The 61,126-nt window shown below is 41.3% G+C and overlaps 4 protein-coding genes and 1 long non-coding RNA gene across 8 annotated transcripts; all 5 read right to left on the reverse strand.

Annotated features, from left to right (window-relative positions):
• Positions 1–4,076: 4,076 nt before the first annotated feature.
• Positions 4,077–25,590, reverse strand: LOC109510009 (uncharacterized). The gene is made up of 4 exons (XR_002167035.1): positions 25,294–25,590; positions 24,493–24,586; positions 8,378–8,602; positions 4,077–4,128 (listed from the first exon to the last, which is right to left on the reverse strand). It is a non-coding gene; the product is annotated as an uncharacterized LOC109510009 (long non-coding RNA).
• A 1,492-nt stretch (positions 25,591–27,082) lies between these two features.
• Positions 27,083–29,561, reverse strand: LOC109510217 (N-acetylserotonin O-methyltransferase-like protein). Its single transcript, XM_019860386.1, has 4 exons — positions 29,392–29,561; positions 29,185–29,307; positions 28,268–28,494; positions 27,083–27,315 (listed from the first exon to the last, which is right to left on the reverse strand). The coding sequence occupies exons 1-3, from the start codon at positions 29,516–29,518 to the stop codon at positions 28,289–28,291; spliced, it is 456 nt and encodes a 151-aa protein (XP_019715945.1). The 5' UTR covers positions 29,519–29,561; the 3' UTR covers positions 27,083–27,315; positions 28,268–28,288.
• A 546-nt stretch (positions 29,562–30,107) lies between these two features.
• On the reverse strand, positions 30,108–39,541 carry asmtl (acetylserotonin O-methyltransferase-like). Of its 3 annotated transcripts, none has more exons than XM_019860385.1 (16): positions 39,475–39,541; positions 38,678–38,794; positions 38,474–38,605; positions 38,243–38,290; positions 38,025–38,089; positions 37,889–37,953; positions 35,920–36,025; positions 35,159–35,372; positions 34,923–35,069; positions 34,071–34,227; positions 33,584–33,783; positions 33,384–33,516; positions 32,280–32,420; positions 32,073–32,195; positions 31,225–31,451; positions 30,108–30,340 (listed from the first exon to the last, which is right to left on the reverse strand). In XM_019860385.1, exons 1-15 carry the CDS (start codon positions 39,511–39,513, stop codon positions 31,246–31,248), a joined length of 1,893 nt encoding a protein of 630 aa, XP_019715944.1. In that variant the 5' UTR covers positions 39,514–39,541; the 3' UTR covers positions 30,108–30,340; positions 31,225–31,245. The 3 variants fall into 3 exon arrangements, with proteins under 3 accessions (XP_019715944.1, XP_019715943.1, XP_019715942.1); XM_019860384.1 differs by having other exon boundaries at positions 34,923–35,087; XM_019860383.1 differs by having other exon boundaries at positions 35,141–35,372.
• A 2,756-nt stretch (positions 39,542–42,297) lies between these two features.
• Positions 42,298–51,856, reverse strand: upf3a (UPF3A regulator of nonsense mediated mRNA decay). 2 transcript variants are annotated; one of them, XM_019859924.1, is made up of 10 exons: positions 51,649–51,856; positions 50,010–50,116; positions 49,814–49,920; positions 49,028–49,126; positions 48,674–48,784; positions 46,924–46,979; positions 46,694–46,840; positions 46,487–46,620; positions 43,863–44,169; positions 42,298–42,601 (listed from the first exon to the last, which is right to left on the reverse strand). In XM_019859924.1, exons 1-10 carry the CDS (start codon positions 51,778–51,780, stop codon positions 42,404–42,406), a joined length of 1,398 nt encoding a protein of 465 aa, XP_019715483.1. In that variant the 5' UTR covers positions 51,781–51,856; the 3' UTR covers positions 42,298–42,403. The 2 variants fall into 2 exon arrangements, with proteins under 2 accessions (XP_019715483.1, XP_019715484.1); XM_019859925.1 differs by having other exon boundaries at positions 43,875–44,169; positions 51,649–51,855.
• Positions 51,857–53,721: 1,865 nt separating this feature from the next.
• cdc16 (cell division cycle 16 homolog (S. cerevisiae)) lies at positions 53,722–60,520 on the reverse strand. Its single transcript, XM_019860403.1, has 14 exons — positions 60,358–60,520; positions 59,896–60,055; positions 59,311–59,405; positions 58,680–58,813; positions 58,517–58,596; positions 57,716–57,765; positions 57,569–57,642; positions 57,362–57,487; positions 56,496–56,648; positions 56,315–56,378; positions 55,772–55,833; positions 55,558–55,693; positions 54,816–54,906; positions 53,722–54,279 (listed from the first exon to the last, which is right to left on the reverse strand). The coding sequence occupies exons 1-14, from the start codon at positions 60,370–60,372 to the stop codon at positions 54,023–54,025; spliced, it is 1,497 nt and encodes a 498-aa protein (XP_019715962.1). The 5' UTR covers positions 60,373–60,520; the 3' UTR covers positions 53,722–54,022.
• Positions 60,521–61,126: the final 606 nt, after the last annotated feature.

The following is a 61,126-nucleotide window of genomic DNA, read 5'->3' on the forward strand; positions in this document are numbered from 1 at the left end:
GCATACACAATTCTTGTTTTTGGGATATGTGACGCAAATTTAAACCACTCGGCTGGTGAGAGGATCAGATACGATCAGTTTGTTACAGTGGTACCTTTACTTACGAATGTCTCTTCATAGGAAATTTTCTTGGAACGAATTAAGGCATTTACATGGAAAACGAGTCTCTACTTACAAAATTTTCTAGTTAAGAAATGTCTTCCAGAAGCAATTAATTTCCTAAGTAGAGGTACCACTGTAGTTCGCCTCCCGACATCACATCCTTAACCCGGTTACGGACCTCACGAGTGGGTAGAGCCTTTTTTTCTGCAGTTCTAAAAGCCTGTTAGTTGGATTTTGTCCTTTTGTGTGGTGGCAGCAAACTAGACTGTGACGGAGGAGCACAGATCTGATTCGACGACTGCTGTATTTTTTTTCCCTCCATGTGACCCTCAAAGTACACCAGAGTCACGCATTAAAAAAAAAAAAAAAAAACAATAAAAAAAGGAAAAAAATAATCTTGGGTGCAACACAAAAAATATTCACCCCCTCCCCCCACCACCGCAAGCTTTCACACGAAGTTACACCACTGAAATGAAGAATGTGTGTTTTTCATCCTACAGTACAAAGTATTTGTTGTGTTGTGCAGTTATTCCGTTCAAGTCTGTTGGTGGCTCGTTGCGCACAGTCATCCTTAAAAGGCCCTGGCAGGTTCTCACAACACACCACTCGGCCTTGTGAAGCCCAAAGGGAACCAACAGCATTGTGACCGTCTCGGCTTACTTAAGCTTCCCTTTGTGCCGCTGCCAAATGCACGGGCTTGTCGCATGCTCATTCTCACGTTATCGACCTGTCGTGCGCAATCAAGCGCTTTGCACACAGCTGACTGATTAAGCTATAAGAATGAAGGAGAGAGACAGAGTGACACGGAGCACTTGAAGTTACTTACTTGAAGTTAAAATCACGACACAACCGGTACTTTGTGTCTGATGAAAGTCGCTCTTAACCTTTTAGTCGATCTCCAACGGAGTTCAGACATCAGACACCAATTGATGTTAATCAGACTAATGGCTGCTTTGACTGAATGTACAGTCTTAAATCATTTCTATTTTTTTTAACATATACAGTACAAAAAGGGATTTTACAATACACACACACACACACACACACACACACACACACACACACACACACACACACACACACACACACACACACACACGACGAACGAGACAGAGATACAATCGATCATTTCCTTTAAAACTTTGAAAAGTTTGATCTGTATTTTTTTTTTCAACTCCAAACTCTACCAAATCATTAGTCCACCATTAGCAACTGCACCACAGTGAAAGCTCATCGTAGGTTTGCCAGCCCATCCACGACCGTGATTCGTTAACAAGGACCGAAAGTGCGATACAGCTCTAAATGAACACGAGCTCCAATCAGTCTCAGAACAGGCGGGAAAAATATTTCATGAGTTTGATGCAATGTGTTGAATAAGTAATATCAAGTAATGAGTGTGATCCCCTTGTGTTTGTAATTGCCGTATGAAAATATCACAAACTGCTTGAAATGAAAGAATTTTGGTCCTCATTTCTCATCCGAGTAGCAGAAGTTTTTCCTGATTTCAAAAATAATTGATAGCTGATGCGAACCACTTAAAATGCGGCGCTGAAACACGGCGGCGCCTTTCAATCATCTTGGCAGCTTTGAATTGCAATGAAGTTTATCAAGCAATATCACTTTTTTCATGTATTTGCTTCAAGTTACTCAAGCCATGCTGCATCCATAAAAACGGGCTTTAATTACTCAGTCATTTAAAGCAGGAACTCCCAATCATTGTCGTCAGAGATCATCTGGTTTTCCATGGAAAGTCATTACCACCACCAAAAAAAAAAAAAAAAAACCCCTTAACCCCAATTCAACTTGCATAGTGTGTCTCCAGATATCTCCCCCATTCCAAGTAATGTTGGGAAATAATTCCACCTACTAAGCTTTAAAAATTAGTGTCTTCGATTTGCCAATCCTTATTGCGTGTTGTAGGAAAACAGATAACAGTAAAAAACATGCTCCTCTCCCAGATTTTTGGGAACGTGTTGCAGGTATCAAATTCAAAAGAAGTCAAGATTTGTAAAAAAAATAGTAACGTTCATCAGTTTGAACATAAAATATCTTGCCTTTGTCGTGGATTTATGTGAATATCGGTCAAAAAGGATTTACACATCATTATCTTCTGTTGTTGCAGCACGGTGGGTGACTGGTTAGCACATCCGCATCACTGTGCAGATGTACTGGGTTTGATTCCGGCTCTAGCCTTCCTGTGTGCAGTTTCTATCGTCTCCCCGTGCCTGTGTGGCTTTTCTCTGGGTACTCTGATTTCCTCCCACATTCCAAAAACATGCACGGCAGGTGAATGAACACTTGAAATTGTCCCTGGGTGTGAGTGTGAGCGCAAATGGTTGTTCGTCTGTGTGTGCCCTGTGATTGGTTGGCAACCAGTGCAGGGTGTACCCCGCCTACTGATAGGACAGGCTCCATCACGGCCGCGACCCTTGTGAGGATGAGTGGATTAGAAAATGAATGGATCAATCCCATTTTACAAAACATCCCAACTTCATTGGAATTCGATTTTGGAGATGACCTCCTCCCTTTATAAATGTACCAACACATTACGACTGGCATTCAAATGGAAGCGTGCTGAAAAGAGAGATGTACGGGACGAATATTTTGCCAGAATAGGCATATACCGTACCAAAAAATATTGGACTGCGGCGTTACCTCTTACACAGCCATGAAAGCACTGCGGATGATCATTTAAAATACATTTATTTTAAATTTGGATTTGTGAGAAGATTTGTTATCCGTTTCCATGCTCAAAGTATGTCGCTCAACATCCCATCATGATGTTCACCTTTAAACCAATTAGTTGAAAGTGAATTAACAGCGCCTCTGGTTGCAGCCAAGTAGTGCACTCCATTTTATCTCAATTGCTTCAGAAGCATCACCAAATTAATTCCTTACCGAATTCTTAATGATCAATTTATTCAAATAATATGCCCTTCCTCAGCTATCACATTGTGCCCCCACTGCTGTGTTTAAAGCGTTCATTAAAGGACACAAAAGTACAAACCAACACTGAGATACATTTTGTTATTTCATTTATCAGAGCACAGCAAATGAGTAAAAATATGCAAAAGTTAAGCAACCAAAGTTTTCTTTGGCCAAAATTAGGTTTGGAAAAAAGGGGCCATCAAAGGGGAACAAGGGTCCGATAATCACAACATCCACATTAGACGAGTTTCAAATGAAAGGCTCAAATGACGAATTGGAGCAAATGATGCACTATTGAAGAAAACAATCAAATATTAAAAGAGGGCACAGCAGCGTGGCCCGGTGACATCAAGGCGATTAATCAGATGGTCATCATTGCCTCCATTTAGTGTGAGAGCAATAAAAGAGGTGTCATGGAGACCAGGCTGGCCCAGGCTCATTATCCACAAACACCCACAACCACAGCAAGGACGTGATTTTGGCAAATCAGGTCGTTATGATAATGTGGCTCCTCGGAAAAAAAGGCACTTTTGCTCTTGTGTTCTTTTTCCGTAGCATATTTGGCCAACAAAGTAAAACGTAAAACCAAAACATAAAATATGCCTCTTTCCTTTGATTTGGAATCTTGGAACTTTGGGATGAAACTAATTGGGTCACGAATCGAAGTCAGGTCCCTTTTTGTGGCATTTTATATTCTGTATTACTTTGTGTGTCTCTATATCGGGGGAAGTAAAGTGGAACATCACAAGCTCTGGAATGCTAGTTAAACTGTTGTTTGGCTTTGGAAACAATTTTCCCCGCGGGAAATAATGGAGGGCGCTACGATGCTGAGTGGTTAGCGCGTCTCCCTGACAATGAAAATGTATTATTTTATTTTTTATTTATTTATTTTAAACTTGTGCACATTTCAAATTCTTGACTCTTTATTTTGCTCAAGTACAAGAGTTGAATGATTAATTAATCGAGTATTTTTGACAGAGAATTTGTGACGTACTCCACCTCTGCAAATGACTACAAATCGAGCAAGAAATCAAAGCCACGACTTACATGGAATTGAAAACCGGGTCCACATCCAAATGAATCCAAGCAAAACCCGGCCTAGAAAGTGAAAACATCAGTTTTATTCTCAAAATCTGACAGGGCGGGACAATAAAAAGCAGCAGACTGTTGGAAATCACAAAGCCTGTTTTTCCTCAGTGATGATTACAAATGGTCTAATTTTAAACCCGGCATACTGTCACAACACAAAATATTTCCAATTTACAACCCCAAATGTTGCATTACCATTTATCTGTCGAATAAAACAAGGACAGTTTGACATACACTGTTTATTTTAGCCTCGTCCAGCCAAATGGAGAATTCAAGTGACAGCCATTCCTTCCCCGCTCCATCCTCTTAATTGCACGGTGGACAATTGTGAGGCACTTTGGGGAATTTCGCCGGCAACGTGGCACAGATTAACAGTCCCTGCACGCTTTGTTGCTGCCGTATTTGCATGATAATTAGTGGGTGGCAGCGCGCGCGTGTGTGTGTGTGTGTGTGTGTGTGCGTGTGTGTGTGTGTGTGTGTGTGTTCATTTATTATTTGCTTCACTAATATAGGTACACAGGGAGCGAGTGAGCAAGCCCGTGAGCGAGAAGGGAACACACAACAATGTGCATTAATTAAAGTGATTAAAGCATCCAACTGAACTTTGCCTTGGTTTGTTTTTTCAACTAATGAGCAAAGTGGCAAATGACTGTTTGACTTTTTTAGCAATTAATTGTACCATTTCCATTCATTTATCCCTATTCATCTTCTATTTGCACTCTTAAGCCATCACGTTAATTTGGACTCTTTTTCTATTGATAAACTCGCACCGGTAAGAATGGTGACTTAGAAGCAGGGTTGTAACAGTTTTGGAGTTATCATCATAGTTAATTTCTATTTCGTTTTGACTGCTGTCACACGACAAGATGTCACACTCCAAGTCAGTTACAGACGAGACCCTGCTCAATCTTTGCGTGCTTCCGTCAAGATTCAGTCTATCGACGCATGTCCGTCGGGGAGGTGGAAGAAGCAGGTGTAGTCATGTCAACGGAAGCATAATGTGCATGTGCTTCATTTCTATGTTCCGAAAAGGAGGGGAAAAAAAGTAGAGACCCTTTCCTGGAGAGTGGTTAGAGCACGGTATGGACTGTCTGTTCTCCAAAAAGAACTTGAAGAAACACATTTCACCACGTTTGCTCGCATGAGTTTAAATTCTATGTATACTTTCCAAGATTTACCCTTTTGTTCAAGTCACTTTTTAAATACAATACACCACATTCTGATTGTGTGCGCAGCATCTAGTCTCTCATCATAAGTAGGAGGGCACTGTCTTCCTATTGGTCAATGCCGAAGAACCGATCAAAGGATGACTTAGGGCAGGTCAGACTATGCAGCAAGACGAACAAAAATTCTGACATGCCAAACTTTAGTCTTCGTGTTCATGAAGCATCCCAGACACCTCACGACCAATTATTGAGTATCTCAAATAACACGGGATCTGCGCGTCAAAAGAATCCCCCTCAAAATCTCAAAAAAAAAAAAAAAAAAAAAACTCCTCAAAATCGGCTATGAAACACTGCATTTGTCTGAGACACGTCTGTCAGTTAAGAATACAACTACGTTTGTGGAGTCTGATGTCGGCATTACAGTAGACTAGAGCAGGCTAAAACACGCGTCGATGCGATGGCCATGCTGGCAGTGGTGATGTTCCCATCTAAGGCAACACATGGAAATATGTGGCGGCCATGTTAACAGGGGTGACTGCCCCATTAAAGGAAATGGGAAGTATGGACATTAGGTTAGCATCGCGGTAAGCATGCAGCTCGAAGGAGCGTGTCGTATCTACCGATTCATATCTATGGCTGTGTTTTACTCATAAGCCAGTCATGTGCACGTCTCTCGAAGATGCCATTTTTGGTACAGTACACAGTTGTTTTTTATTGTCAAGTCATAATCTGTGGCATGGAAGTGAACAGAGGTGAAAAAAGGAAGCGCCAACATTGTGGCTAATGAATGCAACCAAATGCGTGACATTATCTTCCCCAAGCACCAACTAGTTTGGATCAACTTTAAAACTTTTTCAACCTTTTTTATGTCTATTTCCTGAGCCGGACTGAGCATTGTTAGGCTAAAAACAATTTTGTACATCTGTATAGGGTATTTTTAGGCTGCAAAAATTTAAGTACTTCAATATAAAGGACAGTCGCTAACGGTTGACCCCTTCCCACTTAGTCTGTTGGATCGAGATGAGCAAGTTGATTTAGTTACACGCTCGGTAAAGGAATGAACAAGCATTGGCAGACCGTTTGCCATCCACAGGACCACCTCTCTTGGACTAAAGTGGAACAGTTTGGGCCACATCTTACAACAGCCCGATTCAATGTGATGAATGCTCGAACCATGGAGGGATGGATTTGAAACCCACTGAGATATGAAAGAGCCGTTTTTAGCTTTCACTTGTTTCAAATGTCATTTTCGTTGCAAGATTCTTAATTGAAGTTTTTCCCCACCTTTCCCAAAGACCTCTCCCTATGGGAAAGGGAGCCGTTGCTCGGAAGGAAAAATATATAAATAAATCAAAGCGACTCGTCATTGTTCCATTCACCTTATTCTCACTGCATTGTCCCATGAAACAAAGGGAAGCATCTCCGTCTGTCTGATCGTAGGCAAGAGTGGCAAAGAGATTTGATTTGAGGGATGAGGATGCTATTTGCCTAGAGAAAGCCCAGGGATGCGAAGCATCATGGCCCTGGCAATGGAGTCGGGCTGTCAGCTGGCATCTAGCGATAATTGCTTCCCATGGCAGGACCCCGCTGGCCCCCATGAATGAGGGCTGGTGCGGCGTCGAGGTGAGAATCCATATTTCAGTCCGGTTGTAATAGTTGTATGAATGTGAGGCTATTTTTGTGAGGGCCGAATTTTGATTGACATCCACTGACCATAGGGATGGAAGAGGAGTGAAGGGGAGTCGTCTCGATAAAGCAGTTACTCGAAAGACGAGGCACAAAATTGAGGGGAAAAGGTAGAGAAGACTGATGATTAACAGAGTTGCTTGACTGGCCAATCACTTCTTGCACTGCATAAATTGTTTCACAGGTGGCCTGACCCGATAAAGCGCAAATGATTAACTGAACAATCATGGGAGCCACTTGTAACGATTGATTGACCAATCGCAAACTGATCATATGACTTGTACTGCATGTAATCACTGACATGTTAACTGACCAGTGAATGACGGACTGACCAATCGCTAAATATTACTGAGCGTTTGATGCACTCGTCATGCAATTCTAAAAACAAATAAATTTCAATCATGATTAGAAAACAAAACATTTAGACACACAACTATTCTAATACTGTATATGAAATAGTATAGATAGCAAGGCTCGAAATAAGCGGTTTTGCAAGTCAGAATTTGCATTTTACACTTTCTAAAAAGACTCTCAAAAGTCGCATCAAAGTGAACGGCGGAGACATTCCCAAAAAAACTTCACTGGGCTTGACCTACATGCGTTAACGTTAAGTCTGTAATCATCGGCTCCATGACCAGCAAAAAAGATTCACCTTTGACAAAACTTGCTCGAATGATGAGGGAAGATGTAGAAGTCATGCTAATAGCTATGCTAACCTCTAACAAACACATAATGGAAAAAGATCGGAATTCAGTGGTTGGTAGATCGAGTACCCTTTTCACAGAAGTCTGCAAAAAATTGCTCCTCAAAATCTGAAATTTGGCCCCTTAAATTAAGTCATTGATTGGCTCTGCAAAGAAAAAAATTATATATTTTGAGGTTGGGATTGGTAGACTAACTAATGATCTGCAACTCTAACTGACCATTCCCTCTGTAACGATTGGCACCAATGAAGCCTGACTTAAATGAGTTAATAAAGATGAAAAAAGACCGGACATAATATTTTCATTAACACTAAACTCTTCTGGGGGCAATGCGTGTATGATGTAGTTTTAGCTCTAGGACATGTATTGATCAGTAATTGACATAAGCTCTTTAATGAGCCCCATCTGAAGGCGTTGCCAGCAGGCGCATGTGCGCCCTGAACCCGCTCCACTTCCCCTTTAGACACCCTGAGCAAGTCAAGCATTGCGTAGAAATGCATGGAAATCAAAATCAATAGCCACACATTTGAATACATGTATCTTAGAATTTTCGGACAGTTGATGACCCAGAATTCATTTTGGCTGACAAACATGAGTTTGGGAAATCCTTTTTTTTAATTCGAATGGATTACAATCTCTACGTGCAACTGAAACTCTGATCTGACTCGTATCCGTTTGCCACCCAGGGAAGCCATCACTCACCTGTTCTAAGCTAATTCCACACGGTGTCAAGGCATGGAATTGGATTCCAGGTTGGAGGAGCCGCCCAAGTCCGTCCTTGATGTCTGCCCGCCACAGCGCCTCTCTGGCGTGTCACTTCACCGCCGAGTGAACGTGCTAAAATTCCTCGCGGGCTAAAGTTCCATCGTTGGCTATCTTGGGCGTTGGGGCAAATCCCAAATGACATCCTCTTTTTGACCCCCCTTGCTGCAAAGAGAGATGAAGAGTGCTATTCAGGGAATAGAATGTCAGAGGAGATTGTGCTTGTGTGACAGCATTGTCCTATTATGTGGCAAGAGAAGTAGCTTGGAAGTGAACAACCTCAAGGTTGGTGTTTCTGTGATAAAATCTGTGGCTGCTGATGCATGTTTTTGGATGGTCAAAGATGCAAAATTAATCCTCTAAATTTGCCCCCCCCTCTCATATGGACTTCCATAAACCGGCTTGATGCATAGCGGTGAGGCATTCTAATTGTTCGGTTCAGCCCGAACCGGATAATGTTTTTGGATTCCAAAAATGCAGGCTCAAACAAAAAGGGACGATAAAAGTATTTATTCCAGAAAATCGCACCAACAAAGTATAAACTGAAATCGCTGGTCATAAAGAGCCAGGAAACACAATGCATGAAACAAAAAGCACGTTCAAAAGCAAGGTTCAATAGAAAACTGAGAATACACAAACGAATGGAAAAGAATTGAATCACAAAAATACAATGATCTATGAACAAAACGAAAGCGACTATGAATAGTGCCAAGAGGTCTAGAAAATAACACTTGAAGCACAACAGAGAGCAAGGTCAATAATCCGACAATGACGAGGCAGCTCGGCAGTCCTTAAATACGCCACAAGTCTTGATTGGAAATGAGGCACACGTGCGCCTGCTGGAGGGGAACGCCCTTCACTCCAGCAGGCGATGAACACAAAATCAAAACAGACAGAATGTGGCCCGTCACTCTCCAACCTCTCTTCACCCTTTTGACACTCTCCTGGGAGATGCAACTGACCAATAACTGGCATTTTGTGCACTGATTAACAGCAAGACTAACCATTGAAGCCTGAATGATGGTCCCGAGCACTCACTGGAGCTCTCTGCAAAGATTCTCTTTTCGAGTAACCAGTGACAGCGGAGCAATGTAACGGACCAATTACAGGTGTTGCCTGCAATGACTGACATGTAGATGGACGTCTGAAGCGTGAGGAATGTAAATGACTAGAGGTGCAACGATTAATCAATTAATTAGCATTTATCAACTGTTGAATTATTCAATAATTAATTTTGATAATCGAGTAATCACTTAGGAACCTTTTTTAATATTGCCCTGACATATCAGTTTCTTAACAGTAAATATTCTCCAATTTCTGTTGTCTTCGATTCAAGCAAACTGATTTACTGAAAATAATGATCAACATTTTTGCATATTTTCAGACATGTTATGGAGCAAATCAGTAACCGACTCTAAATTAGTCTTATTTTTCTCCACTATCAATTTGAAATGAAGGCCTGTTATTTAATATAGGGAGGGTGAACATGTTTTTTAACCACCGACGAATCACTGGCGCTGTGTGTCGTGACTGATTTAAAGGCTGACCAATGAAGTCAGAGTCATCCTTAAGCCTGCAGACTGTTTAGCCTTGAGGCATTGTAATTGACAGCCCTCTCTACTTATGACCTCACAATATTGCGCTTGGGCGGCCTGTCACTCTTGCTCCTGCCGCCTCAGTGCCAAGCGGGGGGTGCGCCTGGGAGAGAGGGCTGTGAAGGGGTAGACCTTCACAGCGGGCCCAGTTTGGTGCAGGCGGCCTGACAGGGCTCCTCTTGTAAACAAACTGCAACAACTAGCATTGTGGGATAACACTGAACTGCAAATGAGATGAGGTAGTCGCACCTTGCATGCATACAAGGACCTTCATATAAACATGGCAGGTGCATATATGCCGTCTCGTACACGCACAAATGCACAAACAAAGGTTCCTTGGCAGAATCTTAAGTACCTTATGCAAACTGTATGTTTGCCGAGGGAGGCACAGTGCGCTGATGATGAGTGGCTCATTATGGCAACAGCAGCGGCAGTGCACACTGGGTATCGCATAATCAAAGCCTGGGGGTACGTATTAATTATCCTTTTGAATAGTGATGAAATTTTAAAAAGCTTTCTCCTTAAGGCTCACATCACAGCGAGATGAAACAAAGCGCAGCACAGCTTGCGCGCCCGGGCCCACATGTGTTTTTACATCTGTTCAGGATATTTCAATTTGATGCTCCACGAGCTGAGCGCGGAGATTAAAGGATAATAACGTGTCATCCAAGCGTGCCGCCATTGCTTTTCCACGGCGAGTAGAGGCAGCTTTCAGGAGGAGCGAACAGCCGTCACAGGCAACGTCGACGCATGCATCCCCTGCATGTCTGCAGTCAAGGGGGCACTGTCGCACCCTCCATCCCACCATTCCCTCTGAGGGAGTACTCGACTTGTATTGTGATTTGCTCGGAAGAAATATTTGGGCGGATTTTTCTTCTTTTCATGCCTCCACTTTTCGTCGTCAATCATGAACATGTTTCGATATTGTTTCGCTGAAATGTAACGGAGAGGACAATCTGCAGTTTGCTCGAATACCGGTGGCGAGGGTGGAGGCTCCAGTGGTGACACTCATTGGACACTCACCGACAGCTGTATCAACAAATAATGTGTTTCCAATAATAGTAATGTGTTGCAACGCAGCTTTTGACAATATCAAAAAGGTACTCACTGAACGATGGGGAATTGGGGGTGAAATGAGTACTTCAGTATTTCAAGGACAACAAATGTGCTTACGTCACCTCCACAAAAGTGGAGGAAGACTTTTGACCGGTTTGATTGGAGGAGTGGGGATTGTTTCGCTGAAATGTAACGGAGAGGATAATCTGCAGTTTGCTCGAATACCGATGGCGAGGGTGGAGGCTCCAGTGGTGACACTCACCGACAGCTGTATCAACAAATAATGTGTTTCCAATAATAGTAATGTGTTGCAACGCAGCTTTTGGCAATATCAAAAAGGTACTCATTGAACGATGTGGAATTGGGGGTGAAATCAGTACTTCAGTATTTCAAGTACAACAAATGCGCTTACGTCGCCTCCACAAAAGTGAAGGAAGACTTTTGACCGGTTTGATTGGAGGAGTGGGAAAACTTTGATGACATCAGAGGAAATGAAAGACAAGAATGTGGGAACATATCAGACTGATCAACAGGCCACATGACTGCAGGTCCGGCAACTTGGCGCCCACATCAGAGTAAGGAGAAAAAAAAATTCTAGCTTTGATTGATTACGGCATTCTTCTGCTGTTATTTTCTCTTGTGCATTCATAACTGCTCTTTAACGACCAAAAAACGTAGTTCATCTGAATCACTTGATTATTCAACAGAATTTTCAGCAGGGGACTTGAAGACTAAAGTATTCAATAGCTACAGACCTACGTGGAGTAAATCGTATGATCAATAAAGAGCGATCATGTCACGGACCAGCTCCTGGTGCGACATGTAATTGATTGACATGGAGACTAACCAATGAAACATTGCTGAATCCAAGGTGCTTTTAAAATCACTGACATGTGTCAGTGAAGTTACCAACCAATCGCCGGTACCGTATGTAACAACTGAAACGTGAGACGACTATCCGATAACTGATCACTGGTGCTCTGAGTCAATATTGACATGTAGAGTGGCGAATGAAACCTGAGTGATGTCAGTCGCGATCTGACATGATTGTCATGTTGACCGAACGTTAAAGTCTAAGTGACGATTCTGGCCTATTATGGAGCATTGTTTCCATAGAATACAAGAACAAATATGAAAATGACTTTTGATCATGGAACGCAAGTACTTTTTTATTTTGGCATGATGTTGACATGTTTGAGGTAAGGAATTCAAAGGTCATGACGGTAGGTAGGTACCTGTTCCTTTTCAGCAGCCTGAGATTCACAATTGTCACTTCCCACCTTATTTATGTGACGGGAAGGGGAGCGAGGGAGGAAGTACTCACCTATTTAATTTGATTAGAGATCAGACGGAGGGAAGGAGTCACGTCTCCTCGCCTCCGCCGCTTCCCTCTCTCTCTGCGCGGCGCACCCTGACACCTGATGGTATAAAGAGACGTCACTGCCACGCACCGCCGTAATGCCTGTAATTACTCTGAACTCGGGGAAATAAATAAATTTGCTGTTCTCTTTGTGAGCGCCTGACAGGTTTCCCAGCATCCTGCACTGGAGGAAATTGTGGCTTGCGTGCACGTGGGCGTATGGGTTTTTGTTGCGGTGTGTCTTTTGTGCATGCGTTTGTGTTTACATGCTGCGAGGCGCTTGTAAAAGAGACGATCAGACAGGGAGGAAATGTTGACAGCTACAGTGGAGTTTGTTTTTGCCTTCGCTTCTTGACGGTGATCATGTGATGGCAAACATGAGGCTGTTTGTAAATAATAAGTTGAGAGTTTTCAAGCATAGTTGCCGGTGCCAATGCTGATGTCACTCGTGTTGGTGACGATTGGCTGTGACCCTCTTAGGTAAAGTATCATATGCTCATGTGGACTGACCACCGAAAAGTGAGGGCTATAATGTACAAATAACAGGGCTGCTGACAAACATGGCCACTCAAGACGTATGCAATGGTGCAATCATGAGTTGAGTGTGTCAAATTTTGTCAATTTCATTTATATAGCACAATTTCACAACAAAAGTAATCAAGCGGTTGGGTTAAGATGGAGAGAGAGAGAGTAGGGACAAGGAGGAACAGGATAGAGTGGTTAACGACCCGGGGAGGGACAAGAGAGCAATGAGCACAACAACCATGTCAAGTGTCGAAAATGACTGACAAACACAGGGTGTCCACAAAGCCTGGGTACAGAGGAGATTTCACATTCACCAGACCTGTCTCCCCTTGTGCTAAGAGAAAGTGTACTCTATGTAGATCACAGATGTCTGGCTCGTCGTCACACGGGTCCCATCCCAGTCTCCAATCTCCGCTTAGCAGGAATTGAATACAAACCTATTTTTACCTTTTTCAGTCTAAGGCAGGAGTCTCCAAGTCTGGTCCTCGGGAGCCCCTATCCAGCCTATTTTATAGTGTTCCCCTGCTCCAACATACCCGATTCAAACGATCAGTTCATCTGCAAGCCTGTTAACGATCCCTCATTTGAATCAAGTGTGTTGGAGCTGGTGTCGCTGATGGTGTAGTGGTACACTCGCCTGACTCGTGAGCGGGCAGCGTGGGATCAGTTCCCACTCAGTGACAGTGTGGATGTGGGTGTGAATGGTTATTCGTCTCTATATGCGCCCTGTGACGATCTGGCGACCCGTTCGGGGTGTAGCGCGCCCCAAGTGAGCAGGGATAGGCTGCCGCGACCCTGTTCAGGAAAAGCAGTGTTGAAAATGGATGGATGGATGTATTGGAGCTGGGGAAACATCTAAAACAGGCCACATAGGGCCTTCCGAGAATTCGCCTTTGAGACTTGGAGGTCTACAGGAAGCCCAAATCCGAAGCATCTTCATGTCCATGCACAGTTGGCTCCGCAAAAGAGCATCCACAGCAAATGTTCGTGCGGAAAGACGGGAGTGGCCAAACATTAGCTCTCGATGGCGTTAATACGGTTTTTAAAATATTAATAATGGGCGGCCCGGTGATCCAGTGTTTAGCGCATTGGCCTCACAGTGCAGAGGTAACGTGTTCGATTCCAGCCCCGGCCTTCCTGTGTGGAGTTTGCATTTTCTCCCCCCGTGCCTGCGTGGGTTTTCTCCGGGTGCTCCGGTTTCCTCCCACATTCCAAAAACATGCATGGCAGGTTAATGGAACACTCAAAATCGTCCCTAGGTGTGAGTGTGGATGGTTGTTCGTCTCTGTGTGCCCTGCGATTGGCTGACAACCGGTTCAGGGTGTCCCCCGCCTACTGCCCGAAGATGGCTGGGATAGGCTCCAGCACGCCCCGCCACCCTTGTGAGGATAAAGCGGATCAGAAACTGGAAATGGAAATATTAATCATGGGTTCAAGGCAGACATTTTTGTGTCAAACAATTTTTGTGGGTCAACTTTGCAGGATAGGCTGACTTTCTTTTCTAGCCCTACATGTCAATCATAATATGTAACTGGCCTGTTACTCAAGGTCCATTTCTCAGTCTCCATGTTAAATGTTCCACAAAGCACCAACTTACTCTCTACAAAAAGTCACCTGAGATCGACTCCAGCTTACCCATCACCCATGTTCCCTCGAAGATGCACATGTGAATAATTGCTCACTGTTCTCACCCTCTCAGCACAAACACATTACATTTCTACATGGATTCCTTCATTTCCACTCCAGTTTAATCTACAAACAGGACATCACACTTCTCTTGCAGTGTCAGGAGTGTGACCGAGGGTGCACACACAGTTGTTCTACTCGAATTTGAAGCATACATAGACACACATACACTCACGACTGGTGACACTGCAGGTGACACGCAGACTACACTGTTCAGGAAGTCCAAACATGGGCATAGTTTACCAGCCTCTTAAATGAGGCTCTTTCACACGTTTCAGAAGTCAGGTGAATAGAAATTTTAGTGTTATATTAAATGACATGCTTTTCTTTATTTATGAGTGGACAATACGGAACCATATTTATACAGATTCTATTGTGACTTAATTATGTTTAAAATGACCCGGGTAATGAAATAAAAGTAACAAACTAGGTGCTATTTTATTCATGCCACAAATCTCGATTCAATCAAATGTGGCATATTGACATAATAATACTGGTTTGTCCGCCGTGTGCATGTCTGATGTTGCTCATCGCGGTCCAAGGGATGCTCGGGGACTTCATGTGAATGGTCAGATGCACTGAAAATTAAAAGGAACACTGTCCGTGACCCAAATTTGCAAATTTCCCCAGTGTGGGACACATAAAGGTTAACTTATCTTAAATGTGGACAGAGTGTAGAGATCTTACTCTTCATCGGTCAGTCTATATGGCAATCATTACATTTCGTAGATGTTGGTCCATTACATCGATCACACTCTGTACTGTAATTCTACATCCATCTGTCCATTTTCTATGCACTGAAACCTATCCCAGCTGACTTGGAGTGAATGCAGGGCACACCCTGGATTAGTTGCCTGCCGTTTACAGTCACTTTCACAACTACGGACAATTTGGTCTCAAATGAACCTAACATGGAATGTGAGAGGAAGGAGAGGTAGCGCACTCTTCGACAGCTTTCCCAAAATGAGCTTTGCGGCTCAGAGCAAACATGAGTTTTTCCATTGAAGGTATTTGTTTCCATTTGGCGGCTATTTGGCAAAGATGAAGCTGGATAAATATGTGATTCGCTCATGCTCGTGTCGGGAAAAGCGCCGCGCTCTCTCCTCCTCCTCATCTTCTTTGAGTCTAAATAATTGAACAGAGCGAAGAAAAGGCCTCTGCAGGGTTCATTTTGAGTTTTCAGCCGCTCGCGACAACTCAACGCCCGTGTCGGGAACTCACTGGAGATGATGTGAGAGCAGGTGCACTGAGCACAGGATTCGCCTCTTGCTCCTGCAGCACACTGGCAAAGAATTGACATATTTAAAATAAACCGAGAGCGGAGGAAGGAAAACAACTTACATCTTACGCTTAACGCCAGGAGCTTCGGGGAAAGTGACATTGCATCGGATTCCTAGCGCGGAATGCTACGTCTGGAGCTTCGTACGCGAGATGGAGGCTTTGCACGCGTGACTGGAGGCCTTTATGATAATGAACGCTCTTCCCCTACTAACACGCCTCAATAAATAAATCATGGCAACTCCGCCAACGTTGCTCTTTTGTAAGTAGTCGCTCTGCTTTCGAGTTCGGAAACACTTAAGAAAAACAATCCACCTGAGACCGCCACGGCAGCCTTTCTTCATAATCTATAATTAACAAGGGAAAGTGTAAAGATGTAATTGCTACGCTGTTGATTATCTTGATTACCGTTTTTAAATAGTTTTTAAAGATACATGACTAGCAGCCATATTTAGACGACCTAACGTATTCCTCAGGCAGCTGTTTGCCCTGCTCACAAATGTATAGTAGTAGAGTTGTGTTATACCGGGAGAGGGAGAGGCCGAGGAAATTATTTTACTGGAAACAAAGTAAAAAAAAAAAAAAAAAAAAAACACTTCAAAAGAAAAAACAAGTGCAGGCCAAGACCAAGTAATCGGCACCTTCATCACATACCCACGCATTGAGTATGTCTGAATTGTCTTGAACAAGATTCACTCCCAAATTACAGACACAAAAAGAATTTTGACGTGCAATACTGTTTTCACTGTGCAATACTGTTTTCACTGTGCAATACTGTTTTCACTGTGTCCTTACTGTGCAATACTGCTCGATGTGCAATACTGTTTTGTTGCTGGAACCACTACCTATGTTTTTCCTTTGCTCTGACTGTCTCTATGATAAGCCGCTCTCGCACAACTCTAATTGCCCCACGGGGATAAATAAAGTTTTCTGAATCTGAATCTGAAAAAAACATTTTTTTTTCAAATCCTGTATCTCTACCTTAATCTAGATTTGTAGTAAAATATTCGAAAACAAATATTTGTGTGTCATAATGTACACTAATAAAGCAGTAAAATATCCTTGGCAGAGGAATGTGCAAAAAAGACATAGAAAAACATTAAACTGATACGAATAATGATTAATAATAGCAGAATGGTGATGGTAGAAATATGTCCAATGAAAAGCATGAAACTTCAAATATTGTGATTTTAGATTTTTTTTCATATTCCATTGTCGTTACAATTTAAAAAAAAAACGTTTGGATGTGTGCACTTTTCACCTGACAGAAACCGATTTTGATTGTTTTTTTTTCTTTTTTTTACTTGATCCATTAAAAAATACATTCTCTTTGTTTTTGAAATATAAATCAAAATTAGGAGTGAAATGCATTTCATTGGACAATTTGTTCTGGATTGTTCTTGTGTTTGTTTGGGGAAAAATGTGTTTTTAAAAACGTATTCAGACATTCTGTTTTTCAATTTTGAAATATATCTTTTTGGTTTTTCCCTGAAATACACTCCGCAAAAATGTATTTGAGCTTGATTTAGATTAAAAAAAGAACAAAAAATACGTATTTTTTTACACTGGCTATAAAATCGTGATGCACAGTATTCAGCATATCATTATTATGCAGACATTATTTCGAGTCATTCAAAGGGTATGATCACAGTGTTTTACATCGGTAATAAACATGCTAAAATAAATCCTCCATGTGAAGTGCATTGAAAAGGCGCTTTAAACCAGCAGTCATACTGCCACCCATTGGTCAATTATCACACTACAACAAATTTGTCCTGCCACTGGAGCAGCAGCTCTGGGTAATCCTGTAGGGTCATCTTGAACTACAATGATAAAGACACCGTTGAATGTTTTACACTCTCAACGTTTCAATCATCAGTGAATACTTTGGATATAGTATTTGTCGTGCAAGACATTAGATTGAGTCGGTGTATATTTTTGTGGTTGTGCAAATCTGTCTCTGATCAAAACGGGCGGGGGAGAAATCACTCAGACGCAAATTGTTGAGATCAATTAAAATGTTCCGTCATCAAAGCAGATTGACAGGTGAAGTCGTTTGATATGTAGCATCAAGTGAGCAAACAACACAAACTGTATTGGTGTGAGAATCCGTTTTTGATTATACATCAACAATTCATTGTTTGCCGTGATCTTGTTTTGTTTTTTTTGTTTTGCTTTAACAACCAAAAACGACACACATCTTTTCATCAGAATGAGACGTCAATCTCTGCCTATCCCTCCCTAGTCGTGTTCATGCCAGGTGGCTACATTTTAGCATCACTATCATCAGGTCAAAGTTTAAGTTGTGAAAGAGAAATCGGCACAGTCCAATAAAAAGCATGTACAGTATCTCCAAAGTTTGAGTTTGTTAATGTGTGCTTGCCTGTGGCTGTGCATTAAAACTCATTCACTGCCAATGACATGTCTATTAAATACACAGACATTCAATCCCAGATTCTTGTTCTCTGCAAATATGACTTTACCCTGTTGTTGTGCTTTGATGTAGGGTGTGTAAATTATTGTGCTCCAGTTTCCATTTTGCTGCACCGCTCCATTTTCTTGCTCCTCTTACATGAAAACGGTCTCCTAAGCGTCCCTGAGAAATAAAGTCTCTGTTGACATGAGCTTAACCTGTTGCTGTGATTTCACTCTGGATGCTGCCATATGTAGCCTACACCACAGTCTCGACTGTGCCAAAGCACTCCATTTTATTGGTGCCCTTACTCACCTCTCTGATCAAACGTGTCTCCATATGCCAAGAATTGAAAACATGAGACTCCTGTTCCCCTCCATTGGTTGTTCATGTGCCACATTCCCATTGACGTGCTCAATGTAGGGTCTTTTTTTGCATTTACCAGCAGTAATATTTTAACATGGAAAGCCAGGTATGTAGGGCGAAGGTAATCAAAAGCGGCAATCCCTTCTGCAGGCAACTGGTAAAGTATCGGTGGCAGGCCAGCATACACACAGTAAAATAAGTGGCAAACAATAAAAGCCATGGCAGAGGCAATAGAACACGGCCTGTTCTATAATCACCAGGTTCGAAACACATAGCCACGTCTTTAATTCTGACGTTTATGGGGAAATGTGGTCTTGTTTCTGTCATGATTGACTTTAACGTTCATTTCCTGCAGTCTGACCAAAACTACTACTTTATACACAATACCTTCACCTAACCTTGGCCTAAACTTCATATGAAGAGGCTGGTAGCCACAATGTGACAACATAGAAAGATTGATGGTCCCACAATGGAAGGCACACGTGCGTGCACACACACTGACCCACTGGACAAGAAACCACCATGCTAAAATGACAGAGCTCTACCACACACCGAAAGTGTCATTAATAACACTACGGGTACCATTTCAGGCCCAGCGCAAGTCTAGTGCAAACTGCAGTCTAACTGTGCACGTAGGTAATTTTTTTTTTTCCAACTGTTATTTTCATAGACTGGTGCAGTATGAAATGGGTGTTTGCGCCATTGTGGGAGTGATCACTGCAGACTTGCTTCCCGGTCAATTAAAGCAGCTCCTCTCATACCTTTTATTGAATTTCGGCGCAGGAGAGGTGCTTGGTCTAACTGGCAGAAGCATAACAGACACGCTCCAATGGGGTCCATGCAGGAACTAGCAAAGTGTGTTTCTAAGGAATTGCAAGATGTCCACTTGCAGATGATGCAAAGTGGAAACATACAAGTACAGGGATAACATGCAAACTCCACGCAGGAAAGGCTTGCATCAAAACTTCAGCCCAGAACCTCCAAAGTGTGAGGCAGTTGTTCCGACCAGTGGTTCACCATGCTGCCCCACAGGCCAATTACTGGGATTAAAAATAAATAAAATTAGCCACTCACACGCACTATTTTTTGGTTAGCTATGTGCGGCAGAAGCCTCTGCTGTCTTGGGATAAACTGTGTCCACCCACTATTCGTGGGTGATAAGGACTGACCATCCCTAAAAAAAGGATTAAGGATGTCGGATGTCTTGAAGAAGCCACACGTGATAACAAAGTACTTATTTTGTCTAAACTCTTAGACTCATTTCATCACCGTTCCTTGGCACCTATTTTCCACAAGATGATGACAAAGCACTGATTTTGCCCAAGTTAAGCGCCTCAAATTTCTCCAATGTAGTTCTTTGCACCAAACAAATACTTTTGTTTGCTGAATTTGTGAGTCTCTCAGCCAAGAATGGAGGGTAGCTTCCAAAGAAAAATCTCCAAATAAATGTAGACACAAAATCGTAATTAGACATACAGTACAACTCATGCCTGAGTCAAACTAAACCACCTGGAAAGGCACCAAGGGCGACAGGGATCAGGTCAGCAAGGGAAGGCAAAGCCCAGGGAGAAAGAAGTCAAGACAAGTCTTTGAATCCGGCGGAATTCCTCTCCTCCTCCGCGACTCCTCTGGGGAAGCGTCGGGAGCGAGCCGAAAGGAAGACGGGGGCCTGTCAGGAACAAAGCTCCAAATTCACATGATATGTTTAGCTAAAAGGCTGAAAGGAGAAATGAATCAAAGCGTAGCGGGATCAAAGCCAGCCAACAATAAAGTCAAGGCGGTTGCCATGGGAGCAGCAGGGGATGCATATCATTTATATGTCAGATGCTAGTAGCAGCGCTAGTTTGATTGTTGTCGCAAGCCGCAGCCAGGCGCGGGTTAAGAGGAAAGGTCAGCGTCGCGCTGCGAGAGGAGCGTCGCCGCCATGTTTGCAACAGCCGTCGCGTCTGATGTGACGTCTCGGAGTTGAGACGAACACACGACGAGACGCTACACATGTGTCAACCCCTTAAATATCTTAGCGACGCAAACTGTCGCCGGGCTAAACATTTGTTTTGCATTTCGCAAAAGGGGAAAAGTCATAATTACTTTTGGAGTGTGATATCAAACGGCTAACGTTTATTTCCGTTTCATATGGCGACGCCATCGACACGGAGGATGGCGACGCACATACAAAAATTAGCTATGTGCACTTTCATAAATCTGTCACATGCACACGTCGTTTCGCGCACGCTCGCACACATTGAGATCTATATGCCAATGCTTGTCAATCTTTATTGAACCAAGGTACATCTTTTACATTTGAAAAATTCTCACGCCCTGCCACCAAACACAAAGTTTGCAAAACAGTGGATACAAAAGTTATTTATGTGTCTGCTTCTATCAACTCGGAGATCTTTTCATTGTTCTGCCTGTCACTAAAGGTCGCTGGCAGACAGCGATGAACAAAGATTTGGAGTATATGAATGTTTCTCAGACCAGTTAATTTAAACTGGATAATTTCCCGCACCTCACCTGATGATCTCAGAGTTTAAAAAAAAAAAGGCAGTTTAGATGGATCTTTTTACACATCCATTTCTATCTATGGGAGCATTTGGGGGTTGGGGTGTTGGTGAGACCTCACATTTGCGCGATGGATATGCTTTGAAAAAAAGCATATATTTTTGATTTGTAGGTACCGGTACTTGATTTAAATATACAAACACTGCATAGAGAATGTTGATTTGTATACATGCCAATGCACAGCTTTGTGCATACGCATGTTAACATTAATGGGCCTTTGTAGATTGTTTTTTTTTCAAATTTGCAAATCTGTGTGTTTTGTCTTTGTACAAATATATTCGATATTTGCAGAGCGTTGTGCTCATTTAGAAATTGCTTTTATGAAACTGAGCAAACTTACAAATGTTCAGTCTCATCTCCACACCATTGGACACATTTACAAATGTAAAGTAAGTGTGGTTGATATTCGTATAATTTACAAATGGAACACGTTCATAGAACTATGATTTTCAAACTTTGAAAATATTCCAAATGTCATTTGTCACCATGTCGTTATCGAGTACACCTTGACATAAATGTACACATTTATTTGTTCATGTCTATTTCAATTTATAGATCTATATGCACATTGTCACATCCATAATTAATCAAAATTTGCAAATACAAGTAAAATATATATAGACAAAAGAAATCCAGCCACAATTGGACATGCTACTTTGTGTCCTAACCCCTGACAATAAAATGCTTCATCAATCCCCAAATCCAGTTGACTGACATGACAGCAAGCGTGGTTTTGTACATGGAGAGGTTCAAGTTAGCATGTGCACGTGGATGTGTGGGAGTGTGCTGAATTGTCTTGTCGACTGCTCTTTTACGCTGCACCCAGGAGAAATCCCAAAAATAACAACAAAGAATCGTTGGCAGGTCGGATCAAAGTCCCGTCTGCAACCACTTGACGCCTCCTACGTCACACAACTGGAGGAGCAGCTCTGTCCCATCTATGACCGCCGCAATCTATACTCGCAGGGCTTAATATCCAATGCATTGTTTATCTCTTTGCTTTGCATACAGACTTGAAACAAAGGACAAACCCATCCTCACTCATCCTAAAACAATAGAGGAAAAGAAGAAATATAGCAACCCGCTCATTCTCATTAGAGCCCTTCCATGTACGCAAGCTAATGTCAAGCCAAGCAAACAGCGAAGAGCAGAGAAGGGCTGCATTGTTATTTCTGAGCGCTCCATGCCTTGAGGTTATTTTTCCCCCCCTCTTTGTCTTGAAACAAATCAATGTAGCACAACTCGCTTTGAACAATTTACACATTTGCTGATATGAGATGTGGGCCAAACACTTGGAAAAACAACCATTTTGAAACAGGTGTCAAAAAAAAAAAAAAAAAAAAGAAAAAAAAAGAAAAACGTTATATTGTACACACCATTTTTGGAGTGTGTGGCTGCAGCCAAGGTCACATTTGTTACCGGGACTGAATTAGTTCCAGAATTGGCCTTGAATTTGTTTGTCATGACCTGTAGCCACTTGGATGATTTTGGTTAACCAATGTTGCCTCCTAGTGGACACATCTACATTGCAGAATTGGAGGATATTTTATGTCCCACCCATCAAATTTTAAATAATGCACAAAGAAAATACTTAAACATGCAGATTCTAAGTAAATTTGATTGTCCTGAAATCAAATCCCCCTCCCAAAAAAATTAAGAGAAAATAATGCTTGAATATAGTTTTGACAATACAGTACCAAATAACTCCAGAAAAAAAGTACCCCCTAAAATCTCTAGTGCAATCAACTCATAACCAAATTGAATCTCAAAACAGATAAAATGACATTTTTACGTTATTTGTTTCATTGCTATGAATATAATATTTTAAATAATAATTACTATGGCGGGCGGCACGGTAGTCGACTGGTTGGCACGTCGGCTTCACAGTGCAGAGGTGTAGGATTCGATTCTGGCGCCGGCCTTTCTGTGTGAAGTTTGCATGTTCTGCCTGTGCCTGCGTGGGTTTTCTCCGGGTACTCCAGTTTCCTCCCACATTCCAAAAACATGCATGGCAGGCTGATTGAACACTCTAAATTGTCCCTAGGTGCAAGTGTGAGTGCGGCTGGTTGTTCGTCTATGTGTGCCCTGCGATTGGCTGGCAACCAATTGAGGGTGTACGCCGTCTAATGCCCGATGACTGCTCCGGCACGCCAACGACCCTTGTGAGGATAAACGGATTAGAAAATTGATTTATTTACGGTTTAAACGGTTCATGGTAAAAGGGTGCTAGAGCCTATCCCTGATCAATCACAGCTGACAAACAACAGATAAAGAAGTCAAACTCACATTAAGGACAACCGTCTTCAAATTGTTTAACATGATTTTGGATTATGGAGGGAAGATGGAGTGCCGCAAACACAGTTAAACACAAGAAGGCCGGCCGATTCGAATCCACCAATTTGAGAAACGGCAGGCTAGAATTAGTGTGTTAACCACTAGTCACTATGCTGCTGTAACTGGGACAGTAAACTATATACTGTACTGTAATTCTGTTACCCAATAGTGTCCCCTGCTGGTCACTCACGTGAAATTTCATTTCATATGCAGCGACTAAAATGTTGGCCAATGTTGCCCCCTATGGTTCAGACGAGGAATCACATTTACTGAAGCACGCCCAACAATTGTCTCACTTCTCTCAAACGTACGTTTGGAACCGCAAGTATTATAACAGCTTTTGTTGAGTGTTACTTAAGTACAGCGTGGATGTTTTTACTGGCCGTCGCTCAAGCGGCAAACACAAACACTCAAAACAGTCAGGTCGGGGAACATCTGGGAGCGTTTTTGGTACAATTGCAATGGACCAACGGCAAAAGGCCTCAAGTGAGTGGCTGTGATATCAAAGCACTAAACAGAGGAATGGTGATGACTTGCAGGTGCCGCTTGTCAGTCACTTGGACAAAACAACCGAGGCCTTATCCAACAGAGTGACACATACAGTATGGCCCACATTGAACGTCGCCGGATCACTTCGCACAAGATTACTGCGGATGTTTGAGCTATTTATCTAAATAACTCCAGGCCTTTTTGTGTTAACTGTAATTGACTTGAATGGTTTTCATTAGGGAGCCTTGGATGTACTTTACATTACATGCTTGTACACAAATATGGAGACCTTCAAGGTTGAGTAAGGGTGACAACTGGCCGGTTCTCCTGCCACGGAAGCATAACATCAGTGTTTTAAATTGTATAGTGTAATGATTCATAAACCACTTACAGTTGTGCAGCTGGCGTGGGTTCGATTCTTTCACAGCGCCTTGTTTAGTGATCATTTGTGAGTGGCTGTCACCAATCCAGGGTGGAGTCAGCAACTGTCACGAAAACAGCCAAAATTAACATGAGCATGAAAAAGGAAGACCGGGTCAAACTGTGGCCATCACAAAGCATGCACAGTGTTCTGGCAAAGTATTCATGACCCTTGAACTTTTTCACTTTTGCCATTTCCAAACAACCTATTTCTTTTCCGGATTTTTAGTTGGTCTCTAACAGCTTTGCACATCTAGCCACTGAAAAATTTTGTCCATCTTTTGCAAAATAGCTCAAGCAAAGTCATCTAAAACATGCAGGATACCTGCCTTCGAGGACCGGGTTTTGAGGCGTAATACAAGTCACTCTCACTTACTGTTGATAGTTATTGTCTTGCTGGAAGATAAATCCATCCAACCTGTTTCAAGTGTTTTGGCCAACAGGTTTTCTGCCAAGATTGCTCTGTATGTATTGTATAGTTTCATTTAGCTGCTTTTCAACTCTGACCAGCTTTCTTGTCATTGCTGAAGAAAATGATGATGCCACCCACCACCATGTTTCACAGTGGGAATGCTGTGTTGAGGGTGAACGGCAGTGTTATCTCTGTCACACATAGCGCTTCACAGTTAGGCCCCTAAAAATTCAACACAGGTCTCATTTGACCAAAGCGCTTCTTTCCATAAGGTGTGTGGTATCTCCTACATGGCTTGTGACAACCTCCCAACGCCTTTCTTTCAACTACGGGCACTGTCCTGTGAACATACTCTCCCACCTGAGCTGTGGATTTCTGCAGCGCCTCCAGAGTGAACATGCCGTCTGTCTCTGATCAGTACTCTCTTCGCTTGCTCTCAGTTTTGGAAACCAGCCATGGCTTGGTAGGTTTGTGGTTGTGCGGTATATTTTCCAGTTTTTGGATGATAGATTAAATGGCGCCTCCTGACATTTTCAAAGCTTGGGCTTTAAAAAAATATAGAGATATAAACTAAACCTGTTTGAAAGCTCTTCATAATTTTATCTTTGACATGTCTGGCGAGGTCGTGTGTCTTTCATGATACTGTTGATCACTGGTGTTTTCTAACAAACCACTAAGGTGTCACAGAACAGGTGTATTTCAACTGAAAGTAAATTACACACAGGTGGAGTCTTGACTTTTTAATTGGGTGACTTCTGACCACAACTGATTGCAGTGGATTGTATTTAGAGGAATCAGAGTATACAAACGCACATCACGCTTTTCAGATTTATATTATCATTTTTGTTTCATTTCACAATTCTGCATATGTTGGATCTGTCATATTAAATCTCCACAAACTTCAGTTAGGTTTGTAAGTCTAAGGTGACAAAATGTGAAAACGTTCAAGGGCAATGACTACTTTCTCACTTTTTGGTACTCTTGAGGGAATGTTTTTAGGAAGTATTAAAATGTAAAAAGAAAAATAACACAAAAACATCCATGTCTTGAATGAAGTATGATGTCATGCAAACATCAATAATTACACAGGTGTAAAAAAAAAAAAAGTCGACCTTTTTGAAAAAGAATCATACAGTGGAAGTGTTCTCATTTCAGCTGTGCCCTCATTTGAAATACAGGTGTTGCAAAAAATAAATAATTAAAAAATTAATTTGAAAAAAAGTGAGATTAGTTGACCCCTCGTGTAACATTACAGTTTTGCACATTTTCAGAGGTGCACCCACTGACTATTTTGGTCCAATTCCAAATTGTGCATTCATAAAGGGCGAGCAAGATTACAAATCATTTTAACCAAATTGGCTCATTCATCTTTTGTCTCTGATGTAGGCATTTTTGCAACATACGCATTGGACTACGACGAGTAGTAATTTCCTGTAAAAACCTGAATTTGGAAAAAAAATAATAATAATTAGGCAGTTGTTAGTGTGATGAAATGTAATCCATCCATTCATTCTACCTTCTCATCCTCACTAGGGTCGGTCGCAGGTGTGCTGGAGCCTATCCATGCTGACTTTGGGCAGAGAGGCAGAAAAATGTAATCACAATCTCTTTTTAAACTGCTTTTCAAATGGGATTCATTTCGTAAAATGAAAAATGTTCAATAAAAGCATTTCCTTTCCTGAAAATCTAACTGTAACTAAGTACTTAAAAAAAATGACAGTTAATTTATGATATAAAATTATAATTATTATATTAGCGAATTAAAAAAAAATCTATTGTGTTATGACATTCTTTAAATGGCCTTTGAATTGATTTATTTTTTGGCATGGAAGAAAGGGATTGTCACTATATTTAAGGAGGTACGTCACTTAAAAAGTTATGGGACCGAGTCATCTTGCTGATGGTGTGTGTACAAGTTTTTGGAAGTTTGGAAAAGACTGATCTAGCTGAAGAGGTGTGCAGAGAGATGGGGGCGCATCAACTCTGCTGGGATGTCAAAGGGCGTATATGGCTTAAAACATTTTCAAAAGACTGATCTAATTTTGATTTCCTCATGTTTGAATGCATGACAAAATCCAGATGTCCAATGGTTTACAGTGATCTGTCTCTCACAAAGTATGAAATGAAAGAACAATAGGTTCATCCGAAGTGAATGAAAAGAGACATTCTTCCATTTTTCTCACATTTTAATGACAATGAATGCATTAAAGTTCCCCGGGTGTACCACACGCATGCTTCCGAAGCCGTGTTTCCTGATGCAATCGGCATGCTAGCGCAGCGTTTTCTCCAGGCCTTTGGTGTGGACCAGCATTTTCAGAAACTGCAGGGTTGAGCAGGTGGACCGCCCGTCCAACATGGTCTCAGCAATGACAACAGCACAGCCTGCATTAAGCGTAAAAATACAACAAACATCTCTTGACAATATTTGCCTGATGCACGGTCCCAAAGTGGCATAATGCTGTCACGTTTTGCTTTTTAAAAGATGGATTTGAACTACATGCTTCAAGAGGCAAACAAGATTTTTAAACGCATCAGATGTAATAAACCCCAGTCCAGTATCAGGCCTATTTAAAATGTGAATTTAAAACAAGATATCTGGACATTCACAGAACATTAAATACGGACTACTTTTGGTTCATTAGAAGAGCAAACACAATTAAATACGGTCTAAAAGGTGGAACATACAATGTCAATATGGCATATCGGAGTTGCACAATTACATTTGATCTAAATGTGTTACCAGATTAGTAATGTCAATATGGCATATCGGAGTTGCACAGACAATTACATTTGATCTAAATGTGTTACCAGATTAGAGGTGCAAGGACCATTTAATACGTTCTGAATGTGGTATATTCGACTGCAGGTCTGAAAATCATTCGAGGCGTGTGGACTGTTAAACGTGGTAAAAATGTGGTCCCTTAGAGGTGCATACAGCCTTACAATTGCATCTTAACATGGTACATTAGAGGCACGTGAACCATAAAATAATTAAATTGCACGGAAAATTACATATGGTCGAAATGTGCTACCGCACATAAGAGGTTTAATTGCTCACACTGGTCAACAAATGTTTTGACCTTTTGAAATCCGTGTCAAAAACACGTTGAGGGATATATGAAGCAATCTGATTAGAATTTGCTGTTGGCCAGTGTAATTAAATATCCTCCAAGTTTGGTACATTAGATGTGTGGAAACAATATTTAATGGTCTAAATAGGGAAGAGAGTTGCGTCGATCATTAAATCCGATACACGTACATTACATTCGAATTTGGAACCTGTGGTGTGAATCCATTTTGGGGTAGTTTGTGGTTGTAGTTAAGTTTGGCGCACCTGTAGGGTGTTGGAGAGTGGTCAGACTTTGATGCAGAGCATTGCATCCAGCAGGTTTTCCGTCTGTTTGATACCGGTGGCAACAAAGTCGTGGCTCTTCAAAAGCAGAGCGTATTCGTCGGCGCTCCTCTGTCTGCCTTCGCTCATGCTGAGGGCCTGGAGCAGCCCGCGACTTGGCCCTGTCCGACCCTCGTCCAAAAAGATCTCACTCAGTAGCAGGCCGCAACCTGCCAGCGTGATGACAGCACGAGTTGACGTGCATTTTTTAACATTAATCCTTACATCCCCAAAGTTGATTATAAGCAATGAAGTCACCAAAATGACAATTCTTGGCTGAAATAGAAAGTAAGGAACCCAACGCCAAAAACCGAAAAAATGGCTGGATCATGGTCTGCACTGTTTTTTTTCCTCCCCCCAAATCCAACACAGGACTCTTTTGCACGTGGACGTACAGAGGATATGTATCCATTGTGCCTGCATTCTGGATGCCTAAACTATACTCATCCAACATATTTGTCATCGCAAGCCAACAAACGTCACAAATTGCTTGAAAAACAATAGCAGTCAAGTGGAGAAAAAAAAATGCTTAACACATGATAAGTATTGCCTACATGACCCCGTCCTGGCTATTTTGTAACATGTTGTAGCCAAAAAAAAATCCAAGTTAATAATTATTTGCTAAAAACAATCATGTTTGTCACTTGAACATGTTGCAGCCAAAAAAAAAGCTCATAATTATTTGCTAAAAACAATCATGTTTGTCACTTTAAACATTAAAATACCTTGTCTTGGTAGTGATTTGCAAATCATTGTATTCTGTTTTTATTTATGTTTAATACAACATCCCAACTTCATTGAAATGGGGTTTTATTTGAGCAGTAATGTTAGCTTGACAAAGTGTGCAAAGTGAAATGTACCTGGTGTGCATGCATCTGAAATTTTGCCGAGCAAGAAGTGCACTTTCTCATCAGACCAGTCATGGAGAATTCTTGAGAGGATGTACAAGTCCGCTTTGGGTAAGGCATCTTTGAAGAAGTCTCCTGTTGGTGTCAAAAGTGCAAAGCATCTTGAGTGTTCAAGACTGTGCTGTTTGATCCAATACATAATAACAATAACAATAATACCTGCGACAAACGTGAGCCTGTCTTGCGTGCAGGGTGGATGGAAACGCGGACTCATTTCAACAACGGCCGGTAAGTCGAACACTGTCACAGACAGCTCCGGGTGAGCTCTGGCGAATTCCAATGCCATTGCACCTGTACAGCCTTGCGAAGAAATATAAGACAATCAGCACATACAGGGCTCTTATGGATAAAATGTTGTGGTGTGAAGTTGCTCCTAGTAGATGAGTGTAAATTTGTACAATTTTAGCAAAAAATAAATAAATAATGTAACTAAGTACTTAAAAAACAGTGACAGTTAATTTATATAAAATTATACTTATTATATTCGCGAATTTTAAAAAAATCTATTGTGTTATGACATTCTTTAAATGGCCTTTGAATTGATTTATTTTTTGGCATGGACGAAAGGGATTGTCACTATATTTAAAGAGGTACGTCACTTAAGTTATGGGACCGAGTCATCTTGCTGATGGTGTGTGTGCGAGTTTTTGGAAGTTTGGAAAAGACTGATCGAGCTGAAGTGGTGTGCAGAGATGGGGGCGCATCAACTCTGTTGGGATGTCAAAGGGCATATATAGCTTAAAACATTTTCAAAAGACTGATCTAATTTTGATTTCCTCATGTTTGAATGCATGACAAAATCCAGATGTCCAATGGTTTACAGTGATCTGTCTCTCACAAAGTATGAAATGAAAGAACAATAGGTTCATCCGAAGTGAATGAAAAGAGACATTCTTCCATTTTTCTCACATTTTAATGACAATGAATGCATTAAAGTTCCCCGGGTGTACCACACGCATGCTTCCGAAGCCGTGTTTCCTGATGCAATCGGCATGCTAGCGCAGCGTTTTCTCCAGGCCTTTGGTGTGGACCAGCATTTTCAGAAACTGCAGGGTTGAGCAGGTGGACCGCCCGTCCAACATGGTCTCAGCAATGACAACAGCACAGCCTGCATTAAGTGTAAAAATACAACAAACATCTCTTGACAATATTTGCCTGATGCACGGTCCCAAAGTGGCATAATGCTGTCACGTTTTGCTTTCTAAAAGATGGATTTGAACTACATGCTTCAAGAGGCAAACAAGATTTTTAAACGCATCAGATGTAATAAACCCCAGTCCAGTATCAGGCCTATTTAAAATGTGAATTTAAAACAAGATATCTGGACATTCACAGAACATTAAATACGGACTACTTTTGGTTCATTAGAAGAGCAAACACAATTAAATACGGTCTAAAAGGTGGAACATACAATGTCAATATGGCATATCGGAGTTGCACAATTACATTTGATCTAAATGTGTTACCAGATTAGAGGTGCAAGGACCATTTAATACGTTCTGAATGTGGTATATTCGACTGCAGGTCTGAAAATCATTCGAGGCGTGTGGACTGTTAAACGTGGTAAAAATGTGGTCCCTTAGAGGTGCATACAGCCTTACAATTGCATCTTAACATGGTACATTAGAGGCACGTGAACCATAAAATAATTAAATTGCACGGAAAATTACATATGGTCGAAATGTGCTACCGCACATAAGAGGTTTAATTGCTCACACTGGTCAACAAATGTTTTGACCTTTTGAAATCCGTGTCAAAAACACGTTGAGGGATATATGAAGCAATCTGATTAGAATTTGCTGTTGGCCAGTGTAATTAAATATCCTCCAAGTTTGGTACATTAGATGTGTGGAAACAATATTTAATGGTCTAAATAGGGAAGAGAGTTGCGTCGATCATTAAATCCGATACACGTACATTACATTCGAATTTGGAACCTGTGGTGTGAATCCATTTTGGGGTAGTTTGTGGTTGTAGTTAAGTTTGGCGCACCTGTAGGGTGTTGGAGAGTGGTCAGACTTTGATGCAGAGCATTGCATCCAGCAGGTTTTCCGTCTGTTTGATACCGGTGGCAACAAAGTCGTGGCTCTTCAAAAGCAGAGCGTATTCGTCGGCGCTCCTCTGTCTGCCATCGCTCATGCTGAGGGCCTGGAGCAGCCCGCGACTTGGCCCTGTCCGACCCTCGTCCAAAAAGATCTCACTCAGTAGCAGGCCGCAACCTGCCAGCGTGATGACAGCACGAGTTGACGTGCATTTTTTAACATTAATCCTTACATCCCCAAAGTTGATTATAAGCAATGAAATCACCAAAATGACAATTCTTGGCTGAAATAGAAAGTAAGGAACCCAACGCCAAAAACCGAAAAAATGGCTGGATCATGGTCTGCACTGTTTTTTTTTCTCCCCCCAAATCCAACACAGGACTCTTTTGCACGTGGACGTACAGAGGATATGTATCCATTGTGCCTGCATTCTGGATGCCTAAACTATACTCATCCAACATATTTGTCATCGCAAGCCAACAAACGTCACAAATTGCTTGAAAAACAATAGCAGTCAAGTGGAGAAAAAAAAATGCTTAACACATGATAAGTATTGCCTACATGACCCCGTCCTGGCTATTTTGGAACATGTTGCAGCCAAAAAAAAAGCTCATAATTATTTGCTAAAAACAATCATGTTTGTCACTTTAAACATTAAAATACCTTGTCTTGGTAGTGATTTGCAAATCATTGTATTCTGTTTTTATTTATGTTTAATACAACATCCCAACTTCATTGAAATGGGGTTTTATTTGAGCAGTAATGTTAGCTTGACAAAGTGTGCAAAGTGAAATGTACCTGGTGTGCATGCATCTGAAATTTTGCCGAGCAAGAAGTGCACTTTCTCATCAGACCAGTCATGGAGAATTCTTGAGAGGATGTACAAGTCCGCTTTGGGTAAGGCATCTTTGAAGAAGTCTCCTGTTGGTGTCAAAAGTGCAAAGCATCTTGAGTGTTCAAGACTGTGCTGTTTGATCCAATACATAATAACAATAACAATAATACCTGCGACAAACGTGAGCCTGTCTTGCGTGCAGGGTGGATGGAAACGCGGACTCATTTCAACAACGGCCGGTAAGTCGAACACTGTCACAGACAGCTCCGGGTGAGCTCTGGCGAATTCCAATGCCATTGCACCTGTACAGCCTTGCGAAGAAATATAAGACAATCAGCACATACACAGGGCTCTTATTGGTAAAATGTTGTGGTGTGAAGTTGCTCCTAGTAGATGAGTGTAAATTTGTACAATTTTAGCAAAAAAAAAAAAAAAAAGTTCATACCTTGAATTTAAAAACAAACAAACAAACAATTACCGTGTATATATAAAGTTGTACAGCCATAGAGAAAAACTTACGAGGCCGTCATGTTTTGTTCAGTTTCCTCAAGTGACTGTCTCACACAAAAGAAAACATGGAATGTCTAAAAGCCCAATTTTTGGCAGGACAATGTCATAGCGATTGATGCAAGAACTTGTGAAGTGACTTTGGTTGTTTCCAAGAAAACAATCAGCTCTTAAATTCAACTCTTATGAGCTGTTTTTGTTGACACCAATATATTGGTCCAAACAAATATACTTCTAGTTTTATTCGGCATTTAAAATGGACATTCAACTGACTAGACAAAAGGTGGTCTCGATTTTTCCATGGCTGCATATACTTTTGATATCTAATTTTATTATGTTTATTCTACCTACAGGTATATCTTCTTTTTATATTTATTGTCATTTTACAATCATGTATATTAATTTCATTTACTCATTTCTAGTAGTTAACTTGTCTGAATTACATTTTTAAATTTTTTTTCTTATCTCAGATATATATCCAAAAGTTACTTTTTTCAAATAGTTTTTATATTAAATTTTTAAAAATCAACATATTTTAACCGTTGTAATGCAAGGTTCTTAGCAGTTTATTAAAACAACAGTAAAGAGTCTTTGCTCATCTCAAGACAAAAGAAAAAGAGATCAGAAAGTGGATTGTCGAGTTTTTTTTAACAATTAAGAAAAAAAACTGAGGACCGCCAATCGCAGCCGTCAAAATATTCTTTTCATCTAGTAACATTGTCAACTTTTGTCTCCATTTTAGGATAAGAAGCTGTACACGTTCTCACCTCCGAGATCACAGGCACTCTTGAAGGCAGACAAGTCAAAGGCTGTTGCCACTGCTTTCCCAGACACTCGAGCGAAACTGTGCATGGCCTTCATGAACCTCAGCTTTACCTCCTGGCTCCTGTTGACTGTGTCCTTAGTGAGCAATTCAGCATTAGACGTGCACAATGAAGGAATTTTAGTACTTCATTGGACTATTTACCTGGGATAAGTTGCCAGACTTGTTGCAGAAGGTCCTGTGGTGCTGGTGGACGCCCTCCTGCACAGCGCTCTCCAGGTGGCTGAAGAGCGGCCACACGGTATCGTTGCAGTGCTCCAAGTAGCCCAGCAGGGAGGATGGCGCCTCGGACAGAAGGAAGCGTTTGGACAGTTCTGTGTTCTCGTACGCCGGAGTCTTACAGTCTGGAAGAAAAAAAAAAAAAAACAATATGAGAGAGGTGAGCTTGTTGTATCAATATTGCATAGATTGCTGTAGCTGTCCTTCTAGTATCGCTTATTCCTTGCGAGTATGACGTGAAGGTGAGAATAGCAGATACACTGAATGCATTATACAGTAGGTCGTTTCATTAACATCTACTGTCAACAGTTTCACAAAACATGAAATGCCTCAAGACCACAAACATTCAATTGTTTGCATTTAATACATTTCCATGACACAGGTGATAAAGAAGAGAAAATGGTTGACTAACTTGAGCTCTTTAACAGTTTTAGCGAAAGGCATGCCTCCAGCAGATGCTCCGTTCCCTTGAGGGACGTTTTCAGCTCGAGGGCCACCTGTGCTGCATTCAACGCCGGTCTGCGCTGGAGCAAGTCAAATAGGCCCAACTTGGAAGCGGTAAACAATGCCTGGAAGAGTTATTTTGGGATTTAAAAAAAAAAATAAAAAATTTAAGAGCTGTTTTCCATTCAATCTTACAACCAAAAGATTGGATGGAGAGAATTTTGTTTGACAATTAGAGACGTTATGTACTTATTTTATCATTCTATTTCTTATTCAATTCTGCAAACAGTATAAGCTACTGCTCCTAGTATGGGCAGCTGTTGGCCAGCTGCTCCTGGCCAACCGGAGACGCTATCATATACTGTAGTCACAAAGGATAAAGACTGTATGCCTGCGAGCATTGTCATATTGTCTCCTGCCAAGTGTTGCTCCAATGTTTTTATTCAAATATGTTTCTTAGAGAGTAATAAAGCCTCAATACCAATGCTATTTTTCAGCCAGTCTATTGCATTTTACATTACTTGTTAGCAGAAAGCCAAATTGACATTTTGAGGGCAAAAGCTATGCGATTGGCTAAAATATACAACATGTACAGTGTCTGTAATTGTCTTTTTTTTTAATGTTTACATTGGCAGTGAACTTCAACTGTGTTTGGAAATGTGCTCAAAGCGTGCACTGGTTCACTCCGACCATTCGGAAATTTGAGCGTTGTTCAAATATGCCGTTCCTGTCTTCAGAGTGAATTTTTAAAGATACCCTTCAGTTACGGCTGTTGGCAAGTCATGTGTACAAAATATTTTAAAGTACTGATCGCCCTCACCTTGGATGCTTTGAATCCGTCCATCAGTTGAATGATTTTCTGTAGGTCCTCTCTGGCTTCTTCGCTGTCCTCACCTTTGTTGAAGGGCCTACTGTTGGCAGTCACTGGTTGTATTTCCTCAGTGGGTCCGGATGAGCAGTTCACCACCTTTAAAAGGTTCACCACCTCTTATAAATGTTTTTTTAAAAAATGTGGTGATTGACATTGCAAAAGCTGACCTGGTGTTCAGGAAGTACCGTGTGCGTGGATGAAGGGGTAGGGAGCGGATGCACTGCTGCTGGCAGAGTTGGGGCAGTGTCGCCATGGCAACTACCTTGTTTGTTGTAAATCTGGTCCAGCTGTTTACAGAAGTGGTTGAGGGGAAAACCCACCACGTTGAGAAAGTCCCCGTGCACATACTCCACCAGCATCCCACCGAGCGCCTGGATGCCATAGCCGCCTGCCTTGTCCCTAACACACACACGCACACACACACACGCAAACAATTCTTTTATTGCTGTCCAAAAGGACCCCAAGTGAACATATTTTCCAAAATAATAGGAAATCATGCTATAATTGTGTTTTTTAGATGATAAGCACATTTGTAAACAATAAGATCTTTTGTTTTCTTTACTTGCTGCAAATTGAAGCCAGGTCTAGATCATGTCCAAACAGGTCCTACTTGGGATGATCTTTATGTAAATAATGTCCATAGTATGATACTGAATAGAATTATTCTGTTTCTCTGGAAATGCATGTTTTTTTTAACATATTTATGAATAAAAAAGATCTTGTCTTCTTCACTTGATGAAAAACATATTTCCACATATTTCTGAATAAAAAAGATCTTGTCTTCTTCACTTGATGAAAATACAAAATATAAGCCAGTTCTCAATGGGGTCCAGATAGATGCCACCTGGCATTATTTGTATGTAAAATTATCAATAGGATGAAAGCAGTTAAGCACAGTGACATCCAGAAGTCCAAAGTCATGCCTATGTTTACATGTCCCACTCACATGGGTTCACCGCTGTCAATGTACTCCCACAGCATACCCTCAGAGAGGTCGGCGAACTTCACCTTAGTTTCTTCATAGAAGTCAATTATCTGGTAATCCTCGTCATCTCAGATCAGAAAAGGATATCATGGATTGTTATGCATTTCATAGTAAAGGGGTATTACAATCAGCCAGTCTTACGTTACATATACAATAATAGCATTATGCAAAACCCAGAAAGCATTCGATCCTTTCTATCCTTTTGAAACAGAACCCATCCATGATCAGGAACAGCTTATCCTCACGAGGATCGCGCACGTGTGCTATAGCTGTCTTCGGGCAGTAGACAGGGTACACCCTGGACTGGTTGCCGGCCAATCGCAGGGCACACAAAGACCAAAAACCATTCACATTCACACTCACACCGAGGGGCAATTTAGAACTGTCCAATCAACCTGCCATGCATATTTTTGTAATGTAGGAAGAGTACCTGGGGAAAATATTGCAACTCCAAACAGGCAGGCCGAAGCCCAGAATCAAACACTCCATCTGTGCAATGTGAGACAGGTGTGCTTGAAACAGAACCATGTGAGGTATATTGTACTCTTTGGACTATAAGTCAAATTTATTTTCATAGGTTGTGGGTCCTGTGATATATACTCAGGTGCGACGATGAGTTCGCGCTTTCTGAACCCAGATTGCTGTCTTTTAATGTTTTAAAATGTCTAAACATTGTTAGCATTTCTGATTGGAAAAAGTAAATGAGAGGAGTTCCATGAGCCTATGAACCGACAGAACGCATGCACATCGAACCGGATCAGTCAAACCGAATTGTTTTTCAAAAGCCTTTCACACCTAGTGTGTATGTACATCGACTCCCACAGTGGCAAACAAGACGACTGACCGGAGAGGCAATGAAGTAGCACAAATGATGATGATGACGACGAAGTGTGACTTGCATCCAAAAGAGCATGCATCAAGTCTGGGAAAAAAAAACATCGTGTTTATTTTATTCATACAACGGTAAGTCGATCTAGTAATTATCGTGACAGGCCTGCTGACAACAAACCAAGACGTAAAAATCCCTGCTGCCTTGCGATACATTGTTAACAACTGTTAGCATGTCGGCATTTGCTAAATTATAGTATGAAAAAGTATGCAACAGCAGGGCATGATGTCAATCCCTTACCGATTTGACTTATTGGCTTTTCTACTCAGATTTTATCAACTGTGATTTGAAAGAGTACTTGATTTGTGGGCATGAAGTAAAATCCTTCTTTGTGATTTTAATAATCGGGCTGCTCCGTTGCTATGTTAGCATAACAACTCATGACGTTTGCATTTTAACTAACATTGTAAGATTTGGCACAACAGCACCAGTCCCTTGAATCACCTAGAAGTTTCGGAATTAACTTTATGGATCCATGCACAATGTATGCATGCTGGCTGTAAGCATTGTTTGGATTTTCATTTTGCTGTGGTCAAAGTAATTAAATGAACAAGGAAACTAAAAACTTAAATTAAAATAGTTCTACGGGGCCAGCCTGCTTCCCCACAAGTGTATACCAGGTTACAGATTAACAAAAGGTGGCAGGGAATTTTTGTCATTATTATTCTTAGAGTTTAAATGGAGATCTTGGGTTCGATCCCCGGCTCCGGCCTTCCTGAGTGGAGTTTGCATGTTCTCCCCGTGCCTGCGTGGGTTTTTTCTGGGTACTCCGGTTTCCTCCCACATCCCAAAAACATGCATAGCAGGCTGATTGAACATTCTAAATTGTCCTGAGGTTCGTCCCTGTGTGCCCTGCGATTGGCAACCAACCGGTTCAGGGTGTCCCCCGCCTACTGCCCGAAGACAGCTGGGATAGGCTCCAGCACCCCTTGCGACCCTTGTGAGGATAAAGCAGATCGGAAAATGGATGGATGGATGGCGTTTAAATGGGTTATGTGTAAGAAAATCATGTGCCCTGCTGCATCACTGAAAGCCACTTACTTGGATTCTCATAACAGAGCACGATGGCGACGCCTGTGAAGACACTGTGCTCTTTACCACTCAAACTAAAACAGGAGAGAATTATTCCCGATATATTCATCTATCCTACCTTTTCAAAATAGACAATAAACTTTACCGTGAGAGCATCCTGTATGCATCCTGTTTGTCACGGGGCTTCTCCAAAATCATGCCATCGACAGTCTGTGGAAATATATTTTAAATAAAAAATACAATATACCTTTATACACAAAGAATAAAGGTTGATGAGATGTTGGGTGAGGAAAATAATGAGCATCAAGCACCAACCTCCTCTGGGAACAAGTAAAATAGCACTGACTGAAAAAACACACTTGCCACAATAGTGTCCGCTCCGATCACGATGTCTGGAGTTTTAAGGTGATTCTAAAACACAACACAGTGGGGGGTGTGGGGAAGATCCCGTTAATGTTGTTGTCCAACAAGTTCCACAGTATTAAAAAATATGCATTTGTAAAAAGAAAGGCCGTCCGCAAAATTTGTAGTTGATAAAAAGACATGTATATGAGGAAATGTACTACGGAACCACCTAATTATGATTGAACTCACACAGGGCATTCGTCTTGCCACCTCCAGTGCTTTCTGCTTGGCCGTCTCCACAGCGTACTGCTGGGGTGCCTTGAAAAGTCGCTTGTCAAGAGTTTCTTTGAACCAGGATGGGACCACCTCAAAGCGCAGTCCCTAACATGAGGCAGAAGATAGGACATGAGAAGAGACAATGCACATTGTCACAATGTTCATCCAGACGCTTACAGCATTGCGAAGGATCTCCAGTCGCCGCGGGGATGCGCTGGCCAACACAACCAGTTTTCCAGCCAGTTTGGAGATGACGGGGTTCAGTACCATGGTTCGTGGTCCACTTACAGCTGCCTTTACAGTACAAGGACACAATGAACAAGACATGTCAAAGAACTATAGTTGTACTAATAAACCAAACCTGTGTGTGAAACAATATGCACAGTATATTTTTCATTTACCAATTTAAGACCTTTTCACTCATGCAAATCCTGTCTTCATAAAGATTTAAAAGCACAGTTTTGGTTGACATTTGGTGTGTATATATAGTATAGGCAAACGTATATGACGTGTATATGTGCACTACATTTTCGGTTTCCGTGTTTAAAACATGGTAAATACTTATTTAAGACTCATGCTGGTTTTCAACCGCAATTACGACATTATATAACAAAACAATTATAGTGAATTACACAATTTGACGTGTTATACAAGTTGTGCCTAAACAGCGTTGTTCTTAATTAAGCATAAGATTTATCAAAGAAGCTGCTTGATGCGTATTTTATGTCGCTAAATGCGAGTAACCAGTTTCGCTCCTTCCAAAAAGGTGCAATTTGCAGCAAACTTTAAGACGTCAAAATTCGCTTTCTGGTTTATTTTGTTGACTCCTGACATGCATACAAAAAATATCATGCTCACCTAATGACAAAACGTAGAGTTGTATTGAAGGAGCATGGAGACGGCACGTTAAAATTAGAAATTTTAATTCCCCTTTCCACACTTCAAAATCACATTTTTTTAAACATTTCTCCTACCTCTGGGAGACCGGAACTTGACAGTGAAAGACGTAACATTACGTGATGACGTAGCACGCTTGGCGGATTGGCCAATGAGACGATTGCTACGTTGAAAAAAAATAAGAGACGCTTGATACGTTTATTGAGTTACAGTATACGTACTTTGTATTGCCCGTTTTCTTATATTATGTACGCGTTTCAGAGAATGGATGGAAAATGATTTATTAATATCCGAATTTGTAGATGCAGATAGTTTTTGCTCTTTCTCGGGAAATGACATTGAAACAATATCTCATTTATTCTTTGACTGTATGACCACTCAGACACTGGTCTGATTAAATGGGTTTTAAAGCTACTAAAACTCCCTATACACTTAATCTGAAAAATGTTTGCTATTATCTGAACCCAAGTGATGACAACTTAATGATCAAAGCTAATGCCTTTTTCTCATTCTTTATGCCAATTATTTCTTCACTTATAATTTTCCAGATTTCCCAGATTTGAGCCTTTCCTATTGGAATTGAAATCCCTATGAAAGCAATAAATTGTTCAAACTGTTGAATGTCTTTTCCTCATGAACCCTCAGTTGTAATACTGTACCTGTATATCCAAAGACGATTTACCTGTATTACTGTGCATTTTTATTTTTTTTCCACTTACTGTCATTTTAAGGGATAACTTTAACAATGAAATATAACTGATAATTGATGTACATATATTATATGGGCGGCCCAGTGGTTAGCGCGTCGACCTCACAGTGCAGAGGTACTGGGTTCGATTCCAGCTCCAGCCTTCCTGTGTGGAGTTTGCATGTTCTCCCTGTGCCTGTGTGGGTTATCTCCGGTTTCCTCCCACATTCCAAAAACATGCGTGGCAGGCTGTTAGAACACTCAAAATTGGCAACGGGGGCCAGTGCCCCTAGAGCAGATTACCACGACACGAGTGCTATTTTCGACACGATTTATATTTTCAATGTAAAATCACAAAACGAAACAAGCCCCCAACAGTAGCATTTTTAAGTCTAATTCCTCTTCACTTAAACATTTAACGTTAAAAATGAAAAGAAAAACTGACATTACATCATATTTCTATATGAAAAAGAAACACATTTATCCAGACACAGAGAGAGAGTCAGATGATGATAGTGGTGAGAGATTTGAAGAGGAGCAAGTTGAAAGCACCAGAGAGGGAGAGACAGAGGACACGGGCTTTATTTTCAGAGCGAGGACTCAGAGCAGGAAAGGGATACAAATGAAGATCCTGAGAATTAGGAAGATGAGACTGCAATAGAAGTGGAGTGTGAGACACAGACAGAGGATATTTGCGCTTCCACAAGCACTGGACCATCAGGTATGTGATGCTGAAAATAACACTATCCTGTTCTGTGTGTGGGTGCGTGTGCGTGTGTAACTTTTTTAGTATCCCATTTTAATTTTAATTTTTATTTAACAGGAACAATATATAAGACATTGCCTTCTAAAATTTGGATAATTATATGCATGTAAAACATTTAGCTTCAGTGTATTTGCAATTTTAGTCTCTGGTCAGGCTTGAGAATGTATTAATTTATATTTATTGAATACAATAAAAACTAATTAATACAATTAATAAATAGCATCAATCAATACATTTTAGACACTTGTATATGTCTGAGTGCCTCAGCAATCTAAGTGTACCGGGTTAGTGTATATGCTGTGTCCATGCAGAACTTGTGTTTACATTTATTTGGTTTGTCTTTGTCCACAGACATCAGTAGATGTAAAGAGGACCCGCCAATGCAGCCAGAGCTAAAACAGTTTCCCAGGACCCTGATGGGGGACAGGAGAAGGATCTTCAAGGCAGGCTGGTACCATATCCACCCCTGGCTTGAATATTCTCAACAGATGGACTCGGCGTATTGTTACGCTTGCAGATATTTTAGCCCTCCTGATACTGTTTTTTTTCTCATCACTGGAATGTTATGACTACAATGCTTTCAAAGCTTGATGAAATAAAAAGTCAAATAATATTTCGAATCTGTCTTTTTAGCCCTGGGTTGAATGTGCCCCTCCATCAAAACCCCCGGCCCCAGCCCGGCCCCCTCAGTGAAACTGATCTAGAACCGCCACTGGTGGGTAGGCAACTCTGGTCCGAGAGCTGCAGCCCTGTTTGTTTTACAAGTTTCCCTCTTCCAATACACCTGATAGACAGACATAGATTCTGTAGATGGAAAGTGATAGAGATACATAAAAAAGATAACCAAATCAATTCTCGTGGAAAAGAGGCTGCAGTTTTCAAATCATGCTTAAACTCAATTTGCCTCTCACAAGACATTTATTTTCGATTGTGCAAAGTACGAATAAATAAGGGGGGAGGGGGGGGGGTACAACAGCTTGTTATTACATTGACAAGATTGCCTAAAAGCACATTTTTATGATTTCATTAGTTACCTGTATCTGGCTCAAAATAAATACTATTTCTTTTTCTGGGAAGTTTCTCAGAATTGTCCAATGAACGATGATTGTAATAATGCTTTGCTCAGGATGACACAAGCATCTTAACAGAATGAAAGTCAACATGTCGCCACAAAGTCAGTAAGGATAAAACAAGAATACCCACACCCCTGGGCGGCACAGCTGTGGGCGGTGTAGGTGTTTCAACAACCACACGTTTTCTGCTTTTATCAGTATCATGGTTACAGCACAACCGGCCTATATCTCTCATTAAAAACACAGCCTTGTGGAAATGATTTAACAAGTGCATTATTTTCCAAATTTTATGGGATACAGTTAACCATATAGTTCCATTATTTCCATTCCACAATGAAAATGTGTTGTTGTGCCGTTCATTTATATAATTTTATCATAGTGGAATGTATCACAAGTAATTTAATGTAATGTACACTGTCACAAAATAAATATGATGTTGATTGGTTCCAAACCCTCCTTTGTGAGTCATGAACATTGTCTTACAAGTGCCCGTGCTCATCATTGCTGTTGTTGTAGGCTTTGTCCTGCACCGCCGCCATGGCAGCCACCTCGAAGCAGCCCACCGCCTCGCCCTCGGGAGAGTGGCCCACTGGAATGCAGTCGTAGCCTTTGCCGGCCGAGTTGACGCCCTTACGATTTCGCACACCGGGCTGGTACAGCTGCATGGCCGGGCGGTCCTGCAGAGGTGGGTGGGAACAAACATGAGGGTCATACGATATCAAAACATGCATGAGTGCGGCTACTTCATACGCAAAGACTTTGCAGACCTCCATGAAGGCCAAACACTCCTAATCATGTATCTCAGGCCCACCTCTATCATTTGAAGAATCAATCCGATTCCACTCTAGTCCTGTAAGTGATGGCAAAGTAAATGCAGCTGGCTACATTTTAAGCAGAATGGCGCCGTGAAAAGATGAAATCAATTACTTAATCCAAACCATTATTCGCATCTGCACTACAGTACTACTAACTAGCAAACAAAGAGTAGCCCCATTGCTATCAAGTGGTTACATAACACTGGTTTGTGTAAAAAATAAATAAATAAACAAGAATGATACATATTTTCGAGGTCTTTTTTTTTTTTTTTTGCACTGAAGACAGTAGTGCCATTCATTTTGCCCCATATGTTCTTGTTTATGCATTTTTGGGCGACGGATGTGGGGTATGCAGACCAGTGTAATGTATGCTTTCCCTTAGTGGCTCTGTAGCTATTTAAAAGAAAAATGTGGCATATGAAAGAACCAACCAAACAACCAATGAAAGCTCAGTTTCCACCGAGTGGCTTGGTTCATTTTGCTTTACTAACAAACTAGCCTTTCAGGTTGGTGTTGCAAATATCTGGCTAACTTTAGTTGGCACAGTGCAAATGGTCTGAATACATGTCTGGTATAAAAGGAAACAAATCTCGCTGTCTGTGAAGGCTGAAATTGTCTCTCACTTTCGAAAGGGAGTCTCGCAGACCAAGCTCAGCCGAGACTACGAATTGGTAAAGTCAACAATTTCTACAATCATGCATAATGGCAACAAAATCATGGTAGAGTTTGAGGCCAAGAGATTGAAAGATGATCATAAACGGCTTCGGGGCATGGCACATCCTGAACTGGAGAAGGTACTTTTCATTTGCTGACTGAACGTTTTCAGAGATGAAGCAGGAACTCGAGACTTGATTGTTTCACGTCTAATAAAATCGTTTTTTCTTCATACTGTATACTCGTATTTGTAATTGACATGTTTAAACTGTATTTCATGTTCATAGTTTTAAATCTATAAATGTTCAAACTGTATTGCACATCATAGTTGGCGGCCATTTTATTGGAAATGGTTACAATGAACTACCGTTATAACATACAAATTCGTTATGTGCCTCGAGGTACGCTGTAACGAGGTTCGGCTGGAACAGAAAAAAAAAAAAATCTGATGAACCCCTCGCATGCTCACCTTCTCGCTCACCTTGTTTCGGAGGCGCTCCTTTCTGTTTGCCAGCTCGTCCCTGTCCTCCTTCATCTGCTTGTCGCCGCTGTCAGGGCAGAACGTGTAGGTGTGGTGGTGGGGCTCCTTCTTGGCACGGTCCTGGCAATAGCCCTTGCCCCACTTGGTCTCGTCTTTGCGCCGTGCGAACTTGTCAAAGTCGTAGTGGTGCCTCTGACGCTTCCTGTCATCGTCTTTCCCGCGATGCTCCTTGTCTCGCTGTCTGCGGCACTGCTGCTGCTCCTTGTCACTCTCAGGCTGACCTCTAGTGAAGAGACTGCGGATATTGTACATTATTGTATCATGCATTTTTGAAACCACTTTTCCGCATTGGGCTCGTAGGGTGAGCTGGAGCCTATAGCAGCTGACTTTGGATGTAAGTGCGGGTACGTTCAGGCCTGGTCACCAGCTGACCACGAGGTACATATCGCTGGTGTTGGAATTATATTTACTTAGCTTTATAAACATAAGACATAGTTTTGTCATGATCCTGTCTTGTTTGCTTTTTGTTTCAGTCTCCAGCTGACGAGTGGGCGTTCCCTCACGAGTCACACCTGTCTCGAATTTGGCATTCTTACCTGCCTGCTTTATAAACCAGGCCACACCAACCACTGCCTGTCGGATTATTAGCCTTGCTCACGACTCTGTCTCCAAGTGCTTAATTCACTAGACGTTACTGACATTTTGCATAAAAGCCTCTCACCACGTTTTTCATGTATCGCCGAGTATCTTTTCATGCAAATTTCTTTTGAGACTGAGGCATCACAAATGTACTGTATGAGCTGGACCAGATCGTTCTCCACTTGCGTAAAAGTCCTGCGACAGCTCAGGACGTTTTATGTCACTGTGGTGGGCTCTTCCATGTTTTACGCCACCCTGTGCGGGGAAAGAAACATTGCAGACAAATATGGAGTGACTTAACTGAGTGGTTATGAAAAGTGGCTTTGTTCTAGGATGCCAACAGGACTCCGCCGAGAAGGTGGTGGACAGATGGAAGGTGGCCAAGCTGACATCCATCATGGCAACACATTCCACCTCCTACATTTCTCTACAGAGTTCTTCAGCTGCTCCTTTAATGCCAGAACTTTTTCTCAGAGAAGAAATGAGTGCTACTGCAAGTCATTCTTGCCCACAGTACTCAGACTCTATTTTCATTCAATAGCCCAATAACACACACACGCAAGCAAAAACAAGGACAAACACTTTCAATGGCACTTCTGTGTAATAAAACACAAGTTGCAATATATGTTATGTAATGCAATGTTGCCATTTTAACGTAGTTATGCTTTCTAACACTTTCTAAAAAACTTTTTCTCTCATCGGATTCATTAGATTTTTTTTTTATTACATCCAATGCCTTTTAAATTTCTGGGACTCATGTCTTTTGCTGCTGTAATCAATGAATCTCTCTGCTGTGGGAGCAATAAAGTCTGATTTCATTTTCTATAGCTCACTAGTATTTCTCCTCTTTGCAATTACTGGTGGGGTCGCACACACAAAACAAAGCCATACAAATGGGGAGTTAAAATACAAAGCTGTATAGTCACAGTTCGGTGTTCACCAATTCACCTTTATTTTTATTTTTTGGCTACCCTCAGTTAAATGCAGAAAAACTCACTTATTCCTTGTTTTTGTGCAAAACAATTGGGCAAAAATATGACTTTGCCACAATCTTGTTGCCAAGGAACTATGCTAAAATAAATTGAGCCGCTTCATTTAGACAAAAGTATTACGTTGCCACCATCATGTGGCATTTGTAGTTGGTTATAGTAGTGGGTTTTCGCAAACTTGGCCAGGCCTCTTGTATCCCCATGAATTGCCAGAGTTCAGTGTAATTGCTTTGATGCTCACTGACCTGAAGGCTCAAGCAAGCTTTACTGAAGGCTCGCATGAGGCAGCTTTAAGATGTTTGAATGCTGAGGTTCCACTGTTAAACAGCGATTTAGCGGTTTATAAATAATGAACAGATAATTTCTTGCAGCAGCAGCAGCATCGTGAATGTGTGGTTGGTTAGCCCACCTGCCTCACAATTCTGAGGTGTTCGTATCCTGCCTGTGTGTAGTCTGCATGTTCTCGCCATGCTTGTGTGGGATGTCCTAATGTTTGGGACATACTGGTCCCGAAATTTAGCCTGGGGATTTGTGATGGAGAGGCCCTCAGTGCACACAACCAAAGGCCGCATGGCGAGACCACTAGTACATTGCGTTACAAATTATGTATTACGCAATGATAGAGGCTATTCTGATCTCCTGCGAATAAAGTCAAATAAAGAATTGGTAAAACTTCACAAGTTCAGAAAAGGCTGGCCAATTTTAGTCTGGAATGGACTTGCCGTTTGGGAGTTTTCCCGAATTTCCCAATGGCCACCACCAATTGCTTCCTCCCACATTGCAAAAGGATGTATGTTAGGTTCATTAGGCATGTACGCGAGTGTGACTGGATGTTTGTCTGCACTCTGCAATTGGCTGGCGACCAGCCCAGCGTGTTCACTGCCTCTCAGCCAGATGGGACAGTTTCCAGCTCACCAGCAACCCGAATGTGGACAAGAGGTACGGAAAATGGATGGATGGCATTTTTAAATTGACGCTCTTTACTTTTCCTTGGAATCCTTGAACTTCATCTGTCCACTTGATTTTTCCCATTTCCCCCTCTCCAATTCATTGGCGTCACTTTTGTGCTTCAGGCGGTCTGATTCCACATCATCGTCCCTGTCGCTCTTCTTCAGCAGCTGATGAAGGAGCATCATGAATGAGGCGACGGGTCACTTCAAGTCAGGAGATGCGTGCACAGCAAATTATCACCTTAATTTTGATGTCTTTATCAGAAAGTTTCTTCTGCTTCTCAGCTTCTTTCCGTTTGCGCCTCTCCTCCTCACGTCGCTTCCGTTTCTCCTCCTCGCGCTGTCGCTTCTTCTCGAACTCTCGCCGTCGCCGCTCCTCTCGGATTCTCTGTAAGGACACGAGTACTTTGTCATGTTTTTCCCATTTAGGAGATGTCATTTTTTTGTTTTGTTTTTTCTCTCTCATCATACCTGTTTCTCCATTTTCTTGTTTCTGATGTACTCCAACAGAGGTGTTGTCCTTTTGGCTGAAATTGGACAATGAGGATATGTACACCTTCATCAGGCCATCTCTAATAAGATCCAAAACGTCTTGCTTCACAAAGACAACAATGCCCTGTTTTGATTGACATTGGTAAAGTGGTAAACATTTAATATGTTGTGATCCTCAGTGGAAAGCAAATCACTTGCCGGATCCCACTTCTGATTCCAAATTGTGATGGCAACTTTGTTTAGACGAATCAATCGCACGATTCCCATTTCTAACACTAACTTGTGATCGCAAGTTTTTGGAAAAATATATATTTTTTAAAAACATCACAGAAAACTCACAAGCAGGATCTAACTTCTGACACCAAATTATGATGGTGGGTTTTTAAAACAAACTTCCTATCTGGATCTCACTTCTGACAACAAATTGTTTTGGTAACATCCATACATCCATTTTCTAATCCTCACGAGGATGGCAGATATGCTGGAGCCTATCCCAGCTGTCTCCTGGCAGTAGGCAGGGGACTGAAGTGGTTGCCAGCCAGTCGCAGGGCACACACAGAGACGAACAACCATTCATACTCACAATCACACCTCGGGACCATTTAGTGTGTTCCATTAACCTGCCATGCATGATTTTTGGATGTGGGAGGAAACCGGAGTACCCGAAGAAAACCCATGCAGGCACGGGGAGAACATGCAAACTCCACATAGGAAGGCCGGAGCCAGAATCAAACCCTGCACCTCTGCACGGGGGGGGCTAACCAGTCAACACCGTGCCGCCCGTGATGGTAACATTAGAGGACAAATCAATCAGCAGTCGATCTTATGAGACTGAACTGTGACAGTAAATTAGAATACAAGTCACGAATGGGAAAACACTTCCAACACTGAATCGTGATGAAGAATTTGGAAGAAAATTTCTGACAACAAATCATAATGTAATCATTTAAATCCTTTGGGGATCCCAGTCTCTTACACTGAATTGTGATGGTAATTATATTGAAGAAAACTAGCAAACAGGATCCCACATCTGATGGAAAATTGTGATTGTAACATTGGAAGACAAATCACTGAGCGTTCCCACTCCCGACACTAAATTGTGATGGTAACATTGGAAACAAGTCAGTTTGGGGATCTTACGAAAGAAACTAAGTATAAAGCACAGTCTTATTATTTTTGACTCTCACATACAGGGGAAGGGACAGCAGGGGGCGGCATTGCCTCACTTGCCTACCCTGATTGTACATGAATACAAGTCACGAATGGGAACACACTTCCGACACTGAATCGTGATGAAGAATTTTGAAGAAAACTTTTGACAACAAATCATAATGTCATCATTTAAATCCTTTGGGGATCCCAGTCTCTTACACTGAATTGTGATGGTAATTATATTGAAGAAAACTAGCAAACAGGATCCCACATCTGATAGCAAATTGTGATTCTAACATTTGAAGACAAATCACTGAGCGTTCCCACTTCCGACACTAAATTGTGATGGTAACATTGGAAACAAGTCAGTTTTGGGATCTTATGAAAGAAAATTTGTATAAAGCACAGTCTTATTATTTTTGACTCTTTATATACAGGGGAAGGGACAGCAGGAGGCGGCATTGCCTCACTTGCCTACCCTGATTGTACATCCTTGCAAGTGGTACCTTTATGAAGAAATCTCATTTGTATGAACCGACCTCTGAGACCACATGATGATAGTTACTCAAAAGCTTACCTATAAGCTCCTTGGTTTTGGCCTCGATTTCCCCCAGGAGCGTCTCAGGGTTGGCCATCGACTTCTCCTCATCACAGGAGTAGTTCTCCAAGAAGCGTTTATATTCCGGGTCTGAGGGAGGATGTGACATTCAAGCAAATGTCACAGCACGGGAATGTGAAATCGAACAAAGCAATTTTGTTTGCATTTTGAAGTAGTATCACAACTGTAACAGTGCCAGAGGCCTAATATTTGATTGTGGGATCCTGTGTTGCTGTGTAAAACCACTCACAGCTGTCTTTGTTGGGTCCTGTGAAAAATCACGGTTAAAATCACGGTGTTACAGTTCTGATTGATAATTCACTCTTCTGTTACCTTCCTCGATACTTCCAGCTTTGGCATCTTTCTTTTTGAGCTTTTTTTTGGAGACTTTCTGGAAGGGGGCAAACTCTACCACAGCAGGGAACTCCTGACCTGTTTGGGTGTCAAAGATTCAGTCAGAACTTTCGTCAGTGTATTGAGTATCATTTTCTCACAAACTCTGGCTGGCCTCCACTCAAATAGATGCCATGGATCAATAAATCGCAAGTCCACTTGAATAAATAAATGCAACAACTCAGGAAAAATACAATGTAACAATAGATGGAATTCTCTGAATTATGACATATTCCACCATGAGTCACTGCTTTCAGTTCATTTTCATATTCGTAACTGTTGTAAAAGTGCAAAACAAGTAAACCACGGTATAACAAAAGCAAAGAACCGATAACATTTCTGGCCAACGTGCAAACCATTTCAAAATGCCTGACAGAAACATAACAGAGGATGCTGGCAAGCTTCTCTTGTTTTTCATGATAGCCAGTAGCAATGTATGCATGGATCAACGTGTTATTTATGTTAGCATCTGGATGGAAAAATTCTTTCAATCCTACTCCTCAATAAGGGCAACTGATAAATTGTACTGCAGCAACCGGCACTCTTGCCCAAAGTCAGCTGGCATAGGCTGCAGCTCATTTTATGCCCATCATCGTGTGAGCAAATACAGAATTTGTATTCGAGGGCTGAACTGAAAAACTGTACTTTGATCCATTCCACCGTTTTGCCCTGTGCTTTAATTAATAAGAAGACTCAGAGCGTTATTGTAATGAAAAAAGCGGTCACCTTTGTTGTCAATGAAGACATAGCCATCAAATCTATCTCTGAACAATAGGATATCGTCCTGGTTTTTAAAGTTGATGTAGGCTCTGGAGAACAAATGTGGGTACAGACTACGGACACAAAGGAGGAGGTCATGAACGGAAATAATGATAATACATATATATATTTTTGGGGAAAAAAAAACGATTTATATTGATACCTTGGATCAGCAGAGAAGAACTCAAAGTAGTCAAAGGAAGGAAGCGGGCTCAGATGTTCCTCTAACTGCTCCTTGGTCAGGTGAGGTGGGAGCCTTCGAATGACCACCTATCCATCAAACACAAAACGGTTACTTATTTTTTAGAGGGGAAATTCATGATTATAATAATGCAAACACAAAAAAACGATGCGTGTGCATGTGTACATAACTGGAGCGTGCATCTCTCCAATAAAAGACCATTCCTTATACACACACATACATATATATATATACATGTGCATACACTACTTACAAAAAGTTAGGGATATTTGGTTTTTGGGTGACATTTCAGGATGAGCCTAAAATGCATTCAAACCTTTACAGGTGAACTTAATGTGACCTTCTCTAAGCTTTTGCACATGTCCAACTGTTAAATGTTTCTGTACTTTTTGCACAAGTTGCTGTTCTCTAATGAGGAGCTTAAGAGCGAAATTCACAACAGGTGTGTGATCCTTGAATCGACCAAGAAATGTCCTGGTTCAATTCGTGCTGCTGTGTAAACAGTCGTCCTCATCATGCCGTTCACATTTTGACACCTAACAATGGATCAATGCTTCGAACAGGATGTTCTCAGGCAGAAGTGGTTGTGACCAATGCCCTGAGAAACCGGATGATGAACGCCACTCAACTCCAAGTACATTTAAGGGAGGTGAGAGGCACCCAAGTGTCACCTCAGACTATTCGAAACCGTTTACATCAGTGTGGTCTGCGTGTGAGACGACCTGCAAGGGTACCTGACCACACCATCAGGCATCGTCTTACATGGACCAGGGAGCATTTACGCTGGACGAGGGACCAGTGGGCCTCAGTGCTGTTCCCTGATGAAAGCCAATTCATGTTGAGCAGAAATGTTGGCTGTCAACGATATTGGAGATGTCAAGGAGAGCGCTTTGCATCAGCCACTGTTCTCACCAGACGAGCTTTTGGTGGTGGCGGTGTTACAGTGTAGGCAGTTGTGTCCAGTCGGTTCAGAACTGCCCCACACTTTGTGAATGGTACAGTGACAAGGCCATACTAGCTGAATAACATTATGAATGCGGTGATTGTGCCACTACATGAACAACACGGGCCTAATTTCATCTTTATGGACAACAATGCTCTAGCTCATTGAGGTCGCATAATCAGGGAACGGCTGCTATTAATCTTTGTTTCTGTGAAATGTTTGAGATGAGTAAATCACTAGTGCATCCTTCGACTTTGTTGTGTGAACTGTGTACATTTTCAATCAATTTCGCCTGAAAGCCAAATATCTCCAATTTTGTGTGTGTGTGTGTGTGTGTGTGTGTGTGTGTGTGTGTGTGTGTGTGAAGAATTTGCATTTTTTTTATGTGAATCACGTCTCTAAAACGTTGTTTTAATGAGCACATTACTTGATCCTAAAATCACATTATATAACAGAGTAGAAGAGCAGAGTTAATATTTTGATGCAGGTGAGCCCACTAATTAAAAATGTAAAACACTGCGTTATATGAGATTGTTTGGGAGAAACAAACGTTTCTGTGAGTCTCTGTCCGTGGTGCTGAAAGGCCGTCCGCCATGTTTTCCCACACACCGTAAACAATAACAACACTGGAGGTTGCAGGCCAAACGACATCGTTACCTTCGTAAACACCTCTTTTTTGTCTTCTTTCTGCTTGGGAATATTGTCCTGGTCCCCCGAATTGTCCCTCAACTTGATCTTCAAGACCCCTTTGTCCTTCGATGCCGTCATTTGCTCCTTTTCAGATTTCATCTCTCTCCATTTCCCTGTGCTGAGAGGACTCTGTCTGCGCTCGCAGGTCGCTCGCGAGAGGACACGAGCGTACCGTGAGAGGTGAGAGCGAGCCCAATTGGCCTTTTTCATTTGTAAGCAATTCGTCATGAAGATGAAATTAAATAATTTCTTTCCTTTTTCATTCGTAAGCAATTCGTCATGAAGAAGAAATTACATAATTTCTTTCCTGTTTGTGTTCTTCATCAAGGCAAAAAACATCAAATGCATTCAAATGGAAATAAAAACATAATATAAAAAAATCTACGTTCTCTTTCGTGACCAAGTTATCATAATAGTCACTGGTTATTGTCGTTGCTGCCGTTAAAGTTAAAAAAGGTAAATAAATAAGCAACAATTAATGAATAGAAAAATAGATTTCTCATTCATTCTCTGATCCACTTATTCATGAAAAGAAAGTAGCTATTTAGACATCAAATAAAGAAATAAATCTGTATTGGTAAACCCGCAAATGGAAATAGGGAAGGTATTACTGTATGGTCATTGTAGGCTGCGCGTTTGGGCTTTCATCCTGATGGAACTAAACTCAACAGTCTGACCACTGCTCTCCCTGTTAATTAAAAATAAAAATGCATTTGACATGCTTACTAAAACGCGTATTGAAATAAATTAACCTGACATGTATGCTTATGGAATGTAGGAGGAAGTCGCTGTAGTCTCAGAAAACCCACACAAGCACAGGGAGGACATTCCCTCGCCACACATCAAGGTCAGAGCTGAGAATTGAACACCCATACCCAATGCAGCTATGCTAACCACTTGCCTTCAATGCTACCCTTTAGTGATCCAGTGAGCCAAAAAGTAGTCTGCGCGTTCTAGAGCATTTCCTGTTTGATTTCCAGTGCTCTGGAATACTTTACTCATGGAAATTAAATACGGTGTCTTCATATAAAAGCTTAATACCAGACTTAAAAACTATTTGTAAAGCGCTTCCTCCTTCCCCCAACTTCCTCGGCTTGGAGACGGGGATTGGTGACGATGACCCAATTGGATGTCGCTGTATAGATTCTGCCCGACTCATCTGGACAAGATCCGAGGTGGACCACCTACTTGAAGGCGCTGCTATTGAGACTTTATTGACCAACCAGTTTGGGCTTTGAGGAGGACCCAACTCTGCGAACACATCGTCCTACAGAATTGCGTCTTATTAAATGGACCGTTACATTATTCTAACTCACATTGTAGAGGGCCCAACTCGGCATGCTTTGCTGCCTGGTCATCCTGGATTGGAGATTCCTCCATCGATCTCAAGGCTTCTCATTTTTCCACTGATGTTTCTTTTTCTTGGTGTTTTTCCTTACCTGGGGGTCATTTTTTTTCTGCAAAAATTGCTGCATCAGTGCTATCACAAAATAACCAGCATTTTTTCTGTCTTTGCATAGAATGTAACAGAGGCAGGATTTTGACGACTGGGTGATGTCTAAAAATCCTTGAATCAATGCTGCTTGTTTTCAGTACAACTGAACACGAGCAGAGTGTGTTGCGTGTCAAATCCTGTCCAGGCATTCTGGAAATCTCATTTTTTTGTGGGTAAACACAACAGGAACTCATCTGGATATAAAGTTCTTGGTAATGTTTCAGGAAGAAACATTACCAGGTGTCGTCACCTATTTACTTACTGTGGCTTTCACATGGCATTTATTTATTCTACAAGTAGATGAGGTATTGGGGCACGGCCTCGACAGAATAGGGGCAGAGGCCAAAGTTCTTTTTTTTTACAAAAAGGCAACTCTAAAATAAACATTTGGAATGAAAATTAAAGGGAATATCACATGTCAAAATGAAATGTAACGCAAATGAGATGATGGAATGAACAGTGGTTTGATTTCCCGTTCAAACTTTATACACTTCCATCCAATTATTTCAAACAGACACGCACATGCATACACACTCATGCTAAAATCTTTAAAGACAAATTCATGATTTATTGAATGTACTTCCTTGCACTTTTGTCTACGGTTGCGGCTTTGACGTCTTGATGAAAAATCCGCAGGTACTGCTGAGAGGAAAAGCATTAAAAAAAAGTGACGACAGTCTTTGAAGTTTTGAGGTTAAGATTGTGTTAGCTCCAAACAATCAAGCATCTTTCCGAGGCCTAGCATTTAAGTCCAGATCTCATTTTAGACCCCCAAACAAAGGCACATGCTAAGTTGCCTTCCACTCTTGGTTGTGTCGTCTCCATGACAACCTTGTTGCTTCGAAATCACATGCTGGTGTCAGACAGGGTGTCCAACATGACGTCGCTTTCGTACATGTCGCATTCCAGCGTCAGGGACAGCCGCAGGGGCACGTCAAGGACCATCTTGTCCTGGTGGGATAACGGCGTCTCCACCATCATGGTGCTGCTAACGTCCTCCAGCCGCGGCGAGGCCAACGTTTCCGTGAGCTCCGTCGCGTTGAGCGCCTTCATCAGCGTCTGCGTGTTGGCGCTTCCTCGCACCTTGTCGCCGATGTCGGTACCTTCACGGGCACACATTTGGAAAAAGTTGTCAATGATGGGAAAGAGGAACACTGTGATGACTTTCATAAAACAGCAAATAGAAGTTATGGAGATGCAGAGGTATTTTCAGAACTAAAAAGGCAGTGGTTCAACACTTTTAGCGGGGGATGCATTTGAACAGGGGTGTGTAGATTTTTTTCTTATCCTCTGCAGCCAAAACACAGAGATTATATCATTAAAAAAAGAATGACATGTTCGAATTAAAAAAAAAAAAGTTAATGGTGAGCGCAGGTTAAGCAGTCTTAATAAACTGTACTGAGCAGTTAACTTCTATTTCCACTTTTATGACTGTTGACAATGCTATGCACATGTAATAGGTCACCACGGAAACAGTTCACCGATGTCACGTGAGATTTATTTCACTTTTTAAAAGACACTTAATTTGATTTTAAAATGTTACTTTAAAAAAGTCAGTTTGGCTCAGCAAAGTTTTACACATATTTCCAATTGTTTCACAGGGGAAAAAATGTTCTGAACAAAAACAAATGCAATGTACCTTCGTAGGCATCTGTTTCACCAATGTACATGTCGATGCAGTGGCCAAGCATCGTCACGGAAAACGTGTCATCTCGTTTCAGTCCAAGCGCCTAAGGGGGGGGAACGGTGTTTTTAAGTAAAGTCTGACAAAACTATCTTGGATCTGTGGTCATGGTTTTTGGGTCAGTTCACTTGGACCTTAGTTCGGTAAAATGTGTAAAAATGAACACCTGAAGAATTCTCACAGAATTATTAAACATTTTGTTATTGTATGATTATTTATATATTTTCATTAATCAGAAATATATCTTTGTTTTTCTATCCATGCCAGCGGCATATAGTGACAGGGAGGAAAATGAACCGCACTTCCACTGGATGACAAACGGTACAATAAACTTATGAACATTCAAAATTCCCTGGCGACAAGAAAATGTTGACAAGAAAAACTGTTGGCGAACATCTGGCGAACCTTTCACGAACATTTGTAATCTTGAACGAACCCTGACATGGATGCACATTTTTCTACCTTGGCCAACAGTCGCAATTGTTCACGCCTCAGTGGTAGAAGGGATTAGTACTGCTAATGATAATGGTACACATTGAAATGCTATACAGCATAATTACTCTCATAAATAAGAGTTCAAGTTAAGTAAGTAATATGATGGGCATTGCATGAAACTCTGAAATCGATTAATCTCTCGGGCCTAAAATGTACCCACTGTCGTGGCCGGTGAACTAATTTGATGTGAAAAATGTTTTACTGTATGGAAGTAGTCGATAGCACTCTCAAAGTCTCCCATGAGGCTGTGGACATATCCGATAGCGGCGTAGGTGGAGGCGTGCTGGGGGATTAGCACCAGCGCCTGACGGTGGTACTCCAGAGCCTGGTCGTACTTCCTGCACAAATGCATGTCAGAGCTTTATTAAACCAACATTCAAGGGCAAATTTAACATGAACAATGTCATGCTACCCACTTGAGTTTGCGACACACGTGACCCAGGTTGTTTAATAAAGGCTCCCACTTGTCTACAGTGACCTTGAATGAAAATGAGTCACAGTAACAATGACATAAATACAAAAATAATCATTTTAAATAAAATGAAATACTTCTAACTAAAATAACATGAATTTGAGATTAAATCAAATACATTTCTCTTTCCTAAAAACAGTGTTCAATAAAAACACAGCTTAAGTAAACAAAATATCTATCATTTTAATAATACAAAAATGAAAGAATTAATTGTAAATAATTACAAAAATGCATATGAAACTTCTTCTTTTCCTTTCGATATGAAACTTAAGTCACTTAAAAGTAATTCCAAATAAAAATTCTAAAATGTTTTTAAAAAAATAATACACCTTTTAAATTAATGCACCAAGAATAGATGAAGGAAGGAATGAGTACAAACAATAATTGATATAATTTTAAATACCTAAAATGAAAACAATTCCAAAAGAATTGGAAAAAAAAGTTATATTAAAAAGTATTTTCCGTTTCCCATTGTTAAGGCAGCTACCTCGTTCCCAATGGCTTTAATCTTCTCCATGGCGTCCAGGAAATACCTCTCAGACATCTTCCAGCTGAAAGGCAGATATGGAAAAGAATTTACACAACTTCACACTCATAGTGAATGCCTTGCTGAATTATTGAAATGGCCATTAAATACAATTAATGTCTTAAGCTTGTGTTTGACTCACTCTCCATTCTGAAAAGCAACCACGGCCACCTCGTGAATGACAAATGGGTCCTCCGGGGCGATGCTCAACGCTTGACTGAAGAAACGCTCGGCCAGCTTGGAATTGTTGGTCAGGCCGTACTCCAGACCGATGTACAGCATTGGCAAATGACACCTGGAAAAGGAAGATGTGGTATAAATGAACATAGGAGTAAGAGGATGTATCAAAAATGTATTGCCCAAAACAATAATGCCAAGTTTTGACTGACGCATTATTTATAAGATGGTGAGTGCCAAAAGCAACAGGCACTATTACACTCACTGTGAGGCATTTTTGGAAATGAAATAGAAGACACATCATGAATAGTGAGAGTAGAAAACAATTAACCATGAAATGAATCTCTTTAATGACTATCTTTTCATAATAATAGCAAACAATATTTTTCTATTCATTTTCCACAATCTGCAATTTTGAAATTATATTACAGTATTGTATTGTGCATCTAGAAATTGTTCACACCCACAAGCACTTTCCATTTTTCATATTTTCTTATGTTAAAACCTTATTCCATAATTGAACACATATACCTTTTTCCAAATTTTACACGCAACAGCCCATAATGAGAACAGGACTTTTGGGGAGGTTAATGTTTCCAAGTGTACTAAAAAGAAATCACAAGAATTGACACCCTCCAAATTGAGCTGGGTAGACTAAACGTCAGCTTTACAGATGACATGTCTGGCCTGCAGGCAGTGTAAAGACATCGACAGCAAAAGAGATGTCAGTCATAACAAATGTGAGTACAACCACCCTCATCGCACCACCTGCTATTTGGGGCACTAGTTTTGCAAATGCAAAGAAAATTATATTTTGAGTTGTGAGAGTACCCTTTCATCAGCTGTGCGGCTGTGAAGTAGGCAGCCATGGCCTGGTCATGCTCACTCTCCATGGCAAAGGAATGACCGTAGGCAATCCAGGCCGGACCATACGTCCTCTCCAGAGTGGTGGCTTTGCTAAGGGACAGGTAAAACATTAGCTTGGCAAACACCTTACTCCTAAACATGGTAGTTCTTGCAGACTGGTAACATAAATACCTGAGGTAGCGACGGGCGTTTTCATTTTTATGGCCAACCATGAGATAGTAGCAGCCAACGGCGAACCAGGATACCTGGAAATGTGTGTGTTTTCATTTTTTAGGTCGTTGGGGCAAATGAAAAAGGTGTGGATGAAGTGACACTTACTGGGTTGTTGGGATACAAGTCCACAAGTTTGTGCGATAGATAAAATAACTCTGTAGGACAAATACACACAGACATGCATAAACATGGAAACACTCTAATCAATAGGTCAATACAGTAGAAACTCCAAAGTAGAATGCCATCTCCTAGGTGACACTCCGTTTGAGTGCCAATTTCATGAGAACCTTCAAATTTCAAGGCAACAATTACAACTTTTATCCAAGCAAAAACACATGTATAATAAAATTTAAATTAAGTCTCCTAACCCCTCCAAGACACTCGACAGACTCACGATGGAAATGGTCACTTTGTGGCATTTTGTACCTATTGCTGAAATTAGTGCATGATAAGTGTATTTATGTTCGTATACGTTTAGTAAAATTAATTTGTGGTTAGCACGTGCGCCTCCCAAATGTGAGGTTTGGGGTTCACATTTCGACTCTTTTTGTTCATAGTTTGTATGTCCTCCACTCTAGCTCACCTGCAACTCTAATGAGGAAATTTGATGGAAGAATATTCTATGTCGCAGCAACAATCATTTCCTGCTCTATGGTTATCATCGCATTTCCTTCTTCGAGTCACCATTACCATTCTGTAGTGACATTAGAAAAAGAGCATCAATTGTGGAGTTAGGCTTTCTATTAACTCTCTGAACTGAAATCTTAAGATTTACTTGAGTCTCACGCAAACACACAACAATGGTGGTCTGAACTCAAGATTTCTTTGACTTCCAGAACGTTTAACTTGTATGTATGTACAGTATATGTTGGTCAAGTAGTTCTGAAAAGCAGGCGTATACGCTACCGTTTGCTTTTCCCAGCTCTACTAGAGTTCCAATGTGCACTGGTAAACAGTTAGCATGGAAGGGGTCTTTGACCATCACCCTAAAAGACAGAAAAGGCAAGACAGTGATCTCAAGGCACTTTCGAATCACCACCGCACACAATCTGGGTGCAAGACTACTTACGTGGAGGTTAGCTTGTAGCACATCTTGAAGTCACAGTTGTAATAATGCCTTTCGGCCAGGGACACTACCACATCTAAATTGTCCTGCAGATTGTTGACCATGGTAGGCACCACCAGGTCACTGGGCTTGTTGTACTGTTGTGGCAAAGATGAATGGAGACACTTAAGGCACACTACCACAATCTTATAGAATTCTTTCAGAACTGTATTAAAGTGCTGGCCTCGTGTTTGTATTGCCAATACATGTTCTGTGGTGGGGCCAACAACATGCAAACATGTTCTGCGTCTTTCCGTACATTTGGTTTTTTGTTTTCTATTATTACGCTGATGTACAGTGGACCACTGCAGATTCGAGGTTCAGCACTTGAGGATTTGCATGTTCACACATGACTGTTTTTTCAATATATTTTTTGGGGGGGCAAGGGGGGGGGGGTTCCCCATTTCCCTGTTTTTTGTTGAAATTGCATTGTTAATGTCTGTCAGTGTTTTTTTCTTTTTTAAGAATTTTTGGGGTTTTACATAAATACCCCCCCAACGCGTATATTTCAATGGCCATCTATTACACGTGGATTTTTGCTATTTGCGGCCCAATCCACTCCCTATCCCCTGCAAACAGCTAGGGACCACTGTACCTTCTTTAATTTATTCTCAAATAGGAAATGAAGCAGCTCCTCCTCTTCCTCTGTGCACTGCTGACTCAGCGGTAGCGAGTGTAGGAAGTCTTTCTCTGTTGAACAAGGTAGAGTATACAAGATTACGGCAATTTCCAACAAATATTATAACTGAATAAGAAGGACTATTAAATGGAGTGAAACAGTAAGAATCATTGCAGACTTTGGCAAAACAAGTCACAAAGCTCCCCAGAATAGAAACGTGGATACACACAACAATGATGAGTGTCAATTTGGTCAGTCGCCTTATAATGGAACGTGAAACACCTTTACAGACTTCTTTATAATACTGCACCGGGGACTCCTTCACACCAAGCATTTGACAAATTTACCCGAGAGGCTGATTATGTGCTTTGGTAGGTGCTGCTGTTTTGGTTAGTAACTAAGCTGAAATGGGATCTGCAGTCAAAGTTATAATGTGAGTGTGTGAGAAATCCACAAACTGTTTTTATTCCTGGTGGTAAAAAGGAGGAGTCTGTCTGAGGGCTGCATATCTATTTTAAAATGTTTTGGAATAAGGTGGAAAGTACCAGAGACCCATGTTACCTTCCTGGGCTGTCAACATGTGGTGCGATGTGAGAAGCTCAAAGGCTTCGAAGCAGTACACGTCTAGTTTCAAGGCCTCTTTGTAGCTGGAAGTGGCCAATGGCCGGTTGTCCATGGCATCATAGATCTTGCCACGTAGGAGGCAGATGGAGCTGCTGATCTGGAAGAGGAACACGAACCTCAGTCCACTGTCAATACAACACTCTCTGCCTCCTACTGACTGTCTCTTGGCTGTAGAATGTGCACAGGTGGATGCTCAACCCCGTTTTTTAAAGGGTTGTTACGCCTAGACTCAGTTTTAACATACTGGATTTTACTATTTGGCAGGAACCAGCAGAGGGAGCAAGCACCTCAGGCTTTCCTTCTGCTTTTTTTTTTCAATAATGAAACAAGGCGTTTAATGTAGAGAGCACAATGTAAATATTTCATTTGTGATTGAGAGATATACAGGTTACAACTTACAGAGGCAGGCGACATGTCCCACTCTTTGTTTGCCTCTGGTGTCCCGACCTCCTCCTTCACACTCCTGTCTAGCAGCTTCTTACAACTTGCCTCCTCTGATAAAATATCTAAGGCCTGCTGGAACTCCTTGGCAGCATACTAGAACAAAAATACAGTCATCCAATCATCAATTCACTCATACTTTTAATAATTTCCATTCAAATTCGTAAAATACAATGGAACCTCTACAATCAAACACCTTCATATTTTTTTCTTTTTTTCTTCCCCCCCTCCCCCCCATTTGCTGCTGTAGACTGCAAATTTCCCCAGTGTGGGACAAATAAAAGGTTATCATATATAATTCAGAATTTGACTGGATATTTGTATATTTGCAAGAATACTCATTTAAAGTCACAAAAAATTTGGGGTGTGATTCCAGCAAGACCTTAGGGTGCCTTGTTCAACCACAGTTTGATGAGCAACGAAATATTAATGCTTGGCTTCTTCTTTGGATGCTTATTTATTTTTTTTTTTAAACAATTATTTCAAAAGACAAAATGGCGAGCAACGAAATATTAACGCTTGGCTTCTTCTTTGGATGCTTTTTTTTTAAACAATTATTTCAAAAGACAAAATGGCTGTAAAAAGAAAATGATGGGAAAAAAATAAGGAGTGATGTGACATTACAAGTAGCATTGTGAATTTTATTGCTTTTACATTTCACGTGGGAAAAAAATGAGTTATGTGACATTACGAGTAGCATTGTGAATTTTATTGCTTTTACATTTCA

The sequence above is a fragment of the Hippocampus comes genome, unplaced genomic scaffold (genome assembly GCF_001891065.2).
Source record: "Hippocampus comes isolate QL1 unplaced genomic scaffold, H_comes_QL1_v1.1 scaffold39, whole genome shotgun sequence".
Classification (NCBI taxonomy): Eukaryota; Metazoa; Chordata; class Actinopteri; order Syngnathiformes; family Syngnathidae; genus Hippocampus; species Hippocampus comes.

Coding starts and splice junctions, on each gene's coding strand:
- LOC109510217 (XM_019860386.1), bottom strand. CDS start 29,518: ATGGCATTGGAATTCGCCAGAGCTCACCCGGAGCTGTCTGTGACAGTG. Junction 29,308..29,391: donor CAGGCTCACGTTTGTCGCAG/GTATTATTGTTA, acceptor TGACACCAACAG/GAGACTTCTTCAAAGATGCC. Junction 28,495..29,184: donor TTCAGATGCATGCACACCAG/GTACATTTCACT, acceptor TCACGCTGGCAG/GTTGCGGCCTGCTACTGAGT.
- asmtl (XM_019860384.1), bottom strand. CDS start 39,513: ATGTTACGTCTTTCACTGTCAAGTTCCGGTCTCCCAGAG. Junction 34,228..34,922: donor ACGGATTCAAAGCATCCAAG/GTGAGGGCGATC, acceptor TAACTCTTCCAG/GCATTGTTTACCGCTTCCAA. Junction 31,452..32,072: donor TTCAGATGCATGCACACCAG/GTACATTTCACT, acceptor TCACGCTGGCAG/GTTGCGGCCTGCTACTGAGT.
- upf3a (XM_019859924.1), bottom strand. CDS start 51,780: ATGAAATCTGAAAAGGAGCAAATGACGGCATCGAAGGACAAAGGGGTC. Junction 49,921..50,009: donor TTCTTCTCTGCTGATCCAAG/GTATCAATATAA, acceptor TTGTGTCCGTAG/TCTGTACCCACATTTGTTCT. Junction 46,621..46,693: donor ATAAAGACATCAAAATTAAG/GTGATAATTTGC, acceptor CTCCTTCATCAG/CTGCTGAAGAAGAGCGACAG.
- cdc16 (XM_019860403.1), bottom strand. Junction 55,834..56,314: donor TTAAAGCCATTGGGAACGAG/GTAGCTGCCTTA, acceptor TTTTCATTCAAG/GTCACTGTAGACAAGTGGGA. Junction 55,694..55,771: donor CACGTGTGTCGCAAACTCAA/GTGGGTAGCATG, acceptor GCATTTGTGCAG/GAAGTACGACCAGGCTCTGG.